The following is a 72,089-nucleotide window of genomic DNA, read 5'->3' on the forward strand; positions in this document are numbered from 1 at the left end:
TATCTCTGAAGGCTCTTGAGGAGAATTACTTCAATATTCTGACATGCCCATGCAATCCTTGACTTGGAATTGCATAACTCCAAACTCGTCTTCTACCTTCACATGACTTTCTCCTCTGTCTATGTCTTCTCTTCTTATATGGGCACTCTTCATTGGATTTGGTGTCCACTTAGAAAATTTGGGATGATCTTATCTAGAGATGCTTCATTAAATCTGCAAGGGTCTTTTTCAAGAAAGGACAAATTCAGAGTCAGACTAAATATATCTTGGGATGCCATCATTCAACCTACTATGAACAATATACAGTAATCCCCTCAAGAATCTTAACTGAAGACTACTTGTTAAAAATAAAAGACTCCTTTTAGAACGGGAGGAAAGTTCACTTTTTGTCTGGGTTTTGGTGAGAAATATTCTTGTTATCATGGTTTAAGCATGAAGAGTGGAGTAGTTGGCCATTCTGATGAATACTTCAGTTTGTCTTGTTCTTCTCAGCCTCTTCTCTCCATTTTGGTCTCAGCTGTACTTGCCATTTTTGAGACTGAAGCTACTCTTTTAATCTTCCATAGAGGTTAGTACTCTTGTCAGAGCACTCCACTCAAATACATAACATAGTATTCATAAGAATTGCCATAATATAGCTTCTTTCTTCAAGGTCATCCATCTGTATTTTTCTACCTACATTTTCTTCTTCAGAAAATTTTCAAAACCTGAGGTTTACAAATCTCTCTCATTTTCTTCTAGATGAAGGATTATACTTAAATATATGTAAACTATTATTTATATGAAATCTCATATAAAGAGGTAAAAAAGCTTATCCTGTTTATGATAAATCAACATTCTAAGTCTTAGTGTTCCTTATGAAATACAAGTTCAAGTTACACTTAATATTATCATTTGCAAGATTAGATGCTATATGTGTAAGGAAAATTGTCTATATGGTCCAAGATTGTCTAAATGGAAGGGCTCAATAAATATTAACTATTATAGAAAATAGGTCTCTATCCAGATATTTAAAGAATTGGTAAATCATTTGAAAATTTATGAAATAAATATATTCACTTAGATTTCCTAATAAATCATTTGCTTATTCACTTAAAAATGTAGATATTGATTATCACAGATTTTGTTTCACTCATTTGCTACTGAAACATCAGCTAAATGCAAGAATGTCCTGTTTTTAATCTCAATACAATTTCCTGGAACTTTTCAAAATAGCATTTGTCATTTCCCATCCCACCAACCTTGAAAGGAATATCAATTAATACATAAATAAAATTTGTATAGTGCTTCTTGTTAAATATTTCATGAATCAATCAGTTTAAAGGGAAAGTGTGCAGATCATACACTTGATATTTAAAAATTAATAACTAAAAGCTAGATTTTGAAAGACAGTCATAATTAGTGTTATACTTGAATAACTTATACAGCATTCAAGGACAGTTGTTTATCATTTTAAAAATTAGGCAACTCAGTTTCCCGTTGGGAAAAAAAAAAAAAAAAGATTGATTTTCTGCTTACTGAGGTTAATTAAAGTGCAAAGGTATAATCTTGTCACTCTCTGAAAGGCAAGATTACTTTAATTCTGAGTCTATAGTAGTCATACTATACTCCACGCCCAAGGAAAGAGAAACCCAAGTAAGATGGTAGGTGTTGCAAAAGGGCATCAGAGGGCAGACACACTGAAACCATACTCACAGAAAACTAGTCATTCTAATCACGCTAGGACTACAGCCTTGTTTAACTCAATGAAATTAAGCCATGCCTGAGGGACAAACTAAGATGGGCAGGTCATGGTGGAAAGAGCTGACAGAATGTGGTCAACTGGAGAAGGGAATGGAAAACCACTTCAGTATTCTTGCCTTGAGAACCCCATGAACAGTATGAAAAGGCAAAATGGTAGGATACTGAAAGAGGTACTCCCCAGGTCAGTAGGTGCCCAATATGCTACTGGAGGTCAGTGGAGAAATAACTCCAGAAAGAATGAAGGAAAGATGAACTATGGAATGAGATTCGTGACATTGTACAGGAGACAGGGATCAAGACCATCCCCATGGAAAAGAAATGCAAAAAAGCAAAATGGCTGTCTGGGGAGGCCTTACAAATAGCTGTGAAAAGAAGGGAAGTGAAAAGCCAAGAAGAAAAGGAAAGATATAAGCATCTGAATGCAGAGTTCCAAAGAATAGCAAGGAGAGATAAGAAAGCTTTCTTCAGCGATCAATGCAAAGAAATAGAGGAAAACAACAGAATGGGAAAGACTAGAGATCTCTTCAAGAAAATTAGAGATATCAAGGGAATATTTCATGCAAAGATGTGCTCGATAAAGGACAGAAATTGTATGGACCTAACAGATGCAGAAAATATTAAGAAGAGGTGGCAAGAATACACAGAAGAACTGTACAAAAAGGATCTTCATGACCCGGATAATCCTGATGGTGTGATCACTCACCTAGAGCCAGACATCCTGGAATGTGAAGTCAAGTGGGCCTTAGAAAGCATCACTATGAACAAAGCTAGTGGAGGTGATGGAATTCCAGTTGAGCTGTTTCAAATCCTGAAAGATGATGCTGTGAAAGTGCTGCACTCAATATGCCAGCAAATTTGGAAAACTCAGCAGTGGCCACAGGACTGGAAAAGGGCAGTTTTCATTCCAATCCCAAAGAAAGACAATGCCAAATAATTCTCAAACTACTGCACAATTGCATTCATCTTACACGCTAGTAAAGTAATGCTCAAAATTCTCCAAGCCAGGTTTCAGCAATACATGAACCATGAACTTCCTGATGTTCAAGCTGGTTTTAGAAAAGGCAGAGGAACCAGAGATCAAATTGCCAACATCTGCTGGATCATGGAAAAAGCAACAGAGTTCCAAAAAAACATCTATTTCTGCTTTATTGACTATGCCAAAGCCTTTGACTGTGTTGATCACAATTAACTGTGGAAAATTCTGAGAGAGATGGGAATACCAGACCACCTGGCCTGCCTCTTGAGAAATCTGTATGCAGGTCAGGAAGCAACAGTTAGAACTGGACATGGAACAACAGACTGCTTCCAAATAGGAAAAGGAGTACATCAAGGCTGTATATTGTCACCCTGCTTATGTAACTTATATGCAGTGCACACCATGATAAACGCTGGACTGGAAGAAACACAAGCTGGAATCAAGATTGCCGGGAGAAATATCAATAACCTCAGATATGCAGATGACACCACCTTTATGGCAGAAAGTGAAGAGGAGCTAAAAAGCCTCTTGATGAAAGTAAAAGTGGAGAGTGAAAAAGTTGGCTTAAAGCTCAACATTCAGAAAACAAAGATCATGGCATCTGGTCTCATCACTTCATGGGAAATAGATGGGGACACAGTGGAAACAGTGTCAGACTTTATTTTTCTGGTCTCCAAAATCACTGCAGATGGTGATTGCAGCCATGAAATTAAAAGATGCTTACTCATTGGAAGAAAGGTTATGACCAACCTAGATAGTATATTCAAAAGCAGAGACATTACTTTGCCGACTAAGGTCCGTCTAGTCAAGGCTGTGGTTTTTCCAGTAGTCATGTACAGATGTGAGAGTTGGACTGTGAAGAAGGCTGAGCGCCGAAGAATTGATGCTTTTGAACTGTGGTGTTGGAGAAGACTCTTGAGAGTCCCTTGGACTGCAAGGAGATCCAACCAGTCCATTGTGAAGGAGATCAGCCCTGGGATTTCTTTGGAAGGAATGATGCTAAAGGTGAAACTCCAGTACTTTGGCCACCTCATGTGAAGACTTGAGTCATTGGAAAAGACTTTGAAGCTGGGAGGGATTGAGGGCAGGAGAAGAAGGGGACGACAGAGGATGAGATGGCTGAATGGCATCACTGCCTTGATGGACGTGAGTCTGAGTGACCTCCGGGGGTTGGTGATGGACAGGGAGGCCTGGCGTGCTGCAATTCATGGGGTTGCAAAGTGTCAGATACCACTGAGTGACTGAACTGAACTGAACAGTAGTCATACCAAAGCAATAAGAGTAACTATTGTGTTTAGTAATAAGTAGATTTTGGAGTATAAGTCTTTAATAGATGAGAATATGTTTTGTTTTAATATGTATCCATAGTGATGAAACAGTCCAGGTACACAGTGGGCACTCAGTATATGGGTACTAACATAACACTTTTACTGTTATTCATGGTCAACTTTCAGTCAAGTGAATTTTTGGAAAATGTGTCCTACCTAAAGCAATAACACTAAGATGCTACATTTATATATAAATATAGTTCTAAGATCAATACTCTTGCCTGGAAAATCCCATGGATGGAGGAGCCTGGTAGGCTGCAGTCCATGGGGTCGCTAAGAGTCGGACACAGCTGAGTGACTTCACTTTGACTTTTCACTTTCATGCATTGGAGAAGGAAATGGCAACCCACTCCAGTGTTCTTGCCTGGAGAATCCCAGGGATGGGGGAGCCTCGTGGGCTTCCATCTATGGGGTCGCACAGAGTCGGACAAGACTGAAGCGACTTAGCAGCAGCAGTAGCATTAGCAGCAGCATCAGCAGTAGCAGACATAGCAGCAGCAGCAGCAGTAGTAGCAGCAGCAGCATAGTTCTAAGATAAAACTTTTAAACTATACTGTTTTGTTGTTTTAGTCACTAAGTCATCTCTGATTCTTTGTGACCCTATGGACTGTAACCTGCCAGCTCCTCTCTCCACAGAATTTCCCAGGCAAGAGTACTGCAGTGAATTACCATTTCCTTCTCCAGGGAATCCTCCCAACCCAGGGATTGAACCCATGTCTCTTGCATTGGCAGGTGGATTCTTTACCACTAATCCACCAGAGAAGCCTATACATGTGACAATATTTGGCTTTGAAATGGAGGTAGTAGATACTTTTCATCATATATTTCTGTTCCTAAAGTAACAATTATTTATTGAGTACATATTATATGACTCACAGTACTTAGCAAAGGTAGCACACAAAACAGTAAAAGTCATCTTTCCTCTACTGAAAAAGACTACTGCTTCATTAGTGAGATGTGGGCTTGGTCATTAGAAAAACGTCTAAGTATCCAAAATTTTGACTAAATAAAATAATTTCGTTAAATGAATTTGTTGAATATAAGAAATAATTTTGTGGGTATGTGTGTGTGCTCAGTTGTATTTAATTGTGCTACCTGCCAGGCTTCTCTGTCCATGAGATTTTCCAGGCAAGAATTTTAGAGTTGCCTTTTTTGGCTCCAGGGGCTCTTACTGACCCAGATATTAAACCCACAATCTCCTGAATTGACAGATGGATTCTTTACCACTGAGTCACATGGGAAGCTCCCATATATGATCATCTTGCATAAGAATATTTAATGTCATGGGACATATTTATGACAAGTATAGGTCATCAAACAATACATATAATACATTGGCAATTTTTCTGAAAGAAAAAGCAAAACAAACTATTCACTGAAATGTTAGTGGTTGTTACCTTTTGTAGGAAGTACTTGTTTTCATTTTAAAATGTTTCTATGTTTCATTAATGCTGTAATTAATTTAAAAATAAAGTACAGTTAGAAAATAGTATTCAAACAACAGATTGTAGATTTAATTGCTGAAATGAGTAGAGTAAGGTTAATACAACTAAATTGTTGAGACTAATAACAGTCATTAGCATTAATTTGGAAGCAAATCATGTTTTATCTTGAGACAAGTATTCTGCACTGCTCAGCACGCTCACAAAATATGTCTTTGAATATAGCATTCTGATAATTATACAATGGCATGACTACTTTCATGCAAACGTCTTGATGTGGAAACACTTTGATAAGACATAAGAAGTCATTTGTATTGAATTTCATTTTTTAAATATAAGGAATGTACAAAACAGACATTCACACTACATCTATGACTAACACCTAAATTATTGATTACCATGCCTACACGTTAGTAGTGAGTAGAGCTCAGAAATAGAACATACTAGACATGGATGATAGATCAGAAAAGAAATAATAATTGAGCATTTATATTAAAAAAAAACAACAATATTGCTTTGATAGAAGAAGAAATGCATTTTAATCTTCCAATGTTAGAGTCCATGATGGAACAACCAGGACCAGGCTTCCTGCTTTAAGCCACCAGAAAAAAATATACAAAATATATGAAACTGTCTTAGAATTCTGGACAGCACATAATTCTGGATCTGTATCCATTAGAGATGGTCGACGAACAAAAGTAACTTTTATTTTATTTTTTATTTTTTTAATTTTTTTTAAATTTTAAAATATTTAATTCTTACATGTGTTCCCAAACATGAACCCCCCTCCCACCTCCCTCCCCATAACATCTCTCTGGGTCATCCCCATGCACCAGCCCCAAGCATGCTGTATCCTGTGTCAGACATAGACTGGCGATTCAATTCTTACATGATAGTATACACGATAGAATGCCATTCTCCCAAATCATCCCACCCTCTCCCTCTCCCTCTGAGTCCAAAAGTCCATTATACACAGCTGTGTCTTTTTTCCTGTCTTGCATACAGGGTCGTCATTGCCATCTTTCTAAATTCCATATATATGTGTTAGTATACTGTATTGGTGTTTTTCTTTCTGGCTTACTTCACTCTGTATAATCGGCTCCAGTTTCATCCATCTCATCAGAACTAATTCAAATGAATTCTTTTGAATGGCTGAGTAATACTCCATTGTGTATATGTACCACAGCTTTCTTATCCATTCATCTGCTGACGGACATCTAGGTTGTTTCCATGTCCTGGCTATTATAAACAGTGCTGTGATGAACATTGGGGTACATGTGTCTCTTTCAATTCTGGTTTCCTCGGTGTGTATGCCCAGCAGTGGGATTGCTGGGTCATAAGGTAGTTCTATTTGCAATTTTTTAAGGAATCTCCACACTGTTCTCCATAGTGGCTGTACTAGTTTGCATTCCCACCAACAGTGTAGGAGGGTTCCCTTTTCTCCACACCCTCTCCAGCATTTATTGCTTGCAGATTTTTGGATCGCAGCCATTCTGACTGGTGTGAAGTGGTACCTCATTGTGGTTTTGATTTGCATTTCTCTGATAATGAGTGATGTTGAGCATCTTTTCATGTGTTTGTTAGCCATCCGTATGTCTTCTTTGGAGAAATGTCTATTTAGTTCTTTGGCCCATTTTTTGATTGGGTCGTTTATGTTTCTGGAATTGAGCTGCATAAGTTGCTTGTATATTTTTGAGATTAGTTGTTTGTCAGTTGCTTCATTTGCTATTATTTTCTCCCATTCAGAAGGCTGTCTTTTCACCTTGCTTATATTTTCCTTTGTTGTGCAGAAGCTTTTAATTTTAATTAGATCCCATTTGTTTATTTTTGTTTTTATTTCCAGAATTCTGGGAGGTGGATCATAGAGGATCCTAACTTTTAAAAAAGCCTGGGTTTCTCACTAAAGGTATATTCTAGCTGCAGAGCAGAGAGTATGGTCACCAGCAGAATATGATGATATTGCCAATTAGGGAATCAGGGAACAGAGTCAATGAGACTGTGGGAGATGGAAGTTGCAGAGTTCCACGTTACAGCAAAAGAGTTCAAAATCTGAATAGGGTGTTCTCTTGAATCTTTGCTAAATACATAGCAGTATATGTAGAATGAAACACTATGAATAGAGCAAAGTGCAATCTGGGAACAGTGAAACTGAACAGTTTCCAAATCTTCCCCAGGGCTAGGAATCATCTGACAGTAAAGAGATGGAGAATGTCCCACTGTGAAAAACTAATCATAAGAAAGGAAAGTTGCTATCTTTCTATCCAAAAAAATAATACATTTTATAATGGTAAATGTATAAATTTGTTATGAAGATGTAAAAATGAATCATGTCAGTGTTATGTGTGTGTCTATGTTAAGAACACATGAGATCTACTTCTGAACAAAAATTTTAAATACACAATACAAGATTATTAACCTTTATGTTGGGCTGGCCAAAAAGTTTATTTGAGATTTTATGGAAAAAGCTGAATGAACTTTATGGTAAACCCAATATGTGTAATACGATGGAAATTCCTATTCAATAAAGGTTTAGAAGAGTCAGTTAAGATTTGTATAAAATGCTTACATTCACTTATTTAATGGTTTGATGATTACATGAGAAAACAGTTGTCTGTTTTAGTGTAGCAATTCTAAATTATAAATATAGTCATAAATTCAACAACACAATCATTCATGGGATAATTATAATCATTTCACAAAACATGATAAATTTATACTACATTAAATAAATAATTAAAAATTCATATTTGTGAAATGTGTTATGGTTTGTGATTATAACAACAGTATATGACATGGACATTGTCATTTTTAATAGATAAAATTATTCTCCTTACAATTTTCATTCATCTTTGTTTCAAAACATCTTTATCAAAGAAAATGTTCATATGCAATATATTTAAATTACTGATCAAGATATTTATTTTCAAGCATATAAATGTTACAGCTGCTGCTGCTGCTGCTACTAAGTCACTTCAGTCATGTCCGACTCTGTGCGATGCCATAGATTGAAGCCCACGAAGCTCCCCCATCCCTGGGATTCTCCAGGCAAGAACACTGGAGTGGGTTGACATTTCCTTCTCCAATCCATGAAAGTGAAAAGTGAAAGGGAAGTTGCTCAGTCGTGTCCGACTCTTCGTGACCCCATGGACTGCAGCCTACCAGGCTCCTCCGTCCATGGCATTTTCCAGGCAAGAGTACTGGAGTGGGTTGTCATTGCTTCTCTGTGAAATATTACTATTGTCAGTATAATCAAGTCTCACAAATTTCTTAATTAGATACAATGTTATAGATATTCTTATTTTGGTTATGAAAGTAATTCTACAGTAATGATCTAGCTGTTGCTCTCTTTAATGCTCTTGTTATTGTCCTAGGCACCTTTTTCTCATGAAGCTTCTGTTCCATCGTTTAAGAAAAATTTTGTTCCGTTGAGTATCTTTTAAAGTAGTGTAAAAGCTAATACTCACTGTAGTTTTAGTTTCTCACTAAAACTACTTCACCACCATAATCAATCAGTTGCATTTTTGTATTTTTTATGTAAATGAACATTACAAATACAGGCTATGAAAGGTATACTTGTCCCCCCTAACTAAAACAGTTTTATAAATATTGGTACTTTGGTTCCTATGCAACCATTACTTCTGACTTTTGTGTAGATAGACTGGATGACTATTTGATATCATTCTAGTCATTTTATTTTAATATATGTTATAATTCTCTGCAGTTAATTACTGTGAATAATTTATTCATGTTAACATTTTGAAAGGCTGAGGATTTACTCTATTACATGATAGTGTCATTTTTGTAAAGCACACACAAGCTGTAGAAAGTCTATGGCATCATGCAGTTTAAGGATGAGTAGGAGAAAATAACTCTTTCAACGTAAGCCACTGATATGGATTATTATATATATTGCAATTCATCTATATAAATTTTATTGAAGTAACCCTATGAGTAAATCAGGATGAGCAAAAAGCAAAAGCAAAGCAAAAAAAAAAAAAAAAGTCTAATACTCTATGTTAGAGGGCTTGTTTTCCAATACAAATAAAGACAAATTCTACTTAGTGTTTTTGTTAAGCTGGAAGCCCAAAAAGTGAAGTTACAATGCTACTGAATATAAAATTTTAATATTGATAGCCTACCAAAAAAATTAGCATCCAAAGATACATTTGCTTGACAAAGTTAAGGACTTTTTTAACCATCAACAAATTTTCTACCCACCAAAAAATTGTTACTATTTTACACCAAGTTCTCATACAAGATACTGATATCAGGTTCATTTCTATATCATAAACTTTACTGTTATGGGACATGGTCTGTGACTTTATGGGCACCATCAAATTAGTACCCATAAGTGCTGAGGCTACATTTTTCCCTTGGTCTGCTTGAAAAAGGACATCAGTTGCATTCCATAAACTTGTTCATAGAAAAATAAAATCTGAATTTAAAAAGGTATCACATAACTGGCTTGTTATCCATTTAATTCATTTTATCATGATTTTATTTTCATTCATTTAAACAATATTAGTTATTTTTTTCAATGACAAATACAGTGTCCTGTTTTATAAAAAGCAATTGATAAATGCTTTAGAACTGGACTGAAAGGAATTTTAGCAGTTAAAAATAAAATAATGAAAAGAATATTATTAAAGTAAGAGCAGCTTGGCAATTATTTGTAATCATGGTTTATTTAGCACTGTAATTATGCTGATTATACTGGAATCTCCAGTTTCTGGTAGTTTGTGACTTACGCTCAACCCTCTCAGAGACATTTCCCCCAGAATTGTACAGATTTTAAAAATAATAAATTTATATCACCAGTTCCAATAAAATAAATACATTTTAAATGCCTAATTTTCTCAGAATGCCCCATGCATTCTAGTGGAATTAATCTGATATTTCTTAGCAGGGAATACACAGAGCAGTAAAGGAGAAAATACAGGTGAAGTTAGTACTATGTCCAAAATGTAGGAAGTATTCAGTAGTAAATCGTATTCTCATTGTCATTATTATTTTTCTCTCAAACAATTAAAAACTAACATACTCTTGATTTTTCAAAAATTGTAATGTATTATCTTAAAGACCACATTTTTTTTTATATCACACAGATGTGACATCACAAGCCTAGAAACATAGCTAGTATTCAATAAACATGTCAAAAACTGGACCTAAGTTTCCTTTCAGCTTTAAACTATTTTGAGTCTCTGGATGGTATTGAAGTGGTGACTTGTTATCTATATTCTAAAAGCAAGTCATTTGGAGCAGCATAGCTCAATTTAACATCAAAGATATCTGATTGAATTTAATCAGTTGTTTGTTTATTGACAGTGGAGTAGGTATCGTTTACTGGTGTTCAGAGGTTAGCTTTTGGCTTTTACAAGGCTCTAAAGAAATCCAGCATCTTCAGTGAAATAAGATCAGACTCCGTTGGGAAACTAAAGCAATAAAACAGGTATCAATTCAATTCAGTCATGCAGTTGTGTCAGAATCTTTGTGACCCCATGGACTGCAGCACACCAGACTTCCCTGTCTATCACCAATGCTTCAGTTCAGTTCAGTTCAGTCACTCAGTCTTGAATGACTCTTTGCAACCCCGTGAATTGCAGCAAGCCAGGCCTCCTTGTCCATCACCAGCTCCTGGAGTTCACTCAAACTCATGTCCATCAAGTCAGTGATGCTATCCAGCCATCTCATCTTCTGTTGTCCTCTCCTCCTCCCGCCCCCAATATCTCCCAGCATCAGACTCTTTTCCAATGAGTCAGCTCTTTGCATGAGGTGGCCAAAGTAATGAAGTTTGAGCTTTAGCATCATTCCTTCCAAAGAACACCCAGGACCTATCTCCTTTAGAATGGACTGGTTAGATCTCCTTGCAGTCCAAGGGATTCTCAAGAGTCTTCTCCAACACCACAGTTCAAAAGCATCAATTCTTCAGCGCTCAGCTTTCTTCACAGTCCAACTCTCACATCCATACATGACCACTGGAAAAACCATAGCCTTGACTAGATGGACATTTGTTGGCAAAGTAATGTTTCTGATTTCTAATATGCTATCTAGGTTGATCATAAATTTCCTTCCAAGGAGTAAGCGTCTTTTAATTTCATGGCTGCAATCACCATCTGTAGTGATTTTGGAGCCAAAAAAAAAAAAATAAAGTCTGACACTGTTTCCACTGTTTCCCCATCTATTTCCCATGAGGTGATGGCACCATATGCCATGATCTTCCTTTTCTGAATGTTGAGCTTGAAGCCAACTTTTTCACTCTCCTCTTTCACTTTCATCAAGAGGCTTTTGAGTTCCTCTTCACTTTCTTCCATACTCAGAGTCATGTCTGTTGTGTAGGTGATGCCATCCAACCATCTCATCCTCTGTCGTCCCCTTCTCCTCCTGTCTTCAATCTTTCCCAGCATCTGGGTATTTTCCAATGAGTCAATTCTTCGCATCAGGTGGCCAAAGTATTGGAGTTTCAGCTTTAGCCTCAGTCCTTCCAATGAATATTCAGGACTGATTTCCTTAAGGATGGACTTGTTGAATCTCCTTGTAGTCCAAGGGACTCTCAAGAATCTTCTCCAACACCATAGTTCAAAAGCATCAATTCTTCAGTGCTAAGCTTTCTTTATAGTCCAACTCTCAGATCCATACATGACTACTGGAAAAACCACAGCTTTGACTAGATGGACCTTTATTGGCAAAGTAATGTCTTTGTTTTTTAATATGCTGTCTGGTTTGGTCATAGCTTTTCTTCCAAGGAGCAAGCGTCTTTTAATTTCATGGTTTCAGTCACCATCTGCGGTGATTTTGAAGTCTAAAAAAATAGAGTCTGTCACTATTTCCATTGTTTCCCCATCTATTTGCCATGAAGTGATGGGACCAGATGCTATGATCTTAGTTTTCTGAATGTTGAGCTTTAAGACAACTTTTTCACTCTTCTCTTTCACTTTCATTAAGAGGCTCTTTTCCAGTTCTTCACTTTCTGCCATAAGGATGATGTCATCTGCATATCTGAGGTTATTTATATTTCTCCCAGCAAACTTCATTCCAGTTTGTGTTTCATCCAGCCCAGCATTTTACATGATGTACTCTGCATGTAAGTTAAATAAGCATGGTGACAATATACAGCCTTGACATAGTCCTTTCCTGTTTTGGAACCAGTCTGTTCAGTTCTGTTCCATTTCCAGTTCTAACTGTTGCTTCCTGACCTGCATACATATTTCTCAGGAGGTAGGTCAGGTGGTCTGGTATTCCCATCTCTTTAAGAATTTTCTACTGTTTGTTGTGATCCACTCAAAGGCTTTGGCATAGTCAGTTAAGCAGAAGTAGATGTTCTTCTGGAACTTCCTTGCTTTTTCTATGATCCAACAGATGTTGGCAATTTGATCTCTTTTCTAAGTCCAGCTTGAACATCTGAAATGTCACAGTTCATGTATTGTTGAATCCTGACTTGGAGAATTTTCAGCATTATTTTGCTAGTGTTTGAGATAGATGCCACAGAAAGAAATCTCAATCTAAAATTAAAAGGGGACAATTCCTTTAAAAGCACTTTGAATGACATCTGGAGAACCTGACCAGATGTCATCAAGTATTTATTTCTTTTGGCTCTACATGAGTGAAACTTTGTTATATACCACAGTTATTTTTTAGGGCTTCTGGTCTTTGCCGACTCCATTTTCCTATGCTTCTGATTTTCATTTGATGTTCTCAGTATACGTTTATGTCTCTCTGAACATGTTTCTTGTTTGTTTACAATGTATCTCTTTCAAAGATGATCAATATAAATCTGATCCTGCCCTAAGACTCTGAATCTTTCTTCAGAGATTAATTTCAATGCATTATCTTTGAAATCGAGTAACACTTAATTCTAGTTATCCTTACACTGTTTTTCAATGAAAGGATCTAAACCTATATCATTCAATAAGAATTTAGATCTGAAGCAATTTTTAAACTTCTGTTTCCAAAGAATTGTCTCATTTTTACATTAAATTTTGTTTTATATTTCTAAGTTCTTATGCATCAGCCTACATCTTATTTTTGCCATAAACATTGCAAAAATTTATTTTATGTTTCGATTTATTCTATATAGTGAATATATAGTGAAGTCGCTCAGTTGTGTCCGACTCTTTGTGACCCCGTGGACTGTAGCCTACCAGGCTCTTCTGTCCATGGGATTTTCCAGGCAGTAGTCCAGGAGTGGATTGCCGTTTCCTTCTCCAGGGGATCTTCCCAACCCAGGGATCAAACCCGGGTCTCCCACATTATAGACAGATGCTTTAATGTCAAACAACCACTAATTGATGAACCACATATTATTTACTAGATCAATCTATGCATTTCATTCATATTCAGTTTAGCCTAATGATGGCCCCTACATAACTGGCATAGCTCCTAAAATCAGAGGTCTGTGGGGTTGAGAGGAGGGGACTCCATATACAGAGGCTAGTCATTATCGACATGAAATAATATATCTTACACATGTCATGTTGTTTTTGTAGTTTTGTTCTGTTTCTCTCTTTCCGTCTTCTTCTTTTTTATTTTTATTTTTTTGTATAATCAACGAGACCAGATGACCAACACAATCTATTTTACAAGAGTTGTCTGGAATAATTATTACCACTGTTTTTGTTCTCAATAGTATCTTTAATTGGATAATAAATTGTATGGTAATTCACAGAGCACTCAAGTCGAGGCAAATTTCTCTGCACTTGGTGGATCAACCATACATCTTGTGTTCTGCAGAGTCATCTAGAAACATGCTTTCTATGAATTAGGGGCTTTATTCTCTGTCAACCACTCTCTTGATTATACTGTATTTTGTACAACCAAAAACCCAAAGGTGAATATGAATTGAAATTGAAGGATAATATAAAGTACTTGGCAGTCACACATTTCTTATTGAGTTTCTACTTTCAGGGAAAACTACAGTTACATAATTTTATTATAATTGATTTAGAGAAGAAATTGGCAATAGAATAAAAAAAGGAAGAAGAAATGTGAGAGTATTCCCTTTTGATTTAAAAAGTAAACTAACGTTTTATTAACAACTGGGGAGAGAAATGAGAATTTGATCTACATATTAGATTTCTCAAAGAATGAACCCATTAGTTAATGCTTATCTTGTAAAAAATGAAGGAAATATCTTTCTTCTAAGATCAGAAGTTTCCAAGTCAGTGCTTTAAAGATTGAACTGGCTTTCAGAAACTTTCAGAGATATAAACTAATAGGATTTTATTCTCAATAATATTATAAACTAGTAATTTTAATAAAGTTTTATGTCCTTGCTTTTTTCTAACTGAATTTATACTTATTCTTTTCAAACTTTAACAAACTGATTAACATTCTACAAAATTATTACTCTTAGATCATATAATTTCATGTAAAATTAATAGCCTATAAAGAAAATTCAGTTTAATTAACTGATTCTACTGTTGTTAAAGAATAAAATATTCTAAAAATTTTTCTCTAATTAATCGCTTTTACCTAAAAACTCTTTTGTCATATTAGCAACTTAAAAGTATTTATTTGCTGGATTGAAGAGCATCATTCTTACCCCTTTGAAACATAAATACTATTTTTTATTATATGCATTAATTTTTCTTCTGCTATACATAAGCTTCAGCTTCTTTGAGTTTCTTAAAAGTGCCAGTATTTTGCTTCAAGTCCCTTATTTTGTTTCTTCCTGAATCAGCTCTTTAGTAAACTGAGTCATACCCATGCCATATAACATAAAGTACCTTTTGATGCTCTTTAGTGAAATTAGCATATTGTATTCCAATAAGTATACAAACTTTCCTACTACATTTTAATTGTTGTTTTTTGTTCATTTTGTTGTTGTTCAGTCACTAAGTTGTGTCCAACTCTGTGACCACTTGGACTGCAGCACACAAGGCTTCTCTGTCCTCCACTAACTACCCAGAGTTTCCTCAGATTCATGATCACTGAGCTGGTGATGCTATCCAACAGTCTTATTCTCTGCTGTTCCTTTTTCCTTTTGCCTTCAGTCTTTCCCAGCATCAGGGCCTTTTCCAATTAGTTGGCTCCTATCATCAGCTAGCCAAAGTATTGGAGCTTCAGCTTGAGTATCAGTCCTTCCAACAAATATTGAAGGTGATTCCCTTTAGGACTGACTGGTTTGATCACCTTGCGGTCCAAGGGACTCTCAAGAGTCTTCTCCAACATCACGGTTCAAAAGCATCGATTCTTTGTTGTTCAGCCTTCTTTAAGGTCCAAGTCTCACATCTGTTCATGACTACTGAAAAAGATCATAGCTTTGACTATACGAAATTTTGTCAGCAAAGTGATGTCTTTGCTTTTTAATACATTGTATAGGTTTGTCATATCTTCACTTAAAAGGAGCAAGCGTCTTTTGATTTCAAGTTTCAGTCTCCAGCCAGTGATTTGGGAGCCACCCAAAATAAAATCTGTCACTGCTTCCACTTTTTCCCCTTTTGTTTGCATGAAGTTTGGGACCAGATGCCTTGATCTTAGTTTTTTGAATGTTAAGTTTCAAGTCAGCTTTTTCATTTTCTTCATTTTCATCAAGAAGTGCTTTAGTTCCTCTTTATGTTCTGCCTCTTTATCATCTGCATATATGAAGTTGTTGATATTTCTATCAGCAAAGTTGATTCCAACTTGTGATTCATCCAGCCCTCCATTTTGCATGATGTACTCTGCATAGAAGTTAAATAACAGGGTGACATTATACAGCCTTGTACTCCTTTCCCAATTCTGAACTAGTTCATTTTTCCATGTCCAGTTCTAACTGTTTGCTTCTTGACCTGCATACAGGTTTGTCAGGAGTCAGGTCAGGTGGTCTTGTATTCCCATCTCTTTAAGAATTTTCCAGTTTGTTGTGATCCACAGAGTCAAAGACTTAGCATAGTTAATGAAGCAGAAGTAGATATTTTTGTAAATTCCCTTGCATTTTCTATGATCCAGCAGATGTTTGCAATTTAATATCTGAGTTCTTCTCCCTTTTCTAACCAAACTTGTACATCTGGAAGTTCTTGGTTCATGTATTGCTGAAGCCTAGTTGAAAAATCTTGAGCATAACCTTACTAGCATGTGAAATAAGTGCATTGTCCAGTAGATTGAACATTCTTTGGCACTGTCTTTCTTTCAGATAGGAATGAAAACTGACCTTTTCCAGTCTTGTGACCACTCTTGAGTTTTCCAAATTTGCTGACATATGGAATGCAGCACTATAACAGCATCATTTTTTAGGATTTGAAATAGTTCAGCTGGAATTCCATTACCTACCTCCTCTAGCTTTATTTGCCCTAATACTTCTAAGACCCACTTGATTTCCCACTCAAGGGTGTCTGGCTCTACGTGAGTGACCACACCATCATGGTTGTCTCTGTCATTATTGCCACCTCTTCTTAATGTCTTCAGCTTCTGTCAACTCTTTACAGTTCCTGTCCTTTATTGTGTCTATTCTTGCATGAAATGTTCCTTTGATAACTCCAGTTTTCTTGAGAAGATCTTTACTCTTCCCCATTCTATTGTTATCCAATATTTCTTTTCATAGTGCTTTTAAGAAGGCCTTGATATCTTTCCTTGCTATTCTCTGGAACTCTGCATTCAGGTGGGTATATATTTCCCTTACTTCCTTGCTTTTCCCTTTTTTCTTTCCTCAGCTATTTCTAAGGCCTCCCCATACAACCAATTTGCCTTCTTGTGTTTTGGATTTTTTCTCCCTCTTTGAGAAGTTGTTGGTTACTGCTTCCTGTACCATGTTATGAAACTCCATCCATTGTTCTTCAGGCACTCTGTCTACCAGACACAATCCATTAAATCTACTTGTCACCTTCATTGTATAATCAGAAAGGATTTGATTTAGGTCATATTGGAAAAGCCTTGCAGTTTTTCCCACTTTCTTCAATTTAAGCCTGAAATTTGCAATAAGAAGCTCATGATCTGAGCCAGCACGGGAGCAGCTGTGAGGAGATACCATGCATCCAAGGGCAGAGAAGCCCCAGCAAAATGGTAAGTATTGGAATGGGTGAATTTAACTCAGATGACCATTATATCTACTACTGTGGGCAGGAATCCCTTAGCAGAAATGGAGTAGCCATCATAGTCAACAAAACAGTTGTACTTAGATGCAGTGAAGTGAAGTTGCTCAGTTGTGTCCGACTCTTTGGGACCCCATGGATGGTTGGATGGCATCACCGACTTAGACATGAGTTTGAGTAAACTCCAGGAGTTGGTGATGGACAAAGATTCCTGGTTTGCCACAGTCCATGGGGTTGCAAAGTGTTGGACACAAGTGAGAGATTGAAGTTAACTGAAGTGATCTAGCTACAGTCAGGTCCAGATCTTGTTTTTGTGGACTGTTTACAGCTTCTCCATTTTGGCTGCAAAAAAATCTAATCAGTCTGGTGTTGGTATTGACTATCTGATGATATCAATGTGTTGAATTGTCTTTTGGGTTGTTGGAAAAGGGTGTTTGCTATCACCAGTGTGTTCTCTTGACAAAACTCTGTTAGTCTTTTCCCTGCTTCATTTTATACTCCAATGCCAAACTTGCCTTTTACTGCAGGTATTTCTCAAATTTCTACTTTTGCATTCCAATCTCCTATGATGAACTGAACTTTTTTGTTTGTTTGTTAGTTCTAGACACTGTTGTAGGTCTTCCTAGAGCCAGTCAACTGCAGCTTGTTGGCATCAATGTTTGGGGCATAGACATGGATTACTGTGATGTTAAATGGTCTGCCTTGGAAATGAACCAGGATGATTCTGTCATTTTTGAGACAGCACCCAAGTACTGCATTTTGGATTCTTTTGTTGACTATGAGGGCTATTCCATTCCTCTAAGGGTTTCTTGCCCACAGTAGTAGATAACAGGGTCTTCCAAATTAAATTCACCCATTCCTGTCCATTTTATTTCACTGATTCTTCAGATGTCCATGTTCAACCTGCCATCTCATGCAGGACCACATCAAATGTGCCTTGATTCATGGACCTAACATTCCAAGTTTCTATGCAGTATTGTTCTTTATGGCATAGGTTTTTACTTTCACCACTAAACACATCCACAACTGAGCATCATTTCTGTTTTTGCTCAGCTGCTTCATTCTTTCTGAAGCAACTGGTAATTGCTATCTGATCTTTCCCAGTAGCATATTGGACACTTTCTGACCTGGGGGGACTCATCTTCCAGTGTCGTATCTTTGTGCCTTTTCACACTCTTCATGGGGTCCCTGTGGCAAGAATACTGGACTGGTTTGCCACTCCCTCCTCCTTGGACTCTTTTGTCAGCATTTCACTATGACCTGTTTGTCTTGGGTGGCCCTGTATAGCATGGCTCACAGCTTCATTGAGCTATGCAAGCCCCTTCACCACGACAAAGCCAGCCATCTTTCCAATACCATGGAAGAGTATTTGAACATAGGATTGTTATTTTAATACATGCTACCAGGGACCAAACTGACTGATATTCGGTTGTGACTGGGGCTTCCAGGATGTCGCTAGTGGTAAATAGCCCACTTGCCAATGCAGGAGACATAAGAGATGTGGTTTCCTTTCTAGTTATGGGAAGATCCCTTGGCAGAGGACATGGCAACCCACTCCAGTATTCCTGCCTAGAGAATCCCATGGACATAGGAGCCTGGTGGGCTGCAGTTCATAGGGTTGTGAAGAGTCAGACACAACTGAGGTGACTTAGCGTGTACAAGCCCAAAAGTATATATTCTAGAATCTCATAATTAAACTATTGGTTGAAATTCTGCTTTAGGATTCTTTTTTGACAAATTTACTGACAAATAAGCACTCTGAATTATCCATAATGTTGCTTGCTGCTACTGCTGCTGCTGCTGCTAAGACACTTCAGTCGTGTCCGACTCTGTGTGACCCCAGAGATGGCAACCCACCAGGCTCCCCCGTCCCTGGGATTCTGCAGGCAAGAACACTGGAGTGGGTTTCCATTTCCTTCTCCAATGCATGAAAGTGAAAAATGAATGTGAAGTCACTCAGTCGTGTCAAACTCTTAGTGACACCATGGACTACAGCCTACCATGTTCCTCCGTCCATGGGATTTTCCAGGCAGGAGTACTGGAGTGGGTTGCCGTTGCCTTCTCCGAATGTTGCTTAGAGATATATAATAGTCTACTCTATTTTATTGATAGGTATGACTTACTTTTCAGTTCAGTTCAGTCACTCAGTAGTGTCCGACTCTTTGCGACCCCATGAATTGCAGCACGCCAGGCTTCCCTGTCCATCACCAACTCTCGGAGTTCACTCACATTCACATCCATCAAGTCTATGATGCCATCCAGCCATCTCATCCTCTGTCGTCCCCTTCTCCTCCTGCCCCCAATCCCTCCCAGCATCAGAGTCTTTTCCAATGAGTCAACTCTTCCCATGAGGTGGCCAAAGTACTGGAGTTTCAGCTTTAGCATCATTCCTTCCAAAGAAATCCCAGGGCTGATCTTCAGAATGGACTTTGCTGAATCTCTTAGAACACCATAAACTAATTCACTACTTTTGAATTTATAACGCTTTATTTAATACACACGTTGAGCAGCATTGATTTATTTTTTTCCCTGGTGTTGGAATAATGACCTCCTTGTGCTTTGGAAAATTGAATTTTTTTTCTGTTTTTCTAAACTACATAAAATTAAATTTAATTATTATCTTTCTGATTAAGAGATCCATCTCATCCTGAATGAAATTAAAATGACAATTTATAAAAGGAATCATAAAACCAAACAGTACATTATTTGTGTTGTTGTTGTTGTTTTTTGAGTGAATACATTTTCTATGCATTTGTTGCTTCTAATCAAACAACTAGCTCACAAGTACAACTACATAGAACAGATGGCAAAACCTTTGCACATTAGACTTTATATCTGGAAAGGAGACACTTTATTTTAAAATTGCTACTTGGGAGCATAAAGTGCTCTCATGAGAAAAACACATTTTACACTTTAAAGGCAGTCTATAAAATAAAGGCAGATGTTTAAATGACTTCTTAATTAACACAAGGAAAACATTTACGTACACTGTGGGGATGAAGCACTGCAATTGATGAACCCTTTAAAATAACCTGGGACATGTTATATGTAAAGCAATACCAAACATTTTATCTTTTAGGATTTTTTGGTATTTTGTTAAAAAAAAAAAAAAAAAGAGTGATTATTATTTACCCATAATTCATTAACTTGAAACTGTTGTAAAAATAATAGCTGTTATTTTCTAGTTTGATTAAAATGCTTTATGAAATAAAATGTGCTTGAGTCTAAAGCATATGATAGTCACAAACAAATATTATCTTAAATTAATTATATGCTTATGTTGCCCCTTTAGCACTGAACACTTCTATTACCCAAGGAAACATTCATTAAGGGATTAGAGAGATGGAAATAGTTCTCAAAATATCTTCACACAAAAAATATGCAGAGCATATTGCTTTCAAGATATAATGACAGGTAGCATAAATGCTGGAATAATCATATAGAACAGAGACAAAATAAAAATAAATTATTTATACTTACAAGAAATTAATTTGGGGAAAACAGAGTATATTGACATATTTTTGAAAGTTTAAGGTGACAGGTTAGAAAGGAGCACCAGCTCACTATACAAGGTGAGAGTGCTCAATTGTGCTTCCTACATGCATGTGTCTGTCCACTCCTTTACTGTCTCAAAGTAAAGGATTAGAAGTGGTGTGAGAAATTATTAAGGGCAAGAATTCACAGGGTTCACTGTGAAATTCTATTAATATAAATAAGTTTTCTCTGCTTTGATAAAGACAAGAAAATGCTCTATTGGGACATATTTATAATTAAACTAATATAAAGAGATATTACAAAGAAAGAGTACATTCTAAGGGCTTTTCTTCTATAACAAGAAGAAAAGTGATCTGCTGACTCAAAAATATAGACTAAATACTAATAATGAGAATCAGGATCAAAGGCAGGTATTCAGAAAAAAAGAAAAAGAAATTAGCATCTAATATCCAAAACGGAAGTGGTGAAGAAACTGAATTTTTATTAGAGATAGAGAGGATAATACATACAATAATACTATGCAATACCTTAATGGATGGGTAGAGATAGAAATCATTAACCAAGGATTATAATCAATGCAAGCTTTTTTCCTAACCTGAAATATCTTGGGGATTTATATTAAATAATGGCTCCTTTGTAACAAGGGACCCAATAAAATATTTTCAGTTCATTGATTTCACTTGTATTAAATGCCATGATTTTCAACAACTAGAGAAGATTATTTTGAAATCTAGCTGATAAACATTAAAAATTATTTTAAAAGTGACATGTCAGAAAACTATAGGCTGGGTAATGATTTCTGAATTTTCTGGAAGTGACAGAATGTGAGTTCCAAAATCACAAACCAGGTTTGTGATCACAAAATCATCCTAGAATAAAATATCTGACAAAATCCAAATATTTGGGGAGAACAAGATGGCGTAGGAGTAGGTGGATGTGGAGTACATCTCTTTGCATGAATACATCAGGAATACACCTTCAGAAACAGAAGTGCATGTAGAATGCCAGCTGAGAGTGAACAGGAGTACCTGCCCAGCAGGAAAGAATATATAGACCCATAAAAAACTCGGTAGGACAAAGGAATTAGGAGGAAAAACAGGAGTGTTAGTAGGACTGGACCTGCCCATAGCGGGTGGAGGAACTGAAGCAGGGGTTTGATACCCACATCGGGGCAATCATTGAGTCAAAGGTGAAACATTTAACATTGAGAGTGAAACAGTTGATTTGTGGCAGTCTTTATTTATTGGGCTCCAAAATCACTGCAGATGGTGGCTGCAGCCATGAAATTAAAAGATGCTTACTCCTTGGAAGAAAAGTTATGACCAACCTAGATAGCATATTGAAAAGCAGAGATATTACTTTGCCAACAAAGGTCCATCTAGTCAAGGCTATGGTTTTTCCAGTGGTTATGTATGGATGTGAGGGTTGGACTGTGAAGAAAGCTGGGCACCGAAGAATTGATGCTTTTGAACTGTGGTGTTGGAGAAGACTCTTGAGAGTCCCTTGGACTGCAAGGAGATCCAACCAGTCCATACTGAAGGAGATCAGCCTTGGGATTTCTTTGGAGGGAATGGTGCTGAAGCTGAAACTCCAGTACTTTAGACACCTCATTCGAAGCATTGACTCATTGGAAAGACTCTGATGCTGGGAGGGATTGGGGGCAGGAGAAGGGGACAACAGAGGATGAGATGGCTGGATGGCATCACTGACTCAATGGACGTTAGTCTGAGTGAACTCTGGGAGTTGGTGAAGGACAGGGAGGCCTGGCGTGCTGTGATTCATGGGGTCGCAAAGAGTCAGACATGACTGAGCAACTGAACTAACTAACTAAACTTTGCCCCAACCAGTAACGCTGAATAAGCTGAAGTTGAGCAGTTTTATGAAGACCTAAAAGACCTTTTAGAACTAACACCCAAAAAAGATGCACTTTTCATTGTAGAGGACTGGAATGCAAAAGTAGGAAATCAAGAAACACCTGGAGTAACAGGCAAATTTGGCCTTGGAATATGGAATGAAGTAGGGTAAAGACTAATACAGTTTTGCCAAGAGATCACACTGATCGTAACAAATACTCTCTTCCAACAACACAAGAGAAGACTCTACATATGGACATCACCAGATGATCAACACTGAAATCAGATTGATTATATTCTTTGCAGACAAAAATGGAGAAGCTCTATGCAGTCAGCAAAACCAAGACTGGCAGCTGACTGTGGCTCAGATCATGAACTCCTTATTGCCAAATTCAGACTTAAATTGAAGAAAGTAGGGAAAACCACTAGACCATTTAGGTAAGACCTAAATAAAATCCCTTATTATACAGTGGAAGTGAGAAATAGATTAAAGGGACTTGACCTGATAGACAGAGTACCTGATGAACTATGGACGGAGGTTTGTGACATTGTGCAGGAGACAGGGATCAAGACCATCCCCATGGAAAAGACATGCAAAAAAGCAAAATGGCTGTCTGGGGAGGCCTTACAAATAGCTGTGAAAAGAGAAGCAAAAAGCAAAGGAGAAAAGGAAAGACATAAGCATCTGAATGCAGAGTTCCAAAGAAAAGCAAGGATAGATAAGAAAGCTTTCCTCATCGATCAATGCAAAGAAGTAGAGGAAAACAATAGAATGGGAAAGACTAGAGATCTCTTCAAGAAAATTAGAGATACCAAGGAAATATTTCATGCAAAGATGGGCTTGATAAAGGACAGAAATTGTATGGACCTAACAGAAGCAGAAGATATTAAGAAGAGGTGGCAAGAATACAAAGATCTTCATGACCCAGATAATCACGATGGTGTGATCACTCACCTAGAGCCAGACATCCTGGAATGTGAAGTCAAGTGGGCCTTAGAAAGCATCACTATGAACAAAGCTAGTGGAGGTGATGGAATTCCAGTTGAGCTATTTCAAATCCTGAAAGATGATGCTATGAAAGTGCTGCACTCAATATGCCAGCAAATTTGGAAAACTCAGCAGTGGTCACAGGACTGGAAAAGGTCAGTGTTCATTCCCATCACAAGAGAAAAGCAATGCCAAATAATGCTCAAACTACCACATAATTGCACTCATCTCACATGCTAGTAAAGTAATGCTCAAAATACTCCAAGCCAGGCTTCAGCAGTATGTGAACCGTGAACTTCCAGATGGTCAAGCTGGTTTTAGAAAAGGCAGAGGAACCAGACATCAAATTGCCAACATCCTCCGGATCATCCTAAAAGCAAGAGAGTTCCAGAAAAACATCTATTTCTTCTTTATTGGCTATGCCAAAGCCTTTGACTGTGTGGATCACAATTAACTGTGGAAAATTCTGAGAGAGATGGGAATACCAGACCACCTGACCTGCCTCTTGAGAAATCTGTATGCAGGTCAGGAAGCAGCAGTTAGAACTGGACATGGAACAACAAACTGGTTCCAAATAGGAAAAGGAATACATCAAGGCTCTATATTGTCATCCTGCTTATTTAACTTTTATGCAGAGTGCATCATGAGAAAGGCTGGGCTGGAAGAAGCACAAGCTGGAATGAAGATTGCTGGGAGAAATATCAATAACCTCAGATATGCAGATGGCACCACCCTTATGACAGAAATTGAAGAGGAACTAAAGAGCCTCTTGATGAAAGTGAAAGAGGAGAGTGAAAAAGTTGACTTAAAGCTCAAAATTCAGAAGACTAAGATCATGGTATCTGGTACCAACACTTCATTTGAAATAGATGGGGAAACAGTGGAAACAGTGTCAGATTTTATTTTGGGGGGCTCCAAAATCACTGCAGGTGGTGATTGCAGCCATGAAATTCAAAGATGCTTACTCCTTGGTAGGAAAGTTATGACAAATCTAGATAGCATATTAAAAAGCAGAGATATTACTTTGTCAAAAAATGTCTGTCTAATTAAGGCTATGGTTTTTCCAGTGGTCATGTCTGGATGTGAGAGTTGGACTGTGAGGAAAGCTGAGCACTGAAGAATTGATGCTTTTGAACTGTGGTGCTGGAGAAAACTCTTGCAAGTCCCTTGGACTGCAAGGAGATCCAACTAGTCCATCCTAAAGAAGACCAGTCCTGGGTGTTCATTGGAAAGACTGATGTTGAGGCTGAAAATCCAATACTTTGGCCACCTTATGCAAGCAGTTGATTCATTGAAAAAGACCCTGAATCTGAAAGGGATTGGGGGCAGGAGGAGAAGGGGATGACAGAGGATGAGATGGCTAGATGGCATCACTGACTCGATCCACATGAGTTTGCATGAACTCCGGGAGTTGGTGATGGACAAGGAGGCCTGGTATTCTGCTATTCGTGGGGTCGCAAAGAGTCGGACATGACTGGGTGATGGCACTCAACTGAACTGAAATGGAATGAGAATCAGTCAGTCCTTGCCACAACCATACATATCCCAAACAGGGACGCAGATACCCTGGAAGGTGCAGCATCTGGGAAGTTTAGGGATTGTGGAGCAATCCCAGGGTGAGGGCTGCTGTTGACTGTAGAGGGATGGCTGAGAGAATGTAAGAGAGGAAACTGTAGTGGGAAATGCCTGTGGAGGAAAGCTAGGCAGCCATGGAAGCAAGGCGGTACTGCTGAGTCATGCATGGTGTTGGAGCCATCACCTTAGCCTCTGTCTCCCCGCATGCCATCATTGGCAGCTGAACAATAGAGAGGCTGGCCCATCAAATGCCTGATGCACTAAACTATAGAGTAGGACCTCATCCAAGGTGCCCTTTTAAGTGCCTGACATGCTGAACAACAGAGAAGGACCCCAGGCAAGAGAGCCCTCTATGTTTACGCAGGGGCAGAGCTACAAAGAAAGACTGGCCAAAGAGGGTTTCTGATCACCAGCTACAAGAGGATGGAAAAAAGACTCTGATAGGGCCAACTCCTGCAGTGGAGGCAGTCCATGTCACCACACACTTGATGCTTCCAGGGTCCCTGCAAGCCAAACAGCTGTGCCACCTTCATGCTCAACTCTCAATGGGGCAAAGCTGCCACAGGCAAAAAAATAATCTTGCACCTATGGGCACAGGGTCACTTTGGTGGTGTCCAAATCTTTGTGACCCTGTAAACTGTGGCCTGCCAGGTTTCTCTGTCAGGAAGAGGGGTTCTCCAGGCGAGAATACTGGAGCATATTGGCCAGTACTGGTTGCTATACCCTTCTGCTGCTCCTGCTGCTGCTGCTAAGTCACTTCAGTTGTGTCTGACGCTGTGCGACTGCATAGATGGCAGCCCACCAGGCTCCCCTGTCTCTGGGATTCTCCAGGCAAGAACACTGGAGTGTGTTGCCATTTCCTTCTCCAATGCATGAAAGTGAAAAGTCAAAGTGAAGTTGCTCAGTCATGTTTAACTCTTAGCGACCCCATGGACTGCAGACTACCAGGCTCCTTCACCCATGGGATTTTCCAGGCAAGAGTACTGGAATGGGGTGCCATTGCCTTCTAGAACACTATATTTTCTGCTGTCCTAGAAGACAACTCCCCTAAGTGCTGCCAGAACCCCTGTAATCCAAGCAGCTGCACCACCTCCATTCCTGGCCCTCACAGGGGCAAACCCAAGTCCTCCAGGGCTACCTTAAGAGCAAACCCCAGTGGACGACCCACATGCAGAGGTGGAAATGAAACCACAGTTGAAACCCAGGGGCAATATGACTAAGGAAGAAGACCCAAAACCTTCCCACCAGCTGTACAAGCTGGAGATTAAATCCACATGATCAACTAAGCAGACTCTGTGACTATGGAATATATAAAAGTTCATTGAGAACTCCCACAAAAGAAAGAGCACTAGTTCTGATAGCTGTGGACATCAGAGGCAAGAACACAGAGGAGTAGGACCAGATTAGAATCTGAGCTGACCTCACTGCAGGGCCAAAGGTCAGCACAGTGTTGGAAGGCATCTTAGGGAGGTGAGGTGGACTGTGACTTCCAGCGAGGGAAAGGATTCTAACAGCAGTGATTCAAGAAAAACATTTATTATTCTTATGTTTTGACTTGTTCTGTAGATTACTTTGGATTTTTTTCCCCCTTTCTCCCCCCACCACCCCCCGTTGGAGTTGTCAATTTTATTGGCACTATCAAATCTAATTAATCTTTTGAGGTTTTTTGTTTTTTTCCTTTTTTGTCTCAGTAACATTTTTATTGCTGTAATAAACCTTTGCCTCTAAGTTGGGCTTTGCACTTCCTGGAAGTTTTATTTACATTTTTTCTTTTCTCTTTTTTCAATTTTAAATTTTTAAATTTCTTCTTCTTATGTTTTTACATTTATTTCTTTGTTTGCTTTTCCTACTGTTCTTTTCCCCTTGCAGTTAATTATTAATGTATATAAATCTTTATATACTATTTAACTTTGCATATCTATTCTTTCTCTTCTTTCTTTCCTTTCCTCTCAACATATTTGTGAGTTTTATTTTCATTGCTTTCTTCCCCAGTTGCCACCTTGCTTTAGTTTTGTTTTCCAGTTTCTACTTTAGTTATTTTTGTTCTGATAGACAAATTTTTGGTTCACTTTGTTCACCAGGTCAATCTATTGTACTTTTTTTTAAATATAAATTTATTTATTTTAATTGGAGGTTAATTACTTTGCAATATTGTATTGGTTTTGCCATACATCAACATGCATCTGCCACGGGTATACGTGTGTTCCCCATCCTGAACCCCCCTCCCTCCTCCCTCCCTGTACCATCCCTCTGAGTCGTCCCAGTGCACCAGCCCCAAGCATCCAGTATCATGCATTGACCCTGGACTGGCAATTCGTTTCATATATATTATACACGTTTCAATGTCATTCCCCCAAACCATCTCACCTTCTCCCTCTCCCACAGAGTCCAAAAGACTGTTCTGTATATCTGTGTCTCTTTTGCTGTCTTGAATACAGGGTTATTGTTACCATTTTTCTAAATTTTATATATTTTTGTTGGACTGTTTTGATTTTGCTTACGGGTGTATATGTATAGGTGTATATTAACTCACACTTTTTATTGTTATTATAAACATCTGCCTCTACGTTGGGCTTTTGCAATTCCATGGAGTTTTCCTTTTTTCCCCTTTTTTCTCTTTTTCCATTTTTTTTATTTTCCAATTTTTATATTTTTAATTTTAATCCTATTATATTTTTTCTACATTTATTGCTTTGTCTTTTTTACTGATCTTTTCATGTTGCAGTTATTCTTTAATGTATGTAAACCTTCATCTACCTCTGTTTAACTTTGCATAACTATTGTTTTTTCTTTCTTTTCCTCTTAACATATTTGTTACTTTTGTTTTCACTGCTTTATTCCCCACTTGGCAGCTTTCTTTAGTTTTGTTTTCCAGTTTGTGCTTTAGTGAACTTTCTTCTTAACTGGTAAATATAATTTTTGATTTCCTTTGTTTGCTGGGTCAATCTACTGTACCGTATTTTGTGTTGGACTGTTTTGACTTTGCTCATGGGTGTATATATATATGGGTATATTCCATTATTTAAATTATTATTTGCCTGATTTTGTAACTGAAATTTGCCTGGGGTTCACCTTTGATTTCTCGTTCTTCAGTTCAGTCGCTCAGTCGTGTCCGACTCTTTGCTACCCCATGAATCGCAGCACGCCAGGCCTCCCTGCCCATCACCAACTACCAGAGTTCACTCAGACTAACGTCCATTGAGTCAGTGATGCCATCCAGCCATCTCATCCTCGGTCGTCCCCTTCTCCTCCTGCCCCCAATGCCTCCCAGCATCAGAGTCTTTCCAATGGGGCAACTCTTCGCATGAGGTGGCCAAAGTACTGGAGTTTCAGCTTTAGCATCATTCCTTCCAAAGAAATCCCAGAATTGATCTCCTTCAGAATGGACTGGTTGGATCTCCTTGCAGTCCAAGGGACTCTCAAGAGTCTTCTCCAACACCACAGTTCAAAAGCATCAATTCTTCGGAGCTCAGCCTTCTTCACAGTCCAACTCTCACATCCATACAGGACTACAGGAAAAACCACAGCCTTGACTAGACGGACCTTAGTCGGCAAAGTAATGTCTCTGCTTTTGAATATGCTGTCTAGGTTGGTCATAACTTTTCCTCCAAGCAGTAAGCATCTTTTAATTTCATGGCTGCAATAACCATCTGCAGTGATTTTGGAGACCAGAAAAATAAAATCTGACACTGTTTCCACTGTTTCCCCATCTATTTCCCAAGAAGTCATGGGACCAGATGCCATGATCTTCGTTTTCTGAATGTTGAGCTTTAAGCCAACTTTTTCACTCTCCTCTTTCACTTTCATCAAGAGGCATTTTAGTTCTTCTTCACTTTCTGCCATAAGGGTGGTGTCATCTGCATATCTGAGGTTATTGATATTTCTCCCGGCAATCTTGATTCCAGCTTGTGTTTCTTCCAGTCCAGCGTTTCTCATGATGTGCTCTGTATAGAAGTTAAATAAGCAGGGTGACAATATACAGCCTTGATGTACTCCTTTTCCTATTTGGAACCAGTCTGTTGTTCCATGTCCAGTTCTAACTGTTGCTTCCTGACCTGCATACAGATTTCTCAAGAGGCAGGTCAGGTGGTCTGGTATTCCCATCTCTTTCAAAATTTTCCACAGTTAATTGTGATCCACACAGTCAAAGGCTTTGGCATAGTCAATAAAGCAGAAATAAATATATTTCTGGAACTCTCTTGCTTTTAGGATGATCCGGAGGATGTTGGCAATTTGATGTCTGGTTCCTCTGCCTTTTCTAAAACCAGCTTGAACATCAGGAAGTTCACGGTTCACATATTGCTGAAGCCTGGCTTAGAGTATTTTGAGCATTACTTTACTAGCATGTGAGATGAGTGCAATTGTGTGGTAGTTTGAGCATTCTTTAGATATTTGTTTTAATCTCACTTAATGTCATAACAAACCACTTGTGGAATCTTTGTTCCTGTCCAGAGATCAAGCCTTGAGTGTTTGGAGTGGAAGCACTCCAAGACCCTAGAACTACCAGAGAATTAACCTTAGGGAGTACTCACACATAACCATAGTGAGAACTTCACACATTTGAATACAAGACCCTGCATCACCCAACCACCAGTAGCACCCTGTAAAGGGCATATATTACAAGCCTACAGCAAACATTATTCTCAATGGTGAAAAACTGAAAGCATTTCCCCTAAGATCAGGAACAAGACAAGGGTGTCCACTTTCACCACTATTATTCAGTATAGCTCTGGACGTCCTAGCTACAGCAATAAGAGAAGAAAAAGAAATAAAAGGAATTCAGATAGGAGAATATGAAATAAAGCTCTCTCTGTTTGCAGATGGCATGATACTGTGCATAGAAAACCCTAAAGATAGTATCAGAAAATTCCTAGAGTTAATTAGTGAATTTAGCAAAGTTGTAAGATGCTAAATCAATACACAGAAATCTCTTGCATTTCTAAATAATAACAATGAAAAATCAGAAAAAGGAATTAAGGAATCAGTCCCATTCACCATGGCAACAAGAGGAATTGAAAATCTAGGCATACTTACCTATTGAAACAAAAAAACTCTACATAGAAAATTGTAAGACACTTATGAAAGAAATCAAAGATGATAGAAACATATGGAGAGATAGTCCATGCTCCTGGGTAGGAATAATCAATATTGAGAAAATGACTATACTATGTAATGCAATCTACAGATTTAATGCAATCCCTATCAAATTACCAATGGCATTTTTCACAGAACTAGAACAAAAAGTTTCACAATTCAAATGGAAACAAAGAGACCTTGAATAGTCAAAGCAGTCTTGAGAAAGAAGAATGGAACTGGAGGAATCAATCTTTCTGACTTCAGATTACACTACAAGGCTACAGTCATCAACACAGTATGGTACTGGCACAAAAACAGAAACATAGACAAATAGAACAAGATAGAAATCCCAGAAATAAACCCATGCAGCTATGGGTACCTTATTTTTTATAAAGGACACAAAAATACACAGTGGGGCAAAGACAACCTCTTCAATAAATGATGCTGGGAAAACAGGATAGCTACATGTAAAAGAATAAAATTAGAACACTTCCTAACACCATCCACAAAGATAAACTCAAAATGGATTAAAGACCTAAATGTAAGACCAGAAACCATAAAACTCTTAGAACAAAACATAGGTCAAACACTCTAGGACATAAATCAAAGCAAGATTCTCTATGACCTACCTCCTAGAGTAACAGAAATAAAAACGAAAGTAAACAAATGGGACCTGATTAAACTTAAAAGCTTTTGCACGGCAAAGGAAACTATAAGCAAGGTGAAAAGACAACTCTCAGAATGGGAGAATAAAATAGGAAATGAAATAACTGACAAAGGATTAATTTCCAAAATATACAAGCACCTCATACAACTCAAAGCCAAACAACCCAATCAAAAAGAGAGGAAAAGACCTAAACAGACATTTCTCCAAAGAAGACATACAGATGTCTAACCAACAGATGAAAAGATGCTCAACATCGCTCATTACTAGTGAAATGCAAATCAAAACTACAATGAGATATCACCTCACACCAGTCAGAATGGCCATCATTAAAAAGTCTACAAACAATAAATTCTAGAGAGGGTGTGGAGAAAAGGGAACACTCTTGCACTGTTTGTGGGAATGTAAATTGATACAGCCATTATGGAAGATGGTATGGACAATCCTTAAAAAACTAAAAATAAAACCACCATATGACCCAGCAACCCCACTCCTAGGCTATACCCTGAAGAAACCAAAATTGAAAAAGACACATATATCCCATTGTTTATTGCAGTACTATTTACAATATCTAGAACATAGAAGCAACCTAGATGTCCATCAACAGATGAATGGATAAAGAAGTTGTGGTATATATACACAATGGAATATTACTCAGCCATAAAAAGGAACACATTTGAGTCAGTTCTGATGAGGTGGGTGAACTTAGGACTTATTATACAGAGTGAATCGAGTCAAAAAGAGAAAGATAAATATCATATTCTAACGCACATATACAAAATCTAGAAAAATGGTACTGAAAAATTTACTTATAGGGCAGCAACAGAGAAACAGACCTAGAGAATAGACTTATGGACGTGGAGAGAGGGGAGGAGAGGGTGAGATGTATGGAAAGAGTAACACTGAAACTTATATTACCATATGTAAACTAGATAGCTAACTGGAATTTGCTGTATGGCTCAGGAAACTCAAACAGGAGCTCTGTATCAACCTAGAGTGGTGAGATGGGGAGGGAGATGGGAGGAAATTTCAAAAGGGAGAGGATATATGTATAACTATGGCTGATTCATGCTGAGGGCTGACAGAAAACAACAAAATTCTGTAAAACAATTATCCTTCAATAAAAAATTTAAAAAAATATTAAACCTGTATCTTATTATCTGTTATCATGTTAAGACAATGAACAAAATGATGAAGCAAGAAACATAACCTTCCATTTTGGAAGAGCATAATTAGAAAGGAGTGGTGAAACACTAATGATCAAGTAAATCAAACATGCTGTATTAAATGTATGTAATGAATATTTGTAGGGAATATTGTAAATTATCTGACAATTTAATCAGAAAGCTTGTTTACAGAAATCAGGGATGACAAAAATATATCTAATTTGTTCTTGGAAAATCAGTTGGAATACATTTTAAATTGAATGTTCATATGACCATTTAAAAAATATATATATATATGATATAAATACAAAAAAAAGGAGTTTTTAACATCAATTATGCTTCTTTTTTAAAAAGATAATTGGGGAAAATTGTATATTGTAAACATTTATAAATATATTTGAAAAGATATTTCATAGTCTACTTACATAAAAATTTTAGGCTAGCAATCAGCCCTAGGATTTCTTTGGAAGGAATGATCCTAAAGCTGAAACTTCAGTACTTTGGCCACCTCATGCGAAGAGTTGACTCATTGGAAAAGACTCTGATGCTGGGAGGGATTGGGGGCAGAAGGAGAAGGGGACAACCGAGGATGAGATGGCTTGATGGCATCACTGACTCAATGGACGTGAGTCTGAGTGAACTTCAGAAGCTGGTGATGGACAGGGAGGCCTGGCGTGCTGCAATTCATGGGGTCACAAAGAGTCGGACATAACTGAGTGACTGAACTGAACTGAACTGAAAGTTGCATGTAGATTTTATAATTGGTTTTATAGTTATACCTAAAATATTAATTAATAGACTGCTTGTCAAAACAATAATTACTGAAAAAGTAATACATATTTTATAACTGTTGTGTTCATATTGTGAATAAAGACTTGAAAAATACAGATGATCCAAAACTAAAGACAGGACTGGCTCAAATATTGGTTGAAAAAGAAAAGATTCAAAGTGTCTTGCATTATGATAGTCAATACAGAGTTACAATCCTCAAATATAAGATAAATTTTAGAGATGTGAATGTAAAATAATGAAGAATTTGAGTTAAAATTATTAACTATAAAAGTATAATTTCAAACCAAGATTACATTACAAAAAATGTAATATATTTTAGTTAATCAAATATATTCTAAGCCATAAATTGGATGGAGCTGCTTTAAAAACTAATAAAATCATTGACACATATTTTCACCTTTACATAACTAAATCTTAGACTGCTGCTGCTGCTAAGTCACTTCAGTCGTGTCCGATTCTGTGTGACCCCGTAGAAAGCAGCCCACCAGGCTCCCCCATCCCTGGGATTCTCCAGGCAAGAACATCGGAGTGGGTTGCCATTTCCTTCTCCAATGCATGAAAGTGAAACGTGAAAGTGAAGTTGCTCAGTCGTGTCCGACTCCCAACGACCCCATGGACTGCAGCCTACCAGGCTCCTCTGCCCATGCAATTTTCCAGGCAAGAGTACTAGAGTGGGGTGCCATTACCTTCTCCAAATCTTAGACTAAGTTAATGAAAATGCAGTCAGGATCTAGAAGTACATCAGTGAAAAACTTCTGAGTCCAGAGCTGGATATCACAGTATAAGAGGAGCAATGCATTGTCAATCATTCAAGATCAGAAGCTAAAGAAATAAACCAAACCAAATAGAACTTTTACATGTAAAAATAAAAACATTAACTGGAAAAATAAATGGTGTCTTCAGTTCAGTTCAGTCGCTCAGTTGTCTCTGACTCTTTGGGATTCCATGGACTGCAGCATGCCAGGCGTCCCTGTCCATCACTAACTCCTGGAGTTTACTCAAACTCATGTACATAGAGTCAGTGATACCATCCAGCCATCCCATCCTCGGTCGACCCCTTCTCCTCTTGCCTTCAATCTTTCCAGGATCAGGGTCTTTTCAAATGAGTCACCTCTTCACATCAGGTGGCCAAAGTATTGGAAGTTTCAACTTCAACATCCTTCCTTCCAATGAACATTCAGGACTGATTTCCTTTAGGATTGGTTGGTTGAATCTCCTTGCAGTCCAAGGAACTCTCAAGAGTCTTCTCCAACACCACAGTTCAAAAGCATCAATTCTTCATCACTCAGCTTTCTTTATTGTCCAACTCTCACATCCATACATGACTAATGGAAAAACGGTAGCCTTGAATAGAAGGACCTTTGAAAATCTCTGTTTTTAATATGCTGTCTAGGTTGGTCATAACTTTTCTTCCAAGAAGTAAGCGTCTTTTAATTTCATGGCTACAGTCACCATCTGCAGTGATTTTGGAGGCCCAAAAATAAAGTCTGACACTGTTTCCACTGTTTCTCCATGTATTTGCCATGAAGTAATGGGACCAGATGCCGTGATCTTAGTTTTCTGAATGTTGAGTTTTTTTTGTTTGTTTTGTTTTTTTAATTTATTTATTTATTTATTTTTTAAATTTTAAAATCTTTAATTCTTACATGTGTTCCCAAACATGAACCCCCCTCCCACCTCAGAGGGAAAGGGAGAGGGTGGGGTGATTTTGGAGAATGGCATTCTATCATGTATACTATCATGTATGAATGTTGAGCTTTAAGCCAACTTTTTCACTCTCCTCTTTCACTTTCATCAAGAGGCTTTTCAGTTCTCTTCACTTTCTGCCATAAGGGTGGTGTCATCTGCATATCTGAAGTTATTGATATTTCTCCCGGCAATCTTCATTCCAGCTTGTGCTTCATCCAGCCCAGCGTTTCTCATGATGTACTCTGCAAATAAGTTAAATAAGCAGGGTGACAATATACAGTCATACTCCTTTCCCTATTCAGAACCAGTCTATTGTTCCATGTCCAGTTCTAACTGTAGCTTCCTGACCTGCATACAGATTTCTCAGGAGGCAGGTCAAGTTGTCTGGTATTCCCATCTCTTTCAGAATTTTCCACAGTGTATTGTGATCTCCACAGTCAAAGGCTTTGGCGTAGTCAATAAAGCAGAAATAGATGTTTTTTCTGGAACTCTCTTGCTTTTTGGATGATCCAGTAGATGTTGGCAATTTGATGTCTGGTTCCTCTGCCTTTTTTAAAACCAGGTTGAACATCTGGAAGTTCATGGTTCACATATTGTCGAAGCTTGGCTTGGAGAAAATGGTGTCTTCAGAGATTTCAAAATGTCATGAAGAATGTTTTTACTATTCTGCTTTAGAGGACAGAGTAAAATCAGAATGTGAAATTAAGGTGAACATTTGAGTATCAGAGAAGACATAAAACTTTAATACAGTTAGATCAAAGCAGTCAATCCTAAAGGAAGTCAATCCTGCATATTCACTGGAAGGATTCATACTGAAGCTCCAATACTCTAGCCACCTGTACGAAGAGCTGACTCATTGGAAAAGACCCTGATGCTGAAAAAAAAATGAAAGCTAAAGAAGAAGGGGCAGCAGAAGATGAAATGTTTAGATATCATCACCAACTCAATGGTCATAACTCTGAGCAAACTTTGGGAGATAGTGAAGGACAAGGAAGCTTGGCGAGCTGCAGTTGATGGGATTGCAAAGAATTGGACACGTTATCAACTGAGCAACAACAAATTCTCTAAAATGGTCTGCTTTTTAAAGTTTAAATTTCACAGTTGCAAAATTGCTCAAGCAAAAACTGACACATACATAATAAAATCTCACACCACACATAAGTGTGAGATCAGAATTTAAACTATCATCAAGGACAAGATATATGAAGCTAGCAAATCATCTTATAATCTTACCTGGTATGAACAAAAAATTTGAAGTGTCAAAGGTAAGCACAATGTTTTTCACATTTGTTTTATATAAACAAATGAGAGAACATCTGGCATCATTAATCATTAGGGAAATGCAGATTAAAGGCATTAATTTGCCATAGTCATAAAGATAAAACTACACAGCAATAGAAGATTTAGAATTAAAAATGCTAACCATACTCAGTGTTGATAAGTATTCATTAGAACTTTTTGTACACTGTTGATTGAAATATGAAATGTAAAAACAATTTGGTAGTTTCTTATAAAGATCTTCATATACCTACTGCATGACACAACCATTGCATTCTTAGATATTTGCCCAGGAGAACTAAAAGCAAATGACTTCATGAAGACTTGTGCATAAATAATCATAGTAGCTTTTGTGTCTAATAGCCCCAAACTGGAAACAACTCAAAAGTCCGTCAACAGAAAATTGGAAACAGATTGTCTTGTGTACATACAACTAAGTACATATAACTAAGTAATATGAAGAAATAGACTACTATTGATGCCACAACAGCATGAAGAAGTCTTAAACTAATTATGCTGATGTAAGGAAGACTTCCCTGGTGGCTCAGACGGTAAAGCATCTGCCTACAATGCAGGAGACCTGGGTTCGATCCCTGGGTTGGGAATATCCTCTGGAGAAGGAAATGGCAACCTAATCCAGTACTCTTGCCTGGAAAATCCCATGAACAGAAGGGCTTGTAGGCTACAATCCATGGGGTCTTAAAGATTTGGACACAACTGAGAACCTTCACCTTACCTTACCTTCACCTTAAGGAAGATAGATTACATATTGTATAACTCAATTTATACAATGTTTAGAAAATACAAGTTGGTATTCATGATGGAAAATAAATTAGTTGTCTGAGATATAAGGATGAGAAGAGCAAGAGACAGGGATTATATAAAAGAGAACAAGAAAAATTAGGTTATGATAGATAAGTTAATTCTCATGATTGTAGAAATTGTTTCTGATCAAGTTTTATCCATTAAATATTTATATTTCACTTCAGTTATCCAAAATAAAGGTATTTAAGAATTAATTATAGTCATAAGAGAATGTGTGATTATGTATATGTATGTAAATAATGTAAATGTGAGTATATGTATATGCAGAATTAGAATACTTACAAATTCCTCTACATCCTCAAACTCCTAATCTCCCCAAATTTCCTTAAATCTCCTTAAATCTCTCAAAATTTCTAGAGTTAAGAGGTTTTCTGCCAATGTAGAGAAAATATTTTTTAAATGGTGACCTCCTGGAACCTCCAGGTTTTGAGTCCCAGATCGTTAAACTGTTATCTGAAAAGTTCCCTTGTGCTCACTTCTCTTTCTCCAAGTTTAGAAGTCAATAATCAAACTTAGCACCTGTCTTTCACTACATATAGGCTTTGTTCTTTTGTTTGATTGATTAAACAATCACTTATTAAGCCATTACTACAAGCGAAGTAGTGGCAAAATATATCAGTTTATTGTAATATGGCCAGTTAAATCAAGAAACATCTTAAAATCAGGAACAGTTTAATGTATTTGGCTTAAGGATGGTCCCAGGAATAAAGGGAAGTGTTGTTTCCTCTTCTGACTTCTTACTCTTCTTCCTCTCCATTTTGTAACAGTCTTTAAGGATTGTGGCCTTATACTTCCTCTCCATGGCTCTGGTGATTTGCACAGTGTGGGGTATTTTTAGGTGCCCTATGTGGGTTAATGGTGGATCAGTGATGGCTTGCTGCAGGGTTGGGGGCACTGAGTGCAGCAGTATTGCATGGGAGTTTTTGAAGGAGGACACCATTATCTTCATTACCTCCACCATCGTTTGGGCTCAGGTGAAACAACAGGGAGGGAACACAGCCCCACCCATCAACAGAAAATTAGATTAAAGATTTACTGAGCATAACACCACCCATCAGAACAAGACCCAGATTCCCCCTCAGTCAGTCTCTCCCATCAGGAAGCTCCCATAAGCCTCTTATTCTTACCCTTCAGAGGGCAGACAGATTGAAAACCACAATTACAGAAAACTAAACAAACTGATCACATGGACCACAGCCTTGTCTAACTCAATGAAACTATGAGCCATGTCATGTAGGGCCATCCAAGATGAACAGGTCATGGTGGAGGGTTCTGACAAAACGTGGTCCACTGGAGAAGGAATGGTAAACCACTTCAATATTTTTGCCTTGAGAACCCCATGAACAGTATAAAAAAGCAAAAAGATAGAATACTGAAAGATGAACTCCCTAGGTCGGTAGGTGCACCATTTGCTACTTCAGATCAATGGAGAAATAACTCCAGAAAGAATGAAGAGACAGAGCCAAAGCAAAATAAACACCCAGTTGTGGATGTGACTGGTGATCAAGGTAAAGTCTGATGCTATAAAGAGCAACATTGCATAGGAACCTGGGTTGTTAGGTCCATGATTTAAGGCAAATTGGCAGTGGTCAAACAGGAGATGGTAAGAACATCGACATTTCAGGAATCAGTGAACAAAGATGGACTGGAATGGGTGAATTTAACTCAGATGACTATTATATCTACTACTATGGGCAAAAATCCCTTTGAAGAGATGGAGTAGCACTCATAGTTCACAAAAGAGTCCAAAAGGTAGTTTTTGAGTGCAGTCTCAAAAATAGCAGAATGTTCTCTGCCCTGTTGGCCCTACATGGCAAACCATTCAATATCACAGTAATCCAAGTCTATGACCCAATCAATAATGCTGAGGAAGCTGAAGTTGAATGGTTCTATGAAGACCTACAAGACCTTCTAGAACTAGAAAAGGGTGTCCTTTTCATACAGGGGACTGGAATACAAAAGTCAGAAGTCAAGAAATACCTGGAGTAACAGGCATATTTGGCCTTGGAGTACAAAATGAAGCAGGACAAAGGCTAATAGAGTTTTGCCAAGAGAATGCACTAGTCAGAGCAAACAAGCTCTTCCAACAACACAAGAGAAGACTCTACACATGGACATCACAGATGGTCAATACCAAAATCAGATTGATTATATTCTTTGCAACCAAGATGGAGAAGCTCTATACAGTCAGGAAAAACAAGACCAGGATCTGACTGTGGCTCAGATCATGAACTCCTTATTGCCAAATTCAGATTTAAATTTAAGAAAGTAGGAAAAAACAATAAACCACTCAGGTATGCCTTAAATCAAACCCCTACGATTTTACAGTGGAAATGACAAATAGACTCAAGGGATTAGATCTGACAGACAGAGTGTCTGAAAAACAGTGCAAAGAGGTTCATGATATTGCCGACTTTTTGTGACCCCACGGATTGTAGCCTACCAGGCTCCTCTATCCGTAGGATTCTCCAGGCAAGAGTATTGGAGTGGGTTGGTGTTTCCTTCTCCAGGAGATCTTCCCAACCCAGGGATTTAACCCGGGTCTCCCACATTGCAGGCAGATGGTTTACCATCTGAGCCACCAGGGAAGACTCCTACAGGAGGCAGGGATCAAAAATATCCTCAAGAAAAAGAAATGCAAAAAGATAAAATGAGGAGGCCTTACAAATAGCTGAGAAAAGAAAAGAAACTAAAGGCAAAGGAGAAAAGGAAAGATACACCCATTGGAATGCAGAGTTCCAAAGAATATCAAGTAGAGATAAGAAAGACTTCCTCAGTGATCAATGCAAAGAAATAGATAAAAACTTTAGAATGGGAAAGACCAGAGATCTCTTCAAGAAAATTAGAGACAACAGGAACATTTCATACACAGATGGATATAATATAGGATGGAAATGGTATGGACCTAATAGAAGCAGAAAAGGATAAGAAAAGGTGCAAGAATACATAGAAGAACTATACAAAAAACACCTTTATGACCCGGATAACCATGATGATTTGATCACTCACCTAGAGCCAGACATCATGGAATGTGAAGTCAAGTGGGCCTTAGGAAGCATCACTATGAACAAAGCTAGTGGAGGTGATGGAACTCCAGCTGAGCTATTTCACATCCTAAAAGATGTTGTTGTGAAAGTGCTGCACTCAAAATTCCAACAAATTTGGAAAATTCAGCAGTGGCCACAGGACTGGAAAAAGTCAGTTTTCATTCCAATCCCAAAGAAAGGCAATGTCAAAGAATGTTCAACTGCTGGTACTGCTAAGTTGCTGCAGTTGTGTCCAACTCTGTGTGACCCCATGGACCACAGCCTATCAGGTTCCTCCATCAATGGGATTTTCCAGGCAAGAGAACTGGAGTGGGTTGCCATTGCCTTCTCCTAAAGAATGTTCAAACTACTGCACAATTACACTCATCTCACATGCTAGTAAAGTAATATTTAAAATTCTCCAAGCCAGGCTTCAACAGTACGTGAACTGTGAACTTCCAGATGTTCAAGCTGGATTTAGAAAAGGCAGAGGAGCCAGAGATCAAATTGCCAACATCCGCTGGATCATAGAAAAAGCAAGACAGTTCCAGAGAAACAACTACTTCTGTTTTATTGACTATATAAAAGCCTTTGACTGTGCGATCACAACAAACTGGATAATTCTTCAAGAGATGAGAATACCAAACCACATTACCTGCCTCCTGAGAAATCTGTATGCAGGTCAAAAAGCAACAGTTAGAACTCTATATGCAACAGCAGACTGGTTCTAAATCAGGAAAGGAGTATGTCAAGGCTGTATATTGACACCCTGCTTGTTTAACTTATATGCAGAGTACATCATGGAAAATGCCGGGTTGGATGAAGCATGTGCTGCAATGGTGATTGCTGGGATAAATATCAGTAACCTCAGATATGCAGATGACACCACCCTTATGGTAGAAAGTGAAGAACTGGAAAAGAAGCTCTTGATGAAAGTGAAAGAAGAGAGTGAAAAAGTTGGCTTAAAGCTCAACATTCAGAAAACTGAGATCATAGCATCAGGTCCCAGCACTTCACGGAAAATAGATGGGGAAATAAAGGAAACAGTGACTGACTTTAATTTTTGGGCTCCAAATCACTGGAGATGGTGACTGCATCTTCCAAGACACTTGCTCCTTGGAAGGAAAGCTATGACCAACCTAGACATCATATTAAAAAACAGAGACATTACTTTGCCAACAAAGGTCCATCTAGTCAAAGTTATGGTTTTTCCAGTAGTCATGTATGAATGTGAGACTTGGACTATAAAGAAAGCTGAGCACCAAAGAATTGATGCTTTTGAACTATGGTGTTGGAGAAGACTCTTGAGAGTCCCTTGGACTACAAGAAGATCCAACCAATCAATCCTAAAGGAAATCAGTCCTGAATATTCATTGGAATAACTGATGTTGAAGCTAAAACTCCAATACTTTGACCACCTGATGTGAAGAACTGACTCATTGGAAAAGATCCTGATACTGGGTAAGATTGAAAGAAGGTGGGGAAGGGGATGACAGAGGATGAGTTGGTGAATGACATCACCGACTTGATGGACATGAATTTGAGTGGTCCACAGGAGTTGGTGATGGACAGGGAAGCCTGGTGTGCTGCAGCCAATTGGTCACAAAGTGACGTAGGTTTACAGGTCTCAGGTTTAACTGGGTGAATGTGTGCTCGGTGAAACCTTATTTCCTGCTCATTTGCACCAAAGCCTTTGGTTTCTCACCTATTTCAGAATATAATTTTGAACAAGATACTTTATTATCATAGATGTTTGATTGTCCTCTGTATTGAAATATCTCTGAGGATGTAGTTTGTGTTTCCTATTAATTCTTTCCTACTTACAGGAACTGGCTTAATCTAGTTGAATACGCTTGTTCCCAACTGACTGAAATAGCCTTTGAGTGCAGAGGATCTTTTGAAGGGCAGTGTTCCTGATAGATAAGATTGATTAGTCATTACTCAAGCAGAGAAACATGATCATAGAGTCTATTTTTACTTCTGTTTGTTGAATTGATAAAGTAACAAATAAAACTAGATAGCTAATTATTCAATATATGCAGTAAACCAAATTACATAAACAATTAAACCACTAAAAAATAAACAAGTTGAATTAGCTAAGAAAATATATGACATTTCTGCTTAAATTGAATTTTTAATATTTATACTATGAAATAATTACCCTTTCCCTCTAAAGATATTTAAAATAGTGGCCAAAAATGTCTCTCCTAAAAATTAAATTGCTTTTCTTTTTTGGTAATTTTTATTACTAAGACACTACTTAGTCTTCTTTTGTTAAAATATAATATTGTTCAATTGATGCAACTCTTTCATTTAGTTGCCATGGTAACAAAAAACAGGCTTGAATTAAGACCCTAGGCAGTCAAATTAGCCAAAGTTTAACAAAAACAACTCTATTTAGTTGTTTCTTAATAAGCTTTGCCAACAAAGGTCATTCTAGTCAAAGCTATGGTTTTTCCAGTAGTCATGTATGGATTTGAGAGTTAGACTATAAAGGAAGCTGAGTGCTGAAGAATTGATGCTTTTGAATTATGGTGTTGGAAAAGACTCTTGGGAGTCCCTTGGACTACAAGGAGATCCAACAAGTCAATCCTAAAGGAAATCAGTCCTGAATATTCATTGGAAGGACTGATGCTGAAGCTGAAACTCCAATACTTTGGCCACCTGATGTGAAGATCTGACTCTTTTGAAAAAACCCTGATGCTGGGAAAGATTGAAGGCAAGAGGAGAAGGGTATGACAGAGGATGAGATGGTTGGATGGCATCACTGACTCAATGGACATGAGTTTGAGTAAACTCCAGGAGTTGGTGATGGACAGGGAGGGCTGGCATGGGGCAGCCCATGGGGTCACAGAGTTGGACCTAACTGAGAGACTGAACTAACTGACTGCCTGAGTGACCTAATAAACCTGGGTGAACTAAGCAACATAACAAACCCTTAAAATTGTTTTTCTCATGGACATGATAGGACAAGATGTCCTCATAAGAGCACTCTTTAACACAATGAGACATTTGATAATGTAAAGGCAAAGTTGAAAGTTGTCATAAACCTCATGGTCAAGTTAAATATATCCTTCTTGGGGAAGTATATGCTATTTTGGGCTCTTCAGGGTTTCCTCTGAGGCAGATAGATATAGAAGTAGAAACAGAGAAAAAGAGAAAAGAGAGAAACCGACAGAGACTTACTTCCTTTGAGGACACAGGTAAGATACCATCTGTCAAAATATTTTTTTTTGTTTTTTGATTGGAAGAATTTAAAGACTTAGAAAAGAATGCAACTTAACAGAGATTACTTAAAAGTAGCTTCTGATGGCTCCATATATAGTAAATCATGTGTTGTTGTTGAATCGCTCAGTAAACTCCTACTCTTTTTGACCCCATGAACTGCAGCATACCAGGCTTTCTTGTCCTTCACCATCTCCTGGAACTTGCTCAAACTTATGTCCATTGAGTCAGTGATGCCATCCAACTATCTCATTCTCTGGCATCCCCTTCTCCTCCTGCCTTCAGTCTTTCCCAGCATCAACATCTTTTCCAATAAATTGGCTCTTTGTATCAGGTGGCCAAAGTATTGGAGCTTCAGCATCACTCCTTCCATTGAATATTCAGGGTTGATATCCTTTAAGATTGACTGGTTTGATCTCCTTGCAGTCCAAGGGACTGTCAAGAATCTTCTCCAACACCTCAGTTCAAAAGCATCAGTTCCTCAGCTCTCAGCCTTCTTTATGGTCAAACTCCCACATCCATGCATGGCTACTGGAAAACACGTAGCTTTGCCTATAGGGACCCTTGTTGGCAAGGTAATGTCTCTGCTTTTCAATCATCTGTCTAGGTTTGCTATAGCTTTTGTAGCAAGGAGCAAGTTTTTTTTTTTGTTTTTTGTTTTTTGTTTTTTCTTTTTTTAATTTCAAGGCTGCAGTCAATGTCTGTGGTGATTTTGGAGCCCAAGAAAATAAAGTCTGTTACTCTTTGCACTGTTTTCCCATCTATTTGTCATGAAGTGATGCGACTGGATGCCATGGTCTTCGTTTTTGAATGTTGAGTTTTAAGCCAGCTTTTTCATTCTCCTCTCTCACCTTCATCAAGAGGCTCTTTAGTTCCTCTTCTCTTTCTGCCATAAGGGTTGTGTCATCTGCATATCTGAGGTTGTTGATATTTCTCCCAGCAGTCTTGGTTCCAGCATAGTAAATGATTATCCTCTATTTAAAATATTTTTTGCAGTTTCATAATTTAATGCAGAAGGCTTAAGAAATAAACACTTTGTTTCTTTTAAGAATATGAGATTTTTACAGATAATTTAATTTGATTGATTAAGGTGCCAAAATTGAAACATTTTCATGATTTGCTTATTAGTACAGATTTTATCTTCATACATTCATTGCAGTAGTTTTCTTTTCCAATTTTTTGTTTATCTTTTGGCTGTCTTGTTTCTTAAAACTCAGTAGTAAATTTCAAAATAACTATCAGTTCAATTCAGTTCAGTTCAGTTCAGTCGCTCAGTCGTGTCTGACTCTTTGCGACCCCATGAATCGCAGCACGCCAGGCCTCCCTGCCCATCACCAACTCCCGGAGTTCACTCAGACTCGCATCCATCGAGTCAGTGATGCCATCCAAATAACTATGCTAAGTATAATTCTGGCTAAGTCTATAACATGCAGAATGAGTACATGGAAACATTATGGGCACCTGATAATTCCACATTTCAGCCAAGTTTTATTCTAGGTAGACAGGCCACCACTGAAGCTTTTACCTATATTTTACAGACATGTTTTTTCTGCAGGTAGCATGACTCCTGTAAACTAAGAGTATCAGATAGGTCTTTTAATGTGTTCAATATCTCTGATTTCCAAAGATTAGTGTTACATGCCATGATGATACTACTGATTCTTTATTATTTACTACCTTGATTATGTACTACAGAAATCTGGTGCTCCTTCATGCCAGTATAACATTTTATAATTTATGAATCAAAGAGAGGCATTTATGATTTGTACCTATTTGAACATTAGATACTGCGCTTAGATAATTATTTCTGATTTAACTTTATAAGAATGCTTTAATATTATAAAAAATTATCTCAGTTATACTTGTAAAATAGTTTTAGGACCATAGGAGACCTAAGTTTTATGGAGATGCTTCTGAATAGAAAAATGATATGGGGTATTGTACTTTAGCTGTTGGACATTAATAAGCTTAATAAAATAAAGATTGACTAAGATAATAATGGTACTAAAATTAAGTCCATGTCATGGGAAAATAAGCTGAAGAACATGACTATTCTAGCTGAATTCATGTCAGTTTTTTCTAAACCATTCTTGTTATCCAGAGCTACATGTTTCTTGTAATGTTTCTGTATTTCAGGAAAGCTGGTAACTACCAATCTGTTCCCTGTTTCTATGAGCTAGACTTTTAGATTATTCATAAAAGTGAGATCATACAGTATTTGTCTTTCTTGTCTGACTTAGTTACCTTGGCATAATGACCTCAAATTTAATATACATAGTTAGAAATATTTTTTTTCTTTTTTTAATGAATAAATAATATTCCTTGCATGTATATGTCTGAGTGAGGTACCAAACTCCCCAACTCATACTGTATTGTTACTTACATCTTTCAGTTATGTTAGTATCTGTTTTATATATTTAGGTATGTTGATAATATAATTATTTACAATTGTGACATCTTCTTGATGGATTGACCTACTATTAAGTAATGACTTTATTTGTCTCTTTTGACCATTTTTAGCTTAGTCTACTTTTATAAGTATAGTATCCTGTTTTCTTTTGGTTACCATTTGCCTGAATATCTGTTTTTCTATCACTTTACTCACAGACTAAGGGAGTCTTTATTCATGTCAATGTATGGCAAAATCAATACAATATTGTAAAGTAAAATAAAGTAAAAATAAAAATTAAAAAAAAAGTTTCTCAATTTCAAAAAAATAAAATAAAATAAAGCTAAATTATATCCCTTGTAGAAAATATAGAGATGGATCATGTTCATTTATCCAGTTAACTATTTTGTGTCATTTGATGTGACAGTTTATTTCATTTATGTTTAAATGAAATAAGTTCAGGTTTGATTTATTGATAGACAAATGCCAACTAGCCTCATGTTAATTGTTTTCTGATTGCTTTATAAATACTTTGTTTCTTATTTTTGTTTTTTTTTCCTTATTTTTTCAGTCTTCTTTTGTGATTTGATCAGTTTTTATGGTAGTATGTTTTGACTTCTTTATTTTAAACTTTTTCTTTTGTGTAATTACTGCAGATTTTTCTTCCACAGTTACAATGACATAAAATATTTTATATTTATAACAACTCATGTTAAGCTGATAATTTCAGTGGCATATATTAGTTTTATAGTTTGAGTTCATTAAAATGATAAAGCAAAAAAGCAAAAATAAAATAAAAAAAAAAACATTAAAACCCTCTGAAATTCTTAAGAGTTGTGGAAACAAGCAGGCTCTCTCCTATGGATGTCAAGTACTATCGCTACAAAATCTGTTTCATGTTAATGCGTTACACAACCCTGAATGATATGTCTGGCTAGGGCTGTACTCTCCTGCTCTGTTTCCACTCATTTTTCATTGTAATCAAAGGACAAGGATGATGATATCATCAGATAAGTGATAATCATTCTTTGATCAAAAGTACATGACTCAGTGGGCTTCCCTGGAGGCTCAGTGGTAAAGAATCTGGCTATCAATGCAGGAGATGCAGGTTCGATCCTTGGGTGGGAAAGATCACCTGGAAAAGGAAATGGCAACCCACTTCAGTATTCTGGCCTGGGAAACCCCATGGACAGAAGAGCCTGGAGGGTTACAGTTTATGGGGTGACAAAAGAGTCAGACATGACTTAGCGACTAAACAACAGTAGTGACACATGACTCAGTTTTGCTATAAGTAGCACACAGGCATAGAGTAAGGAAGTTTAATAATTATTTAAAATTAACTGGGAGTATTAGTGTTGGTCCATGTTACAGTACTAACAGTAGATAGAGAAAAGATTATTTGCTTCTTATGTTAATAAGTGCTTTTATTTATTGCTAATATTATTATATAGTCATTGGAATCTGCATTTTCAGTGAAAATAGATCAAGTTCCATCTTGTCAGTAGAAGAAAAAATATGGTAAGTATGAAACATTTGTATTTTAAATGTTTTAGCTTTCAAAAATCACCATTTATCACATGGTCAGTCAAGCAAAATGAAGATAAATGTAAAAAGGAATATAAAATTCATCTCAAATAAGTATTTACTTTAAGTTTAATGAGCTAGTTGTTACATATTTAATGAGTTAACTGGTGCATATTAATTAAATCTCAATTGTTTGTTTAAAATCTCTTTTGGAGGATTTCATGCCATCTGGTTAACTTACTTTAAATGACAATAGCAATAAGTACTTAATTGCATTCCTATTAATGTATTGTTGTTTCTAAATACGTGAGACTTACAATGAGCATTTCACAAGCTTTACTAAAGGAATCTTGTATAGATAAAAATAAATGTGTTAACTCCTTGGTTGCTAAGAGTAGGTATAAAATAGTGCAAAAACATCATTAAATGTGATTAAAATTGTTACATGAAAATAATATCACAGTTTAGAAGTGCGTTTCTAAAAATGTCTCCCTACTTTTTTTTTTTTTAATTTCCTGCCATGTAGCCACAGATGTTAGATTTCGCTTTCTCTGTTTTCTAAGAGAGAAAGTTTTTGAGTTACTCTCCAAGTGTGTATCATGTGGGCAGGTAGAAAACTATAGATATACATCAGTCAATACGCAATGGAATATTACTCAGTTATAAAAAGGAATGCATTTGAGTCAGTTCTAATGAGGTAGATGAACCTGGAACCAATTATACAGAGTGAAGTAAGTCAGAAAGATAAAGACAAGTACTGCATATTAACACATACATATGGAACTTAAAGAGATGGTACTGACGATCCTATATGCAGGGCAGCAAAAGAGACTTAGATGTAAAGAACAGACTTTTGAGCTCAGTGGGAGAAGGCAAGGGTGAGATGGTTCAAGAGAAGAGCATTGAAACTTGTGCATTATCATGTGGAAAATAGATGACCAGTGCAAATTTGATGCATGAAGCTGCGCACCCAAAGATGGTGCTCTGGGACAACCAGAGAGATAGGGTGGAAAGGAAGTTGGGGGTGTGGTTCAGAATAGGAGGGACACATGTATACCTGTGGCTGATTCATGTTGCTGTATAGTAAAACTATCACAATATTGTAAAGTATCCTCCAATTAAAATAAATTTAATTTTAAGAAACAAACAAGGGCATTTGAAGAAAATATAGCCAAACCACAAGTGATGATAAATTGAGATGTGAAAGTTGTTTGCAAACTGAGTTTAAACTTGAAAATAATTTTCCTTCCCATTAAAATCACACTCATCAGATTTGCTTCCTTGGCCTGTCTGCAAATAGATGTGATGCACAGTGCAACAAAACCCATGTTTAAAGTAACATTTTTCAAATTGCAGGGTAAGATTCCACTCGTGGTTTTGAATTAATTAAATAGACAATAATCATTTTTTTTTGCTGAGTGAAAACAGAATATATCAAGTAAAATTCTACTTTTTTTGAGGATAATGAATTTGTGACACTTTTATTTTATTTTTATAAACATATTATGTTATATGCAAATATGTGCTTAAAGTTTTGCCTGTACTGAACTGTGAAATCAAATGTATCTTATAGCCAAAAGTTGGAAAATCATGGGTTTAAGCCTTCTGAAAAAGCCAATAACTGTCTCTGTCTACATTCTGTCCTTGGCACGGTCCAAAAAAAAAAAAATTTTTTTCTATCAAACTATTTTTCAGCATTTGAGTCTATGGCTTCACTAGATAAGCAACATGAACTGCATTTGGAGTTGCATTGCAATAAAACTTCAGCAAAGTTAATTCTGTATTTCTAAAAATAGTTGTCATTTTGCTCTAGGTAATTAGACTTCAATGGCAAGTAGTCCAAGCAAATATAATACATTTTACTGACCTTTTAGAGTAACAAGTAAACCAACCATTTTAGGGTTTTAGGTGATGTTTGTGGGGAAAAAGACATTTTTGATCACTCTTTGTCAGCTCAGGGGATCAGTTACTTGAACCTCCATTTCTCCAAAAGGGGTGAAACTTATGGGAACAAGTCATCTTGATTAATAGGTCATACCCATGCATTTCTCCAGGTGTTAGGAGTTAAGAATATTCTCTGGGTGCTTTGCTGAGAACTGCATGTTTTCTAATGTGGCTGAACATTTCACTAAGAATGCTGGACCTCAGGAAAGAAAGTTGTAAGCAGGCATATGAGGGGCTCTCTATCTTTCACTCCAGACTCCGGGTCATTGAAGGTGTATAGAAGAGAAAGGGACATGTATGAATCTATTTTCTGTTCACCTAAGATGGAAATGTGGAAAAGTTACAATTTAGGGCAAGATGAGACTAAGAGAGGGCTTCCCAGGTGGTGTTGTGGTAAAGAACCCGCCTGCCAATGCAGGAGACACACAAAGGTTCAGTTCCTGGGTCAGAAAGATCCCCTGGAGGAAGGCGTGGCAACCACTCCAGTATTCTTGCCTGGAGAATCCCACGGCTGTCCATAGGCTACAGTACATGAGGTCACAAAGAGTAGGACACGACTGAAGCAACTTACACATGCAAGGTTGAGAGAGACTAATACAGAAAGAACCACAGATTTTTTCATATTAGATGTGCAAAAGAGGTTATGGGGAAATGTAAAAACTTGTAGGAGGTCCCTTTATGTTTTGTTTCCTTACCATTATCTGAGTTTCATTTAGAAAGTAAGAACCTTGAAGGAATTAGGGGAAAGGAAAGATGTAAACGTGAAGTCATATGATGAATAATTACAAGAAAAAAAGCAGAATTAGATAGGCTACTTTGGTTAAAGAGAAACCAGGAGCCACATCAGCATTTATTTTGTTCCTAAAATCAAGTCCAACCTTTACCGTGGGCAGTTGTGAATAATAGACAGTGGAATCTGATCTGTTTAATTAAACAGAAAATTATATTGGGCTCACAGATTGTTAGAAGAGCTATAGATATAGGATTGAATCTAAGCTTTGAAAAGTAATACAAAAAATGTGCCAGAAAACTGATAGAATGAGGCAACCACAACTGATGCTGCCATTGGCTCTGCCGTCAGAAATTGGACAGTCCTCTAGCAGCTACTGCAGATAATTCTGATAACTCTTTTCACGCAGAAACTCCATCTAGCAACTAACATTTTCCTTGATACTGGACAACTTGGGCACACGCCTTGCTGCAAAATGATGATCCCAGGCAGAGCCTGTTTCCTCATCTTTGCATTTCTTAACCAAAGCCTCCTTTACAGGTACCCATGATTGGGTGTGTGAAGCCTTGGTCACCTGCTTACGTCTGGATTCAAAGAAAGAGGGAAAGGCAGTTTCCTGGGTTACTTTTTAAGGCTGGAATTATCAGTCTAAGATTCCCCATCAGAGCAAAAGACTTCAAAATATGCTGCTGCTTCTGCTAAGTAGCTTCAGTCATGTCCAACTCTGTGCAACCCCATAGACACTAAGCAGCCTAAAAATACTACTCAGGATAATGGGCCATTGAATGTGGTATTTCTTTCTTTTGGAATAGTTTCCTTCAAAACTTTTAGATGACTGTCTCTGAAAGTCAATGCAGAAGTTAAATTTCACCTTTTCAGAAAGGTTTACTTAAAACACCCTGCCTAAGTCAGTCTCCCCGGAGAAGGCAATGGCAACCCACTCCAATACTCTTGCCTGGCAAATCCCATGGACAGAGGAGCTTGGTAGGCTGCATTCCATGTGGTCACTAGGAGTCAGACACGACTGAATGACTTCACTTTCACTTTTCACTTTCATGCATTGGAGAAGGAAATGGCAACCCTCTCCAGTGTTTTTGCCTGGAGAATCCCAGGGACGGGGGAGCCTGGTGGGCTGCCCTCTATGGGGTCACACAGAGTCGGACATGACTGAAGCTACTTAACAGCAGCAGCAGCAAGTCAATCTCCCAGCTGGCCATTACTCTCTGTCACCGGAAATTATCTATCATTGAATTTTACCAATATGTGAAAAGTTTAATTTCTTTTTCCTTCCTTCCTTCCTTTCTTCCTCCCTTCTTCCCTCCTTCTCCCTTTCTTCTTTCTTCCTTCTTTTTCTTTCTTTGCTTTTTTCCTCTTTCTTCCTTCCTCTGTCCCCTCATCCTTCTCTCTTTTCTTTTTTTCTTTCTTTTGTATCACTCTGAAAGAAGAAATAGTGCAAGACTAGGATTCTGTCTTGTTCAAAATCTTTTGCCATAACACAGAGCAGAGCAAGGCTTGAAACATGCAGTGGTGCCACAGATACTTGTAGACTGAATTCTTGAAGAGCAACAGATAATAAGAAAGAATTGGACACCTAGAGCCTCCAAACAAATATCTAGAGGGTTGGGGGTTCTAGAATATAGGAGGAAGATGAATTAATGTAAATCAAAAGAACTGCTGAAACAGCTTCTCTGTCTTACCTTACACCCCGGTCTCCAGAAGTACAGGTGGATTCTGACTGGATGATTATTTTTTCATTCATTATTAACACAATAGATAATTACTGTTAACTTTATGGGAGGCACCATGCTTGCACAATTCTGTTTTCCTTCTATTTGTGTCCTCAATCCTACAGATTTGTTTTTTTCAGCATCCTTGTAGCTGTCTGGATTTTTATCTCTAAATCAATATTTATTTTGATATTGAGCAAGCCCCTTGGTGTTCGAGGTACCATAATACAGTAGGTAAGCCAAAGGCTCTGATGCCAGCCTGTCTGGGTTTGAGTTCACATTCTCCCACTACTTTGTGCATGAGATATTTAACTAGTTTTCTACTTCCCTCACTCATATAATGAAGATGAAAATAGTAGCCTTATCATAAGGTAGTCATGAGTATTAGATGAATGAACATAGGTAAAGCAGTTGAAATGCTGCCTGACAAGTAATAAGTTATAGGAAAGCATTTGTTGATATTATAACTTGGATTATGTTTCTAATAATTTTCTCATTTCTCTGTCTCAGCCTTACTTCCTAAACACTTAAATGGGTAATTATGCCCTGCTTTCTTTGTCCCGTCATTATTTCTGGTTTCTTTTACTGAACTTTTCCCTTGATCCAGCATGCTGGCATGAGAAGAGGCCAAGAAAAGTTTAGACGGTTTATCTAGGAATAGATGGAGCAGGATACCAAGAATAAGCTTTCCTTATTTCACGATTGGACACAATCCTGGCCTATTATTTTTTTCCTCTTTTCCAAGGGACAAAATAAAAAGAGTTCATCAGACATCCCCAGCCAGATATGGTGAGTATTTTATTCCCTTTAAACAAAAGAAATTTTGAGGCAAAAATAAGGTGTAATGATTCAACTAGTATTAAATCACAATATAAATCTCCCTTTTCATTTACCAAACACAAAAGATTCAGATCATCCAAATTTCATTGCTCAGATTTACAGCCAGCAGCCCCTTAAGTCATTTCCGCTGTAACTTCCTGTCACAGATAGCTATATCTGTTGTGAGAAGAAAATAAAATTGAATTTATTTTTTAAAAGTATGGTGCCTGGAGTATGTAATATAGACTAGATATATACATATATGTTTGGTTATGGATGCTTGAGACTGTATCCATGCTTATTTTAGAGCATTCATTGTCATGCATGCAAGTATTTTAATAAGAAATATGAACATATACATAGGTAAAGCCTGCTGTCTTTTTTTCAGAAAGAAGAACCAATAGAAGAAAGAGACTCATAACACAGATATGGCAATGAGTGATCTGTTTGAAAATAATTACTTCTGACTATTCACTTCAATTTTAATATAAAGTTAATATTTTCTACAAGTTTTCAAGTCAGGATTTCTTATTGGAAGTAACTTTTAGCTGCTTTATCTTTATTTTAATATAGGATAAGACCTTATTTCATTTAGGGAGGTACCAAAAGTTTGTTTGCTAGTATTTTTATACATATTTTACAGAGAAAATGTAAATATTTATGCATGTGGTCCTACTGACCTTGTGTTTGAATTACAAATGTGGAATTACAGGTTACAGATATATGGTAGGTACTCATCTTTTATTGCTGCTCTGATATTTACACCTACTTAGCAGTAACTTACTGCTAGAAAGCTCTGACTCTAACATGAATAACAACAGCTGAATGCAGCCTATTTATTTTCCCATCACTTTTTCAAAGTAGCTTTCCACAAATTTAGAAAAGTGTCTACCTTGCTTAGCCCAAGTTATTTCAGTGACATGAAGGTACTCTGGAATTGCAATAAAACAAATGGAAGGTCCTTTGAGTGCATTTCAAGTGGACATTTTTCAACAGTTTCTAATATAAATCTACTTTTTCTTCCCATGAAAGTGTGAAAGTGTGCTGAGTATCAGCAAAGACTCCAGAGACTCATAACCACTGTCTGAAGAATGTTGTTTTGCTCTGTTCCAGAAGAGAGTGCTTCATGCTGAAAACAAAGATGAGGGTGTTTGTCAAAGATCTATTGATAGCTAAGACAAAATCAGTACCTATAGTTCATTCTTTGGTTAACTGAATAACAGAAAGATAAGTAGTCACCATTTGGAATTTAAAATGTAACACAGTCATTTAAAAATAAGATCTTGTTTGAAGATAATACAAGCAGAAAAACAGACACTATGAAACTTAAGCTTTATATTTGCTAATATACACAATGACATCTTCTTCTAAAAGGGAAACCTGAGTACTGCTCATGTGATAGTGTTGAAATGAGTGAACACACAGTTAAACTCAATGAGAATGAGGCTGAAAGAGAGGCTCAGCTGGAGATCTACCCTCAGGAAGTAGTTTAAAATATTGGCCATTTGGTACCATCTGTTGAATTCCATACTCTAAAAACAATGCTATTCAGAACTCAATTTTGTGAGCCAGGAGTGAAGAATGTCTCTTACAGGGATCGTTTAACAGAACTCATTGAACAGAAGGAAGACCAGCAGAGGGACAGTGAAATCTCTTTTGACCACTCCACACCACATTAATTTGAAATGGACTGAAAGCATTAATTCGTTCTCTCACACACATAATCCTCAAATTTACTCCAGAAGTAGAGAGGTCCATCATACTCTATATAATAAGCAGGCAAGAGGAAAAGTGTGATATGCTCAGATCATTTGTTCAGTGATTTATACAGGTACTTATGGAAGTTTCTATAATGTCACTACATCAGTGAGAGCAGTTCTATTGTTCTGGATTATGTTAAATTTAGAAATTCTAGATGCATCTTTAAATGGCCATCACCATGATTATTCATTTCCTTTCTTGAACTTGCTAATACTTTTTATGCAATGAAATGGCCAATGACTAGAAAGCAAAGACAGCAAACAAAATACAGGAATCAAAATCAGTCTTTTTGAAATTTGGAATTGTCTAGTTTTTATTGGAGAATTTATCAAAACATTTAAAAAACTTTGTTGATTTTGCCACTATGTATCTTGTACCCCAGGGCAGTAGGTGCCCAATATGCTACTGGAGATTTGTGGAGAAATAACTCCAGAAAGAATGAAGGGATGGAGCCAAAGCAAAAACAATACTGAGATGTGGATGTGACTGGTGATAGATGCAAGATCCAATGCTGTAAAGACCAATATTGCATAGGAACCTGGAATGTCAGGTCCATGAATCAAGGCAAATTGGAAGTGGTCAAACAAGAGATGGCAAGAGTGAATGTTGACATTCTAGGAATCAGCGAACTAAAATGGACTAGAATAGGTATATTTAACTCAGATGACCATTATATCTACTATTGTGGGCAGGAATCCCTCAGAAGAAATGGACTAGCCATCATGGTCAACAGAAGAGTCTGAAATGCAGTACACGGATATAATCTCAAAAACAACAAAATGATCCCTGTTCATTTCCAAGGTAAACCAATCAATATCACAGTAATCCAAGTCTATGCCCCAACCAGAAATGCAGAAGAAGGTGAAGTTTAATGGATCTATGAAGACCTACAAGAACTTTTAGAACTAACACCCTAAAAAGATGTCCTTTACATTATAGGGGACTGGAATGCAAAAGTAGGAAGTCAAGACATACCTGGAGTAACAGGCAAATTTGACCTTGGAATATGGAATGAAGCAAGGCAAAGACTAATAGAGTTTTGCCAAGAAAATGTACTGGTCATAGCAAACACCCTCTTCCAACACACAAGAGAAGACTCTACACATGGACATCACCAGATGGTCAACACCAAAATCAGATTGATTATATTCTCTGCAGCCAAAGATGGAGAAGCTCTATACAGTCAACAAAAACAAGACAAGGAGCTAACTGTGGCTCAGATCAGGAACTCCTGATTGCCAAATTCAGACTTAAATTGAAGAAAGTGGGGAAAACCACTAGACTATTCACATTTGACCTAAATCAAATCCCTTATGATTATACAGTGGAAGTCAGAAATAGATTTAAGGGCCTAGATCTGATAGATAGAGTGCCTGATGAACTATGGAGTGAGGTTTGTGACGTTGTACAGGAGACAGGAATCAAGACCATCCCCATGGAAAAGAAATACAAAAAAACAAAATGGCTGTCTGGGACGGCCTTACAAATAGCTGTGAAAAGAAGAGAAGCCAAAAGCAAAGGAGAAAAGGGAAGATACAAGCATCTGAATGCAGAGTTCCAAAGAATAGCAAGAAGAGATAAGAAAGCCTTCTTCAGTGATCAATGCAAAGAAATAGAGGAAAAGAACAGAATGGGAAAGACTAGAGATCTCTTCAAGAAAATTAGACATACCAAGGGAACATTTCAAGCAAAGATGGGCTCAATAAAGGACAGAAATGGTCTGGACCTAACAGAAGCAGAAGATATTAAGAAGAGGTGGCAAGAATACACAGAAGAACTGTACAAAAAACTTCATGACACAGATAAACACGATGGTGTGATCACTCACCTAGAGCCAGACATCCTGGAGTGTGAAGTCAAGTGGGCCTTGGAAAACATCACTATGAACAAAGCTCATGGAGGTGATGGAATTCCAGTGGAGCTATTTCAAATCCTGAAAGATGATGCTATGAAAGTGCTGCACTCAATATGCCAACAAATTTGGAAAACTCAGCAGTGGCCACAGGACTGGAAAAGGGCAGTTTTCATTCCAATCCAAAAGAAAGGCAATGCCAAAGAATGCTCGAACTACCGCACAATTGCACTCATCTCACATGCTAGTAAAGTCATGCTCAAAATTCTCCAAGCCAGGCTTCAGCAATATGTGAACTGTGAACTTCTCCATATGTTCAAGCTGGTTTTAGAAAAGGCAGACGAACCAGACATCAAATTGCCAACATCTGCTGGATCATGGAAAAAGCAAGAGAGTTCCAGAAAACATCTATTTCTGCTTATTGACTATGCCAAAGCCTTTGACTATGTGGATCACATTAAACTGGAAAATTCTGAAAGAGGTCGGAATACCAGACCACCTGACCTGCCTCCTGAGAAATTTGTATGCAAGTCAGGAAGCAACAGTTAGAACTGGACATTGTACAACAGATTGCTTCCAAATAGGAAAAGGAGTATGTCAAGGCTGTATATTGTCACCCTGCTTATTTAACTTATACATAGAGTATATCATGAGAAACGATGGGCTGGAAGAAGCACAAGCTGGAATCAAGATTGCCGGGAGAAATATCAATAACCTCAGATATGCAGATGACACCACCCTTATGACAGAAAGTTTGAGGAACTAAAAAGCCTCTTTATGAAAGTGAAAGTGGAATGTGAAAAAGTTGGCTTAGAGCTCAACATTCAGAAAACAAAGATCATGGGATCTGGTCCCATCACTTCATGGGAAATAGATGGGGAAACAGTGGAAACAGTGTCAGACTTTATTTTTGGAGGCTCCAAAATCACTGCAGATGGTGATTGCAGCCATGAAATTAAAAGACGCTTACTCCTTGGAAGAAAAGTTATGACCAACCTAGATAGCATATTGAAAAGCAGAGACATTCTTTTGTCAACAAAGGTCCATCTAGTCAAGGCTATGGTTTTTCCTGTGGTTATGTATGGATGTGGGAGTTGAACTGTGAAGAAGGCTGAGCACCGAAGAATTGATGCTTTTGAACTGTGGTATTGGAGATGACTCTTGAGAGTCCCTTGGACTGCAAGGAGATCCAACCAGTCCATTCTGAAGGAGATGAGCCCTGGGATGTCTTTGGAAGGAATAATGCTAAAGCTGAAACTCCAGTACTTTGGCCACCTCATGCGAAGAGTTGACTCATTGGAAAAGACTCTGATGGCGGGAGAGATTGGGGGCAGGAGGAGAAGGGGATGACAGAGGATGAGATGGCTTGATGGCATTACTGATCTGATGGACATGAGTCTGAGTGAACTCTGGGAGTTGGTGATGGACAGGGAGGCCTGGTGTGCTGCAATTCATGGGGTCACAAAGAGTTGGATACAACTGAATGATGGAACTGAACTGAACTGAATTAAAGTGAGTGTAATTGTCGGTAGTTTGAGCATTCTTTGGCATTTCCTTGCTCTGGAATTGGAACAAAAACTGATCATTTCCACTCCTGTGGCCACTGCTGAGTTCCAAATTTGCTGGCATTTTGAATGCAGCACTTTCACAGCATCTTCTCTTAGGATTTGAGTTAGCTCAGCTGGAATTCCAATACCTCCACTAGCTTTGTTCGTAGTGATGTTTCCTAAGGCCTACTTGACTTCACATTCCAGTATGTCTCTCTTTAGGTGAGTGATCACATCATCGTGGTTATCTGGGTCATGAAGATCTTTTTTGTATAGTTCTTCTGAGTAGCCTTCCCACCTCTTCTTAATATCTTCTGTTTCTGTTAGGTCCATATCACTTCTGTCCTTTATTGAGCCTATCTTTGCATGAAAATATCCCTTGGTATCTCTAATTTTCTTGAATAGATCTCTAGTCTTGCCCATTCTTTTTTTTTTTTTTTCCTCTATTTCTTTGCACTGATCACTTAGGAAGTTTTTCTTATCTCTCCTTGATATTCCTTGGAACTCTACATTCATATGGGTATATCTTTTCTTTTCTCCTTTGCCTTTAGCTTCTTTTCTTTTCTCAGCTATTTGTAAGGCCTCCTCAGACAAATATTTTGCCTTTTTGATTTTTTTTTTTTTCCCTTTCAGCTCAGTTCAGTCGCTCAGTCGTGTCCGACTCTTTGTGACCCCATGAATCACAGCACGCCAGGCCTCCCTGTTGATTACCATCTCCCGGAGTTCACTCAGACTCACGTCCATTGAGTCCATGATGCCATCCAGCCATCTCATCCTCTGTCATCCCCTTCTCCTCCTGCCCCCAACCCCTCCAAGCATCAGAGTCTTTTCCAATGAGTCAACTCTTCGCATAAGGTGGCCAAAGTACTGGAGTTTCAGCTTTAGCATCATTCCTTCCAAAGACATCCCAGGGCTCATCTCCTTCAGAATGGACTGGTTGGATCTCCTTGCAGTCCAAGGGACTCTCAAGAGTCATCTCCAACACCACAGTTCAAAGGCATCAATTCTTCTTTGTTAACCATGATGGCTACACTGACACTCTGTGGTCCACTGGAGAAGGGAATGGCAAGCCACTTCAGTATTCTTGCCTTGAGAACCCCATGAAGAGTGTGAAAAGGCAATATGATAGGATACCAAAAGAGGAACTCCCCAGGTTATTAGGTGCCCAATATGGTACTGGAGATCAGAGGAGAAGTAAATATAGAAAGAATGAAGGGATGGAGCCAAAGCAAAAACAATACCGAGTTGTGGATGTGACTGGTGATAGATGCAAGATCCGACGCTGTAAAGAGCAATATTGCATAGGAACCTGGAATGTCAGGTCCATGAATCAAGGCAAATTGGAAGTGGTCAAACAAGAGATTGCAAGGGTGAACGTCAACATTCTAGGAATCAGTGAACTAAAATGGACTGGAATGGGTGAATTTTTCCCTTTGGGATGGTCCTTATTACTGCCTCCTGTATAATGTCATGAACCTTGGGTCCATAGTTCTTTAGGTACTCTGTCTGTTAGATTGAATCCCTTGAATCTATTTGTCACTTCTCCTGTATAAATGTAGGGATATGATTTACTTCTTGTTCGAATGCTTTAGGGGTTTTCCCTACTTTCTTCAACTTAAGTCAGAATTTGGCGATAAGGAGTTCATGATCTGAGCCACAGTGAGCTCCATGTCTTGTTTTTGCTGCCTGTATAGAGCTTCTCCATCTTTGGCTGCAAGGAATATAATCCACCTGATTTTGGTATTGACCATCTGGTGATGTCCATGTATAGAGTCATCTCTGGTGTTATTGGAAACTGGTGTTTGCTACTTCCAGTGCGTTCTCTTGGCAAAACTCCATTAGCTTTTGTCCTGCTTCTTTTTGTACTCCAAGGCCAAATTTGTCTGTGTGACTTCTTACTTTTGCATTGCAGTCCCCATAATGAAAAGGACATTTTTTGGGGGTGTTACTTCTAGAAGTTCTTGTAGGTCTTCATAGAATCATTCAAGTTCAGCTTCTTCAGCATTATTGGTTGGGGCATAGACTTGGATTACTGTGATATTGAATGGTTTGCCATGTAGGGCCAATAGGGCAGAGATCATCCTGTCATTTTTGAGACTGCACCCAACAACTGCATTTTGGCTTTTTTGTGGACTATGAGGGCTACTCCATTTCTTTAAAGGTATTCTTACCCACAATAGTAGATATAATGGTGATCTGAGTTAAATTCACCCATCCAGTCCATTTTAGTTCACTGATTCCTAAAATGTTGATGTTTACTCTTGCCATCTCCTGATTGACCACTTCCAATTTCCTTGACTCATGGACCTACAATTCCAGGTTTCTATGCAATATTGCTCTGTTTAGCATCAGATTTTACTTCTATCACCAGTCACATCCACAACTGGGTGTTGTTTTCTCTTTGGCTCCATCTCTTCATTCTTTCTGGAGTTATTTCTCCACTGATCTCAGGTAGCATATTGGGCACATACTGACCTGGGGAGTCCATCTTTCAGTGTCCGATCTTTTTTCCTTTGCATACTGTTCATGTGGTTCTCAAGGCAAGAATACTGAAGTGGTTTGCCATTCCCTTCTCCAGCGGACCACATTTTGTCAGAACTCTCCACCATGACCTGTCCATTTTGGGTGGCTCTACATGCCATGGCTCATAGATTCATTGAGTTAAACAAGGCTGCAGTCCATGTGACCAGTTTGATTCATTTCTGTGACTGTAGTTTCATTTTGTCTGCCCTTTGTTCAGTTCAGTTCAGTTGCTCAATCATGTCCGACTCTTTGCGACCCCATGAATCGAAGCACGCCAGGCCTCCCTGTCCATCACCATCTCCCGGAGTTCACTCAGACTCATGTTCATCGACTTAGTGATGCCATCCAGCCATCTCATCCCCTGTCGTCCCCTTCTCCTCCTGCCCCTAAACCCTCCTCTCATCAGAGTCTTTTCCAGTGAATCAACACTTCGCATGAGGTGGCCAAAGTACTGGAGTTTCAGCTTTAGCATCATTCCTTCCAAAGAAATCCAGGACTGATCTCCTTGAGAATGGACTGGTTGGATCTCCTTGCAGTCCAAGGGACTCTCAAGAGTCTTCTCCAACACCACAGTATTCAAAAGCATCAATTCTTCGGTGCTCAGCCTTCTTCACAGTCCAACTCTCATATCCATACATGACCACTGGAAAAACCATAGCCTTGACTAGACCGACCTTTGTTGGCAAAGGAGTGTCTCTGCTTTTCAATATACTATCTAGGTTAGTCATAACCTTTCTTCCAAGGAGTAAGCGTCTTTTAATTTCATGGCTGCAATCACCATCTGTGATGATTTTGGAGCCTCCAAAAATAAAGTCTGACACTGTTTCCACTGTTTCCCCATCTATTTCCCATGAAGTGATGGGACCAGATCCCATGATCTTCATTTTCTCAATGTTGAGCTTTAAGCCAACTTTTTCACTCTCCACTTTCACTGTCATCAAGAGGCTTTTTAGTTCCTCTTCACTTTCTGGCATAAGGGTAGTGTCATCTGCTTATCTGAGGTTATTGATATTTCTCCCGGCAATCTTGATTCCAGCTTGTGTTTCTTCCAGTTCAGCATTTCTCATGATGTACTCTGCATATAAGTTAAATAAGCAGGTGACAAAATACAGCCTTGACGTATTCCCTTTCCTATTTGGAAGCAGTCTTTTGTTCCATGTCCAGTTCTAACTGTTGCTTCCTGACCTGCATACAGATTTCTCAAGAGGCAGGTCAGGTGGTCTGGTATTCCCGTCTCTCTCAGAATTTTCCACAGTTTGTTATGATCCACATAGTCAAAGGCTTTGGCATAGTCAATAAAGCAGAAATAGATGTTTTCTGGAACTCTCTTGCTTTTTCCATGATCCAGCGGATGTTGGCAATTTGATGTCTGGTTCCTCTGCCTTTTCTAAAACCAGCTTGAACATCAGGAAGTTCATGGTTCACATATTGCTGAAGCCTGGCTTGGAGAATTTTGAGCATGTCTTTACTAGCATGTGAGATGAGTGCAATTGTGTGGTAGTTTGAGCATTCTTTGGCATTGCCTTTCTTTTGGATTGGAATGAAAACTGCCCTTTTCCAGTCCTGTGGCCACTGCTGAGTTTTCCAAATGTGCTGGCATATTGAGTGCAGCACTTTCACAGTATCATCTTTCAGGATTTGAAATAGCTCCACTGGAATTCCATCACCTCCACTAGCTTTGTTCATAGTAATGCTTTCCAAGGCCCACTTGACTTCACATTCCAGGATGTCTGGCTCTAGGTGAGTGATCACACCATCGTGATGATCTGTGTTGTGAAGTTTTTTGTACAGTTCTTCTGTGTATTCTTGCCACCTCTTCTTAATATCTTCTGCTTCTGTTAGGTCCATACCATTTCTGTCCTTCATCGAGCCTATCTTTGCATGAAATGTTCCCTTGGTATGTCTAATTTTCTTGAAGAGATCTCTAGTCTTTCCCATTCTGTTTTTTTTCTTCTATTTCTTCTCACTGATTACTGAAGAAGGCTTTCTTATCTCTTCTTGCTATTCTTTGGAACTCTTCATTCAGATGCTTATATCTTCCCTTTTCTCCTTTGTTTTTCACCTCTCTTCCTTTCACAGCTATTTGTTAGATAGGGATAAGAGGCATATGGAAGCTTCCTGATGGGAGAGCCTGACTGAGGGGGAAACCGGGTCTTATTCTGATGGGTGTGACCATGTTCAGTAAATCTTTAATCCAAGTTTCTGTTGAAGGGTGGAGCTGTGTTCCCTCCCTGTTGTTTGACCTGAGCCAAAACTATGGTGGAGTTAATGAAGATATTGGTGACCTCCTTCAAAAGGTCCCATGTATGCACTGCCACGCTCAGTGCCTCTGACCCTGCAGCAGGCCACCACTGACCCATGCCTCCATCAGTGACTCCTGGACACTTACAGTCAAGTCTGAGTCAGTCTCTTGTGGGGTCACTGCTCCTTTCTCTTGGGTCCTTTTTTGCACAAGGTTTTGTTGTGCCCTCCAAGAGTCTGTTTCTCAAGTCCTTTGTAAGTTCTGAGGGCTCTGTGTTGGGGTTAATGGTGACCTCCTTCAGGAAGGCTTATGCCAAACCATGTCTTCTGCAGCCAGAGCCCCTGCCCCTGTGGCAGGCCACTGATGACCCACAGTTCTGCAGGAGACATTCAAACACCTAAAGGCAGGTCTGACTCAGTCTCTGTGGGGTCTTCTGGTGCACACAAGGTTTTGTTTGAGCCTTCTGAACATCTATTTCTCAGACTCATATATATGTATAGTAATGGTGTAGTAGCAAAAGTCGCTCAGTTATGTCTGGCTCATTGCAACCCCATGCACTATACAGTCCATCGAATTCTCTAGGCCAGAATTCTGGAGTGGGTAGCCTTTACCTTCTCCAGAGGATCTTCCCAACCTAGGGGTCGAACCCACGTCTCCTGCATTGCAGGCGGAGACTTTACCAGCTGAGCCACAAAGGAAGAGCAAGAATACTGCAGTGGGTAGACTATCCCTTGTCCAGTGGACCTCCCCATCCCATTAATTGAACTGGGGTCTCCTGCATTGCAGGTGGATTCTTTACCAACTGAGCTATCAGGGAAGCCCCACATATACTGGAATACAGATCAATACAAAGTATGCATTAAGAAGAGAGAGAAAAGAAATAAGAAAAGCAAATACTTAGAGATCCTTGGGACAATATCAGCATCAGAATTTTTAGTGAATTTTATTATACATATATATATATATATAAATGAATGTTGTGTATATGCATACTGTATATACAATATATTATTAGAATTCCTATTGCATATACATATAGTGTATACAACATATATATATATATATAAATGCTGATGTTGTCCCAAGGATCTTTAAGTATTTGTTTATTTTTCTTATTTCTTCTCTTCCTCTTCATAATGAATATTTTCTATTGATGTATATTCCAATTCACTAATTTTTTTTTCTCTAGTTACTGTAAACCTTTTAAGACACTCTAATACTTATTAGATGGGTAAACAGTGGAAACAGTGTCAGACTATTTTTCTGGGCTCCAAAATCACTGCAGATGGTGATTGCAGCCATGAAATTAAATGACGCTCACTCCTTGGAATGAAAGTTATGATCAACCTAGATAGCATATTCAAAAGCAGAGACATTACTTTGCCAACAAAGGTCCGTCTAGTCAAGGCAATGTTTTTCCTGTGGTCATGTCTGGATATGAGAGTTGGACTGTGAAGAAAGCTGAGTGCTGAAAAATTGATGCTTTGAAATTGATTCTTTTGAACTGTGATGTTGGAGAAGACTCTTGAGAGTTCCTTGGACTGCAAGAAGATCTAAGCAGTCCATCTTAAAAGAAATCAGTCCTAGATGTTCATTGGAAGGACTGATGCTGAAGCTGAAACTCCAACACTTTGACTACCTCATGCGAAGAGTTGACTCATTGGAAAAGACCCTGATGCTGGGAGGGATTGGGGGCAGGAGGAGAAGATGATGACAGAGGATGAAATGGCTGGATGGCATCACCGACTCAATGGACATGAGTTTGGGTAAACTCTGGGAGTTGCTGATGGACAAGGAGACCTAGCATGCTGCAATTCATGGGGTTGCTAAGAGTTGGACACAACTGAGCAACTGAACTGAACTGAATAATTATGTCACATCAATTAGTGTAGAATTTCTGGGTTTTATTGTGTGTATTGGTTTTTGTTTGCTTGTTTGTTTTGTTTTGGTTTCTTGCATTTCATATCTTTGCAAAATACCACTACTGTATTTACATCTCTCAAAATCTATCAAGCTCTGTTCTTCAATAGACAACCAAGTCCCACCTCTTTAACAAAGAGATTTCTACTAGCAATTAGTAGGCTTTATCACTTTCTGAGCTTCCAAGAACTTAGCTATTTTTGTTGTGGTATGTTTTTGTAAATGATGTCAAGTTCCATATGGTATAATTTTGTACACTTTGCTTCATCTAGTGTATTATTTTACATAAACTACCTGCTCAGTGAAAAGGTTGCTTCTACCTGAATATAATTCTATTAATAATCACATTATGATATTACTTAAACTTTTGCTAATCTCACTATTTCCCTTCATGAATCACAGCCTGGTGTTGGCAAAGTGGCTCACATAACTCAATGAAGCTATGAGCCCTGCTATGCAGTGCCAAAGCAGAAATGATGCTCAGTTGTGGAGATGTATGGTGATAAAAGTAAAGTCCAATGCTGTAACAAACAATATTTCATAGGAACCTGGTCCTATGAATCGAAGTAAATTGAACGTGGTCGAGCAGGAAATGGCAAGATTAAATATTGACTTCTTAGGAATCAGTGAACTAAAGTGAATGAGATTGAAAGTGAAAGTGAAAGTTGCTCAGTCGTGTCAGACTCTTCATGACCCATGAACTATACAGTCCACGGAGTTCTCTAGGCCAGAATACTGAAGTGGATAGCCTTTCCCTTCTCCAGATCTTCACAACCCAGGGATTTAACACAGGTCTCCCACATTGCAGGTGGATTCTTTATCAGCTGAACCTCAGGGGAAGCCCAAGAATACTGGAGTGGGTTGCCATGTCCTTCTCCAGTGCATGAAAGTGAAAAGTGAAAGTGAAGTCTCTCAGTCGTGTCCAACTCTTCACGACCCCATGGATTGTAGCCTATGGGCTCCAAAATCACGACAGATGGTGACTGCAGCGATGAAATTAAAAGATACTAACTCCTTGGAAGAAAAGTTATGACCAACCTAGATAGTATATTCAAAAGCAGAGACATTACTTTGCCAACTAAGGTCCGTCTAGTCAAGGCTATGGTTTTTCCTGTGGTCATGTATGGATGTGAGTGTTGGACTGTGAAGAAGGCTGAGCTCCGAAGAATTGATGCTTTTGAACTGTGGTGTTGGAGAAGACTCTTGAGGGTCCCTTGGACTGCAAGGAGATCCAACCAGTCCATTCTGAAGGAGATCAACCCTGGGATTTCTTTGGAAGGAATGATGCTAAAGCTGAAGCTCCAGTACTTTGGCCACCTCATGTGAAGAGTTGATTCATTGGAAAAAACTCTGATGCTGGGAGGGATTGGGGGCAGGAGAAGGAGGGGTCGACCGAGGATGAGATGGCTAGATGGCATCATGGACTTGAGGGACGTGAGTCTGAGTGAACTCCGGGAGATGGTGATGGACAGGGAGGCCTGGCGTGCTGTGATTCATGGGGTCGCAAAGAGTCGGACATGACTGAGTGACTGAACTGAACTGAACTGAACTGAGGCTCCTCCATCCATGGGATTTCCCAGGCACGTGTACTGCAGTGGGTCACCATTGCCTTCTCCATATTGGAAGAACTGATGCTAAAGCTGAAGCTCCAATACTTTGGCTACTTGTTTCCAAGAGCCAACTAGTTGGACAAGACCCTGATGCTGGGAAAGGTTAAAGGTAAAAGGAGAAGGGAGTGGAAGAGGATGAGATGTTTAGATGGTATCATCAACTCAATGTACATGAATCTGAGTCAACTCCAGGAGATGGTAGAGACAGCAGAGCCTGGCATGCTGTAGCCAATGGCATCACAAAGAGCTGGACACAACTTAGTGATTGAATGATGACAAATCTCACTATTATCCTCATAGTCTTACTCTTTTAGCAATATTTAATATTTAGTCTTGTTAAAGATTGTGAAGAGCCTTTTCTGTAAGCTTTAAACAATTATTAAATATTTCATACTTTAGGATGTTTTTCCCTGAGTTAACTGCTTTAAGATTATTATGTTAAAACACCTAGGAACAAACTGAGGTCTATGTGAGTAGCATCCATTGTGGTTTTGTAGAATATGACCTATACATACATGCTTGGAGACTTGATCTTAAACAGTAAGTATGACTCTGATTCATCTAACTGGAAAGCCAGAGGCAGAGAAAGTTCAAGTTTGGTTTAACTCCAATATTTGTGCCTCCAACTCTGGTTCTGCCTGTGCTATGTCCTTCTTCCCATGAATAGTTTTTAGCTTCTAGCTAGCATGTCTGATCATGGCAAATGACTATAATTGTTTCAAGATCACAGCTATACACCATGATATCCTGAAAAACTGAAAACACAGGGAACTTTTTAGAGTTCCTGAGCTCATTACTCTTACCAGAATTTACATGCACTTTTAGGCCTGTTTGAGCTAAACTTGGAGTGGGTAGATGGAAGTTGAAGGTATATTTTGAATGAAAAAGAGATTGCAATAGGAACCAAAATACAATTATTTTAGAGAAAATGCAAATTGATTAAGCAATAAACTATATGAATTACACCTGGGTACTTAAAAGATATAAAATACCCATACTTCATATGCTCATAATTTTTGTAATGAGCCTAATAAATTATATCTTGACTGTGCCTCCAAGGTTTTTTCATCAACTATTCTCCCCCCCCCCCTTTTTATTCCTGGCTAAATTTAAAAATAACTTGGTTTATGTACTAAATCAAAATTTTATCCCTATTATTTTCCTTGTATAATCAAATTACAAATGTTTTTGGATAAAGTGTAAAATTAATATTACAACTAATCATATTTGATAGTCACGTAGTATAAACATTTAAAGATCAACTGTTCAATTTACTTTTTATTTTATATTTGTTAGCATGAAAAGGCCTTTCATATTTTTAATTAGCTGTTTTTTCCTCCATTTTCAACAAGTAAAATATCAACTTAATAGAGAAAGATATTCATCCATCCAAAAATTTAATGAACTGACCAAGGACACAAAGTGAGACTGACAACAATTTAGTATCCATACCAACAGTGTTGAAATTGCCCTACCAAATTGAGCATAACATGCTTGATTTGGAATTTGAGGTCATACTGAAGACTGATTGCTCAGCAATAAATCTAACCCACAGGGAAGTAATATTAACAAGTCATTAAGATGGCTAAACATAAAACTGGCCATGCGACTATTAAGGCTGTTTTTTTTTTGTTTGTTTGTTTTGTTTTGTTTTTAATGTGAAAGTAAAAATCATTATCAGATGTGATGTAATGAATAACAATAAATAGACATTTCCCTAATTGATGGTCAAGAGAAGAAATGTTACATATAATTATTTATGTCAATTTCTCATTTGCATCACTTAAGTATAATCTTAATGGTTAAATATGCTAAGATCACTCAGTTAAAAGTGCTTTTCTGAATTTGAAGTATAGCATTGTTTCCAGTACAAAAGGTATTTAAATGTACTGTGCACTAAGCTTGTTAATCCCTGAAAAAGTGAATGCATCTTCTGGAAAAAAGTACACTTCTTGGAAAAAAGATCTAGGAAACTAGGATGCTGATTGAGCTGAGAGATTAGAAAATCATTTACCTAGTGTTTTTTTATAATTAACATTGAAAGAAATATAAGTACAAGAAATATCCTTTTCTTGATAACCGTACAAAAATTTATGTAAATTTATTTTGTAAAACTACTATCTTAGAGTCTGAATGAGATATCTTGAAATTACACTTCACTTCTTAGAGGTTATCTCAACTGTCTTGTAAGGAACTGACTTTAACAAGGGCATCCAACTGATGATCAAACCCAGGTATATACAGATAGTTCTGTCACTTATGCCATGTCCAGAAGCAGTCTGTTACTCAAAATAAAAATGTAGTTATCTTTCCCACTTTCTTTTTTGCTGTGCTTCCTGACTTCAAACAAAATGACAGAAGGATAATGGAATCAGGTAAAAAGAAACTTTTTGCTGATACACTAAAATAAAATATATGCATATCTGAAAAAAAAGATTAATATCAAGTAGGAGTTGAATATAGGTGTTACTTGAAAACCAACAATCATTTATTGAATATACTAAAGCAAAGAAAAACTTTTGAGTGGAATTTTATTATCAAACCAATATTTTTTTTAATTTCCTTAAGTGCTTTTATGATCCTCATATTCAGCTGCTTCTTAGAAGCTGATGTTTTATTTCCAATTATAAAAATCAACCAGGAATATTGAAGAACACATGTAAAAAGATGGTGGATAATATAAACATGCAATTTATAAAATAGGAAATCTAATAAGTTGTACTCAAACTTATTAATAATCACATAAATACAAATTAAAACCACAATGAAATGTCTAGGATTGGCCTTGTGCTGGCAATGATGTTGGTATACAGAAATTCTGACACAGTGCTGAAAAGAGCTTGGCTCACACAGCCATTCTGAAAAGACCTTGGAAATAGTTAATCATTTAAATATACACACAACCTATGGTTAGAGTGAACATACAATTTGGAGACTGAAAAAGGATGCTATATATTTTTTTTTCTGAAACAATAAAGTTAAACCAAGTTCATTCCAAGTAAACAAAAAATATGTCAACTTACGTATGACCTAGTACATTTGTTGTTAGTTATATATTTCAAAAAGTTTCACTCTAATTATTCGTAGGAATGTGGATTAGCCTACAGTCTGTCATACAGAGAGAAGTGAGCCAGAAAGAGAAAAATAAGCATGTAATATTAACACATGTGGAATCTAGAAAAATGGTACATGCAAACTAGGTCACTTAAGTTGTATCTGACTCTTTGTGACCCTGTGGACTGTAGTCCTGCAAGGCTTCTCTGTTCATGGTATTTTCCAGGCAGCAATACTGGAATGGATTGCCATTTCCTTCTCTAGGAGGATCTTCCTGATCCAGGGATTTGAACCCATGTCTCTCATGTCACTTGCATCAGTAGGCAGATTCTTTACCTGGGACACAGGGCAGGAATAGATCCAGATGTAGACAATGGGCATGCAGACAGAGCAGGGAAGGGAAGTTGGGATGAACACAGAGCCTGGGACTGACAAATGTATAACACCAAGTGTAAACTAGATAGCCAACTTGCATATAGCACAGGAAGCTCAGTTTGGTGTTTTGTGGTAACCTGCTGCTGCTGCTAAGTTGCTTCAGTCGTGTCCAACTCTGTGCGACCCCATAGATGGCAGCCCACCAGGCTCCCCAGTCCCTGGGATTCTCTAGGCAAGAACACTGGAGTGGGTTGCCATTTCCTTCTCCAATGCATGAAAGTGAAAAGTGAAAGTGAAGTCACTCAGTAGTGTCTGACTCTTAGTGACCCCATGGACTGCGGCCTTCCAGGCTCCTCCGTCCGTGGGATTTTCCAGGCAAGATACTGGAGTGGGGTACCATTATTTTCTCCATTTTGTGGTAACCTAGATAGATGGGATTGGGGATGCGGGCAAAATTCAAGAGGGAGAGGATATATACATATAGCTGATTCACATTATTTTATAACAGGAGTTAACACGACATTATAAAATGGCTATATCCCTATTTTAAAAAATCTTTAGGTGTAGACATAGTAGAATCACTATGGAAAAGCAATAATTTATATTAATACTCAAATCCTAACTAATATGATAATTTGATAATCTTAATTTTTAGTAGTGCTTAATTGATTTCATTAGGCCTAATATTTTAATATATTTGTTAGTGATTACTATTTCCTGTTTTGTAATTTTTAACATTTTTCTTTGATGCCTCAGTGCTTTGTTTTTAACTTGTGTGAGTAATTCATGTTTTCCAATTTATAGAGCTTCTCCTTTTGACTTTTGTTATAATATTGGATCCATGCTATGAATTCTTCTAAATAAAATTTTCAAATCTTTTCATCAAATTATTTTAAATGTCCCTTGATAGTTTTATAAGGTTACACTAAACCTAAAAGAAATTTTGAAGATTTATCAGACTTAATTCAGTTTTCCAGAAGTAATAGGACTCTTGTCTTCTGCTGTTGTGTTTCTCAGTATTGACTTTTTATTTATTTTGTATGATTACAGTATATGCCTTACTAATCTTGATTCTTCATGAATGTATGGCTTTGTTAATAATGTTTTTTTCTACAATATAACTTAAATTGAACACTTAATTGGTTATCTCAGAAAACTTAAGTACAGATTGAAGTATAACCCTTAATCATTCCTGCAGCCCATTTGTACTGAGAACATGGTTGTGGAGTACTGACAGAGGCAAGTAGAAAGAATTGTTGTTTTGTTTATATTGAGGTTCTGAAAACAAATTCAAGTATAACTCAATCGAAGTTCTTGCTTTCTACTTAAGTCAAGAAAAACTGCCTGGTTTATTTATTTATTTTTTTAATCTAAGAAACAACCAAGAATGCACACTCAAAACAACCAAAATCCCATCTAAACCTTATGTTGTTTAATTAACACCTGAGGAGTTATTCAACATTTCTTTATAACAGGTATACTTCCAGACACAAGCGAGAGGTTGAAAATAAAATTAATGCTCTAATAGATTCTAGATTCCAGTGGAAACATAATAGGCAAAATGAGGATAACTAACAATCAGTTCAGTTTCAGATACTGGAAATCCATGAAGACAATAAAAGAGACATTACTGTAATAGCAAATTGGGTTGAGAATATGTTGTTTTAAAAGAGCATTAAAGAATGTCTTTTATGAGGAGGTGACGAGCTTGGACATTGTTGGTGAAAAGAAGGCATCTATGAGAAGATCTTCATGGCAAAGATATGGGGAAAGGTCAAAACGGTGATAGATTTTCCTTTCTTAGACTCCAAAATCACTGTGGATGTTGACTGCAGCCATGAACTTAAAAGACACTTGCTCCATGACAGGAAAGCTATTACAAACCTTGACAGCATATTAAAAAGAAGAGACATCATTTTGCCAACAAAGGTCCATAGAGTCAAAGCAATGGTTTTTCCAGTAGTCATGTATGGATGTGAGAGTTGGACCACAAAGAATGCTTTGGAACTGTGGCACTGGAGAGGATGCTTGAGAGTCCCTTGGGCTGCAAGAAGATCAAATCAGTCAATCCTAAAGGAAACCAACCCTGACTATCATTGACAGGACTTATGCTGAAGCTCCAAAACTTTGGCTATTTGTTGTGAAGTGCTGACTCATTGGGGAAAAAGAAAAAAAAAAAAAACCCTCTAACTGGCAAAGACTGATGGCAGGAAGAGAAGGGGGTGACAGAGGATGAGATGGTTGGATTACATCACCAACTCAATGGACATGAGTTTGAGCAAAGTCTGGGAGATAGTAAAGGAAGGGAAGCCTGGCATACTGTTGCAAAGAGTCAGATATGACTTAGGACTGAACATCAGAAAAAAAAAGAGAGAGAGAGAGAGAGAGAGAATCTGGGAATAGAGATTTCTATGCTTAGAGAGGCAAGAACAAAGATCCTGGAAGAGTAACAAACTTAAGGTGGCTAAGAAAAAGAATACAAGCTTGGTTGGACATTGGATCAATGAGATGAGGAACACAAGATAATAATATAGAATTTAGCAATCATTAACATTTTCAGGACCTTATATCCTTGATATGTACTTTAGAATACTTGAAGTCAAAGAGAAATATGATTTATTTAAAAGAGATTTTTCTGCTGCAATTTAGAGAAATAATTACAGAACAGACACATGGAGATCAGTTAGGAGACTACTGAAGTACATGTAGAGGGTATCCAACATTAAAGCCAGAACTAGATACCATGCTAATCAAAATGGTTATAGGTAGACAATACCAAGAGTTAATGACAGTGTAGAGGAAAATTCTCACATATTGCTTATTGGAATGTGACATGATATAGCCATTTTGAAAAAAATTATTTGACAGTTTCCTTTCGTCATAATCATACAGTTATTGCATGAACTACTAATTCTATTTCTCAGTA

The sequence above is a fragment of the Capricornis sumatraensis genome, chromosome 1 (assembly GCF_032405125.1).
Source record: "Capricornis sumatraensis isolate serow.1 chromosome 1, serow.2, whole genome shotgun sequence".
In the NCBI taxonomy this organism is placed as follows: domain Eukaryota; kingdom Metazoa; phylum Chordata; class Mammalia; order Artiodactyla; family Bovidae; genus Capricornis; species Capricornis sumatraensis.